The sequence below is a fragment of the Solenopsis invicta genome, chromosome 13 (assembly GCF_016802725.1).
Source record: "Solenopsis invicta isolate M01_SB chromosome 13, UNIL_Sinv_3.0, whole genome shotgun sequence".
NCBI classification, from domain to species: domain Eukaryota; kingdom Metazoa; phylum Arthropoda; class Insecta; order Hymenoptera; family Formicidae; genus Solenopsis; species Solenopsis invicta.
The window spans coordinates 15543258-15615346 of record NC_052676.1 but is presented as its reverse complement, the minus strand read 5'-3'; the positions used below and the strand labels follow the sequence as shown (position 1 = coordinate 15615346).

Here is a 72089-nt window from a genome sequence, read left to right as displayed (position 1 = left end):
GCATTATAAATGCAATTGTATAAATGTAATCGTATTCATCTATGCTCAAAACTAGTTACAACTTTCATATTTCGAAGAAAATTGTAAAAGTTTTTTTTAATCTTTAATGTTATTCATAATAATAATAATATGAATAAGTTATATATATTTCTTTATATATAATAAGGTATTAGTAATAAATATATTAATTATTTTATAGTATAACATTTTATTTAAAACTCAAAAAGATTTTTAATTTTTATCGTAAAACAGAAAAAAATTAAAATTCCTCAGAAAATATAGTATAAGTATTTTTAACTCGATTCTGTATAACTATTCTTCCCGCTTTATCATCTCAGACACGTGTCATAAGCGTTGGAGAGGGCCGGTGAGGTGAGCGGGAAATAGCGCTACGCTGAATTGAACCAAAAATCAGCCAAAAAGGTGTAACGAATCATAATGATTTTTCTATTCAGAGTGACTTGCTCTATCAACCCACAAGACGAGCGAACTTTATCTGACACCCTGTATAACTGTACAGATTTATTGAAAATTTAGAAAAATAGTCAATAGCGGATCGCATTGCTAATTCAGCAATTTTGAGAGAGATTTGAAATCATAAAACTGTTCTTCTATGAAAGGAAAAGGAGACAGTTCAACATAGAAGAAGTTCGAGTGAGAAAGAAACAGTTTGAGAGAAAGGGAAATAGCAAAGTCACATCGTCGATTTCGACCGTTTGGTGAAACGATCGACAAAGCATCTCACATATTTTCGTAGATCGCGTCGTTCACAATAGTGAATGTGTGTGTGTGTGTGTGCGCGCGTGTGCGTGTGCGTGTGCGTGTGCGTGTGCGTGCGCGTGAGCGAGCGTGTGTGTGTGTGTGTGTGTGTGTGTGTGTGTGTGTGTGTGTGTATGTGTGTGTGCGTGTGTGCGTGTATGTGTGTGCTCTTCATTGTTTATAAAACCGAGTTTGCTGGTCTCGGCGCAACGGCGGCGCCGCGACGACGCAGCGAGTTTCGAATCTCGCAGCCAGCACGCAGCCAATGGGGGAAATGGCTGGCAGCATTTCCTCCACTTTGATTAGAGAGAACGCAGCCAGCTATCCCCTCCGCTGGCTGCCAACTCGCATCGCAGGCTTTGCTGTAGGCAGACTAGGCAGGATCATTCTTGTTCTTCTGGCCACGCAAGTGAAGTGTAAGGAGGCGGCCCTGAGCGAACGAGAGGGCACCACTTAGCAGTGGCAGAAGTCGTTCAGAAAATCGGAGCGCCGACCACGTGCGATTTGGAGGAAAGCGATCGCTCCCTCTGGAGCACCACGCAGGTGCGAGTCTCCGTTTCCGGAAAAGAAGGAATGTAACCGGAGCGGAGCAAGACACTCTCTATCAAGCCGGCGCCCGACTAACACCGGAGCGCGAGAGCCCGTCGAACTAATCCGTAATCGTAGTCTTAACCCGATCCGATCTCTTGTACTCGTACGTAACAGTTAATAAAGTCGTACCGTTATTTATCAAACACAGTGTCGAGTCAGTGCAAACCAGCCCGCCTCCCTAAACCAAATCCTAGCAGTCACTAGGCGCTCCGAGCGGCGCCAAAGAGCACGTGACGCGCACGAGCTGAGAGATCAAGAAGGACGGAGCTATGTTAAAAGTCGGAGTCACGCCATTCCAGGAAAAGAGTAACTTTCTCGAACGAGTTATCTTTTAGAAGTGATTTTGAGATTCTCAGCTACGGACGCACGGGAGGATAACAGGATGGAAAGGACTGTACGAAAACGTATTACTTCTGTATATTTTGCATTCTTTTTAATTTCTCTCCCCTCTCTCTCCCGCGTTCTTTTCCGCGTGGTCGCTATCATTTCCGTGCTCGCGCCCTGCTTCTCTCCTTGGCTACGTGCGTCTCTTTCGTTCTTTCTCCTCGCGCTCTCTCGTGCATTCTCCTTTTCAGTTTTTCTCTTGCGTACTATTTTCCACTTTTCACGTTATCATTGTCGCATCTTGTCTCATTCACTTTTGTTGTTTTTTTTTTCTTTTTCCTGCAATCTATTCTTCTATTGCTGTCACTTTTATCTTTTCATCTTATCTGTCTTATTTGTTTTCGTTTCTTATTTTTTTTTCTCTTTTCTTTGGTTCATCCTCTTTTGTTTTAGTTTCCATCTCATTTTCTCAGTTTTTTTCTTTTCTTTAATTCGTTGATACTGTTTTTTAATTATAACTATTTTTAAATGAAACAAATTTTTATTTAAGGCAGAACAATAGATTATGCGTCTCTAATGAGACCTAATTCAAGATTTACTGCTGTGACATGGGCAGCAGCGGCAGCATCGGCAACATCGGCAACATCAGCACCACCAGCACCACCGGCACCACCAATACTACCGAAACCACCTGCACCATTGACGCAATTGGTGCTACATGTAGAACCGGCACCGCCGACACAACCGAGAGAGAGAGAGAGACTGTCGACACAACCAATACCGTCGACACAACCGATACCACCGACGCAGCTGGCACCGCTGACACATCCGATATCACCGACGCAGCCGGCACCGCCGACACAACCAATAGCATCGACGCAGACGTCACATATTTTGGTTGACAGCACCAACTACGATAGAGTAATATTTTATTTTATCTTTATAAAACATGTATGTGTGTGTACGTTGTGGATATAATAATTTTAATTTTTTTACAGCGCTTCATGGAAGCTGTCAGAAGAGCCGTGAACAAGGAGAAAAAAAACTAAATGGCCGTGGAATGCCGGCATATATAAAGCCTTGCAATGCACCCATCTATCCAGTGATGCAAAGTTACGCGGCAGTACCGGGATACGTGGCAGCACCGGAATACGCGGCAGCACCAGGAATACGCGACAGCACCGGAGTACGTGGCAGCACCGGGATACGCGGCAGCACCGGGATACGCGGGAGCATCGGGATACGCGGCAGCACCTGGATACGCGGCAGCACCGGAGTATGCAACAGGACACGCACCGGGACACATGCCGGGATATGCGGCAACGCCAGAGTTTATCACAGCGTCGGAATGCGCCGCTGCGCCCAATGCAGGGTGTAACTGTTGTAAGTATTTCCTATTATTAGGCTTGATTAGAGTAACTAGATAAAAAGTTATAATTGTTTTAAATAATATTACTTTAAAAACTTACTAATTTCTAATTTAATAAGAATAAAATGCTTTTCAAAAATAACTTGTAATTTAACTTTGGCTTTTTTTACATTAATGTTTCTTTAAATTAATTAAATTTTGTTTATATAACTTTTAACGTAATTAAATCTATTTTAGGTCAATTTTAATTTAGTTAAAAGATATATTAACTTACATTGCCTATTATACATATATGGTATTATATTGTTTATATATTTTTATAAATTTTTTCTGTTTTTTGTTACAGCACCTCATGGACATTGGCGATAGACGCGACGAGTTAGACATTCTAACACACATACACACACACACACACACACACACACAATCACAAAAAATTACCAAAAATATACAAATTCTTAGATTGCTCTAAAGTTTATTATTATGTTCGAGTGTCTGAGTAAAATTAGAGCATAATTTTTTTATTGTTTCAAAAGTCATTTAATTTTAATTTTTAGTTGCTTTGTAACGCTGGTACTTTCCCGGTGTCGGTTACGGGATTTTGGGTTCAGGATCGGATGCTCGGATGTGCTCGCCGGATGTCCGGGTTCGTGTCGAAATGATAACGCCGTAGTTTGGTAGTAAAAATGAAAGAGGTCAAATATATTTAGCTATACTTTAGTACAAAATGAAATTATACAGTTCCGATATCGTTATCGGATAATACTGAGCTCCTTGTACAACATTACGGCCCTCAATTGCGCGGTCGTCGGCCCGCGGGAAATCAAGAGAACGATCACGTGGTATTCGAATAGTGTCGCGGCACTTAACTGCGCGGTCGTCGGCCCGCGTGAATTTAAGAGAACAGTCGCAACGTATTTGCGCGGTACTTAATATCTAAACGGAAAGGACTTTAACAATTCGGAAACGGACGGACAGTGACTAGGCGCTTTGCGCGCGGAAGTAGCAAGCGGGGTTGCTCGGTTTAACAACATAAATCTATATACATAGTTCGCGGCGGAACGTGCGATGTCGGAACGGACTCGCGGTTATCGCAATGTAACGACTCGGATGAGTCGTGTGCTCTACGGACGGCTTCGGTTTACGCTCTATGCGTACGGTATCCGTTTGTTAGAGTGGCCGTGCGGCGGTCCACTCTAATGCCGTGCTCGGGGCCCGATTGGCCCGTGCGGGTGACCGGTTACGGTCTCGGTACTCGACGCCCTCGCGCTGTGCGCGGGCTGTCGACGGGGTCGGCCGGTTCGGCCTCATCTCGCGGGGTTAGCCCGGGAGGTACGGTGGCGGACACTGGAACGGTGTCGGCGCGGACGGTCCCCGAGAATTCCCGGGGACACTCGGAACGGTCTGGTCGGAGTGGCCGGACGACGAGAATGCCCGTCGTCCGGCTGTACGGAAACGGAATTGCCGTGCGGGAAGAATACCCGCCGTACGGCGCAACGGATTCGGATCGGATTTAGCCGGACGTACGGGAATGCCCGTCGTCCGGCCGGACAGTCCGGATTGGCCGCGTGACAAGAATGCCCGTCACACGGCTGAGCGGATCGGATTGGCCGAGCATACCCGGCCTCGGGGACGACGGTTTTACCCGTCGCGGGAAGGTTGGAACGAGAATGCCCGTTCCCGAGGAGGTGCTCGAGAATCCCCGAGCTAGGAGGCGCCGAGTATGCCCAGCGCTGGAAAGGATCCGATGAGATCGGATGTTCGGACGGATCTCTCGTACGTTGCCCACTGCCGGCTTATATATCGTTCCGCGCGGCTGGACGCACCAATCAGCGCGCGCGGACGGGCCGGCTAGAGTGGGAGCGCTTTCGGAACGCGGCGCGTAGCGCGTCGGTCGTGCGCGGTAGCACGCGGTGGTCCTACGTAAGCCGATCGTACGTGCGTGGGTCTTACGTAAGATACACGTGCTCGGCTGCGGTGCGTTCGACGGTTGGTCGGTCTGGAGTGGCGGCACAGTGGAGGGGCGTAATGTTACAGCTTTAATTCTTATATAAAAGAGCATTTTGTAATGTTATATTTGAAAATTGATTCTTTTTTTAATTGTGGATTATGAATAAAAGTTGATTAAGAATAGATCTAAAATGCCTACACTTTTTAAATTTTGATAATTTTTTGATATTATATAAAGTAAACACTTTATTATCTAATGTAAACATTTTGGTAATTTTTTAGTATTATATAATGTAAACGCATACACATACGTTCTGTATAAATATGTACTAAAATAATATGTTTAAAATAAATATGTTTATATAAATGTATAATAAATGATATTCATTAACTTCTCATTAAACTGTATATCTTGTTTTTGATCGAGAACCTTATACTAATAAATTTATCATTTATTACCTTTTTCTAATAAAATCGAAAACAATTTTTATAACATATACAGGGTGTCAGGTAACTACCGCCCGTGGTTTCGTGGATTGATAGATCAAGTAAAACTGAACAGAAATGTCCTTTACCATTTTTTAATATTTGTCATAGTTAACAAAAAAAAATCAATAAAGTCTGCGAATAAGCGCGTATTATAGCGCGCAAGGACCGCCCGCCGGTCGCCGAGACGTAGGCAGCCGCGGCTGCAAGCGCGGAGCTGTGCGGTAGCTGCTTTTCCCTTCTCACCGCGTCATAGCTACTGCTGCTTTTCTCTCCTCACCGCGCCACGCCTACAGCCGCGGCTGCCTACGTCTCGGCAACCGGCGGGCGGTCCTTGCGCGCGGTGATACGCGCTTATTGGCAGACTTTATTAATTTTTTTGTTCGTTAACTATAGCAAATATTAAAAAATGGTAAAGGACTTTTCTGCTCAGTTTTACTTGATCTATCAATCTACGAAACCACGGGCGGTAGTTACCTGACACCCTGTATACATACTTTAAAATATTGCACAAACGTCAATAATTATTACTTTAAAACATTGTTTATACATCTATGTAAACGTAAATTATTTGAAAGAATTATAAATTTTCCCCAGTACGCTGTTTTCTATCTGTAACACACGTGTAATGATAGAAAGAAAGAGAAAGAGAGATATGACTTGAAAATAAATTATATTTATAGTTTATTAAAATTTTGTTTTTTTAAAACAACACTAAAAACAATACATAAAATTGTTTATTCTGTACATAAAAATAAAAAATGGTAATATATTTAGTATTGTGTCGCAATTACTATTTTTTACACGTAATCTTTAGGTCAATAACTTTACAATGAAATATCACCCAAGGACAGTGTGAAATGAAAAATATTTCCAACATGATTAAAATTCTTCCATATATAGTTATATAAACGTTCAATGATTTTCATCAAATATTTATAATACTATAATTTAATACAAAACCGGAAACTATAATTTAATACAAAAAACAAAAGTAAATTAAAAAAATTATTGTTTAATTATCAGCTTCTGCAACCGACTTGTGACAAAACGATTTTCCGACACGTACAAACTGCAAATTTGATTGCAGCGCAGCTCTCGGAATATCGAGCAACTAAACTATAACTCTCTGCACTAATTCCACGTGCAAATTACATAAACAATCTTCAGACATTCATTTCTCTCATACTAGAGCCTCTAGGACCATTCTGCAAGCGTCGTATTGTTCTTTTATTTAATTCATACGCAGTAAACTACTTATTTCATACATACAAAGTCTAAAACTTTTATATAGGGCACATGTTGTCACGAGTCGGCTGCAGAAGCCGATAATTAAACTATAATTTTTTAATTTACTTTCGTTTTTCCTACTAAATTATAGTTTCCCGTGTATGTTTTTGTTACTACTTTAATTGTGGAGAAGGATTTTGCGATCTATAAAGCCAGTTAAGCGAAATGCCTGTCCAAAAATATGCGCGTATAGAGACCCGTCCAGCATCGCCTTAATGGTTTTGCCTTTATAACTTCACAATAAATTACTTTTTTGGCAATGCCGATTGTGCAGTCACACTCCTGAGATTCTGAACTTTTATTAAAAAAGAAGTTGTAGAAAAATATTGATTGTAATCAAAATTATAGCTTCTCAAAGTTGAAAAAGTCTCTTAGACCCGAAAATGTGTTTCCGTATTTTACAGGATCGGTGTGTTTAAGAGTTAAAGGGAAAATAGAAAAGAAATGCTTTACACAAGGCAACCACTTAAGCATTTCTTACCTGAACCTGTCTTTTGAGACCGTGTTCTGTTCAGGCTTTATTTACTTGTCAACCCGCGTGGGTCCATTCGTCGGCTTGCTGCAGGTGTCGGAAAGATGCGCATTTTCTTTTCATGCTACCGTTTTTTTTTCTTTTACGGTGGGTCTTTAAATTCATTTGAGAGTTTGATTACTGCCCAGGAAATAAAGGGAAAGAAATGTAAATTCTTGTTTGGTACAGAAATATCTTATACTTATAGTTATCCTAATTTTAAGTTGTCTAGGATTTATCATATCGATATTTTGGGACGCTTTCTTATAATCTAAGTTTAATATTGTCTGGTGTGGCCGTGTGTTATCCTTCTTTTTTCTTGTTAGTTTGTTCAAAAGTATAAATTTTATTTTGCTAATAAATGTTCTTATATATGTGTGTATATATATATATATATATATATATATATATATATATATATATACATACAGGGTGTCCTATTTTCATCTATCACCACAAATATTTCCGTTTCCTTGCATTTTACAAGAAAATGTTTCAGACAAAAGTTGTATGGTTTCAAGGAGGTCATAAGGTGGTGTCATTAATTTGACCTTGAATAGTTGCTTGAAGGTCACGTGAAGGATACCTCCAATTTTTTTAACGGGACCACCTACATTTTATTACATATTCTTATAGTTTATCTCGAGACCTTTCCAAAACACTACAAGAAAGTTTATTTTCGTTGAGTACTTTTTGAATTGTGAGTCTTGAAAGCTACTGTGTACTGTAACCTTTAAGCGTCACAACTCGGAAAGTATTTAACAAAAATAAACTTTTTTGTAGTGCTTTGGAAAAAACTCGAAATAAACTACAAAAATATGCAATAAGAGATACAATGTTGGAGTATCGGTAGTTCTCTAATTATAGGGTATCGGTACTTCCCTAACATTCTATATTTTTTTTTTGCATTTTCTTGCAGTCAATTTCGAGAGCTTTCCAAAACACTATAAATAAGTTTATTTTTGTTAAGGATTTTCCCAGTTATGACGCTTGAAAGTTACAGTACAACGTAACTTTGAAGCCTCACAACTCAGAAAGTACTTAACGAAAATAACCTTTCTTGTAGTGATTTCAAAAGGTCTCGAGATAAACTATAAGAATATGTAATAAAAAGTAGGCAGTCCCATTTAAAAAATTGAAGGTGTCCTTCACGTGACTTTCAAACAACTATTCAAAGTCAAATTAATGACACCATCTTATGACCCCCTTAAAACCATACAACTTTATTCTGAAATATTTTCTTGTAAAATGCAAGGAAACAGAAATATTTGGGGTGATAGTTTAAAATAAGACACCATGTGTATATACAGGGTGTCAGGTAACTACCGCCCGTGATTTCGTGGATTGATAGATCAAGTAAAACTGAGCAGAAAAGTCCTTTACCATTTTTTAATATTTGCCATAGTTAACGAAAAAAAAATTAATAAAGTCAGCGAATAAGCGCGTATCACTGCGCGCAAGGACCGCCCGCCGGTCGCCGAGACGTAGGCAGGCGCGGCGCTGTGCGGTGAGGAGGGAAAAACAGCAGTAGCTGCGGCCTCGCTGCTCACATTAGCGCGTTTGGAGTCGTTTATCGGCGCGTAGCGCCTTGTTCGACGCTTGGCGGATGTTCGGCCGGCGTTTGGCGGACGATGACCGGTCCGTTGGGGGGAGGTCGCGCGGAGGCGGTTTGTTACAATATATATATATATATATATATATATATATAAAATAATAGAGAATATTGAGAGAGAACGCTCGTATTATGAATAAACATAAATATAATATAAGATTGGTCACATTGACGAGCACAATAAATAAGCAATTTTTAATTTAAAGTTTTAATTATATTATACAGTTAGCTGATATAATTATAATTAGGGACGTTTCGGCTTACTTAGCCTTCTTCAGCCTAACAAGTAACAGACATATAATGAAGTTTAACATTCATTGCGCAATCTAAAGGCGGAAGTTTTCCCTGAATTCTTTTTCTTAAATTACTGTCGCATACCGTCTGTAATTGTTTAGATGGCGAACCGGGCAATCACGTATATCCAATGTTGTGTGCGTGTGTGTATGCGTGTGTGTACGTGTGCATCTGTGTGTCCATGTGCGTCCACCAAGCAGCAACAAACTTTTCTTCTCACATGATGGGAACTCACGATATGATGAAAATTCACTCGCGCCTCTGTTACGTCCTGCGGAGTAACAATTCTTTTCTTTCGAAATCGATGCAGCCAAGCAACCGAAAAATTGCGAAAAGATGGCCTATCTTAATCGCGCGGATACGCTAAAATTGTCCGGTCGAGTCAATACGGTTGGTCTACCCTTGACACGTGCCGATTTTGGGCGGAAGCAAGCGTTGAAACGCGGATGACCCCACCGACTCGAAACACTTGTCGCGCAATTAATAGGTAGGGCGTGGGCAATAATAAGAGACGGTACACCTGCGGATTAAAATCCCATAGGAACCATAAGCAGAATCAGGTATAAAAGGAAGGAGCTTCGGAGCTCGCGAGCACTTACTCAGCACTTACTTTCTTACAATCATTTACAGTCACTTACAAGCACATTTCGCACCTTTTTCATTCTGATCAATCGCTCATTTTTCGTTCGCGATTCACTCTAGTTCGATCCGGCGCACATTCCGTGACATTATATGTCCGAGTTTGTGACGTTCGGATTCGTATTTATCGTACTTAAATTTGACGCGGCATTGTGAGATCCGAACACTCTGAGTGCCAACCGTCGACCAACCGTCCGCCGTTGTAAGCTGAATCCGCTCCGCCAACCACTAAATCGTTCGCACCTTCAAAACTTCACCCAACAGTAAGTCTCAGCCGTCCATTATTATTATTATTTTATTTTTACTCTTCATAAGACTACCTTCTCTCTCTAATAAGATATTTATTATATTTTTCAAAACACTCATATACTCAGTATTATTCCACCACCCTTCCTTTCCTCCCTCTATTACTCTCACTCTCTTTATTTCCCGCAGGATACAATCGAACTCTCTCTCTCTTTCGATTGGGTCCGCGACTCTCTTTATTTCCCGCAGGATACAATCGAGCTCTTTCGATTGGGTCCGCGACTCTCTTTATTTCCCGCAGGATACAATCGAGCTCTTTCGATTGGGTCCACGACTCTCTTTATTTCCCGCAGGATACAGTCGTGCTCTTTCGATTGGGTCCGCGACTCTTTTTATTTCCCGTAGGATACAATCGAGCTCTTTCGATTGAGTCCGCGACTCTCTTTATTTCCCGCAGGATACAATCGAACTGTCTCCCTCTTTCGATTGGGTCCGTGACTCTCTTTATTTCCCGCAGGATACAATCGAGCTCTTTCGATTGGGTCCGCGATTCTCTTTATTTCCCGCAGGATACAATTGAGCTCTTTCGATTGGGTCCGCGACTCTTTTTATTTCCCGTAGGATACAATCGAGCTCTTTCGATTGGGTCCACGACTCTCTTTATTTCCCGCAGGATACAATCGAGCTCTTTCGATTGGGTCCGCGACTCTTTTTATTTCCCGCAGGATACAATCGAGCTCTTTCGATTGGGTCCGCGACTCTCTTTATTTCCCGCAGGATACAATCGAGCTCTTTCGATTGGGTCCGCGACTCTTTTTATTTCCCGTAGGATACAATCGAGCTCTTTCGATTGGGTCCACGACTCTCTTTTTTTTCCGCAGGATACAGTCGAGCTCTTTCGATTGGGTCCGCGACTCTTTATTTCCCGTAGGATACAATCGAGCTCTTTCGATTGGGTCCACGACTCTTTTTATTTCCCGCAGGATACAGTCGAGCTCTATCGATTGGGTCCGCGACTCTCTTTATTTCCCGTAGGATACAATCGAGCTCTTTCGATTGGGTCCGCGACTCTCTTTATTTCCCGCAGGATACAATCGAGCTCTCGCGATTGGGTCCGCGACTCTCCTTATTCCCTGCTGGATACAATCGAACTCTCGTTCGATTGAATTCGCAGTTTTCTTTGCTTCCAGCGGAAACGAAGAATTCCGTTCCTTTTATTAATTCAAACTTTTTCCTTTTGCTTCTCTTTTTTCTTCTTTCAAGAAGTTATAATATAAATTTTATTTCCCTTTATAAGAAAGAGAGAACGTAGCCTTAATTCTCAAATTCATTTTAGTGCGTAAGCAAGTCCCTGACCATAAAACTCGAAGAGCCATGGAGGCTTGGCTCCGGAGGCTTGGCGCATCGTTATCGCTCTGCGGAAAATTACGCAATCAGCGAGCAAAAATTTCTGTTTTGCCTAACGCTCTAATTAATTTGAGTACTTCCGACGAACCGACCGACTCATCTCCGCCAGTCTCAAATCCGTCCCCCGAATCACACTCCCTTTCCCCCTGTCGTTATCCTTCCCCCTCTTACTCTCCTGGATCTCATGTAGAACCAGATTTTAAACAACCACCAGGGTCACCGTCTTCTACCTTTTGCAGAGCCCTTAGCATCTCCTCGGGATTCAACCTTTTCTCCTACAGATTTTCCTCCTACACCTTCCCCCGATTTTTTTTCATCGTAATTCCGATTCACCTGTTCGGAGACCTCCGGAAGATCCATATTCCCCCGCGCTAGAGTTTCCCCAAGAAAACCCGCATTCCGATTCATTATTTACTCCCGAACAGGTAGAGAATATAGTAAATGAAAATATTGAAGCGAATCGAAGAGTACTCAATGAATTTGAAGAAATCTTCGACTCACTCCAAAGCCTACCTGGATAACTAAAAATCCCTTGATCATAAAATACACCTACACACGCACATTTATATCTCGTTAAGTACCAATGTAACCAATTAGAATTTAAGTTATAATTACATTTTTTTTATTAAGATCATAAGATTTTTCTTCTTTTTATTATACATGTTTCCTACTAATAAACATGTTATTTGCAAATTAATAATTATCATTATAGTCATCACCTATCATTGTAATTGGTTATTTCTTTTATTATGTTAAAATAAAATTGTAATTCTTAATTTCAATCATTTTTCTTTACTTCAATCACCTCTAATTCCCGCTCCGATAAAATTGCACTTAGTCCGATCCCGCGTAAAAGCGATTCAATTCGTTTACGCAAAATAAGGACTACACGAATGCAAAAGTCTGAATGAGAGTCATAGGTCGTCATTCTCGACACCTGACCTACATTCTGACTCACCTGACGCATTCGACTCGTCGCACTCGCCCGGAGACATGTGTGCGAGAGATTAGGCCTGTTCCGTCCTTCCTACCTCGCTCGAATTATTTCTCTAAGTCTCTACCTGCCCACCGACCCGAGAGACTTATTTCGAGAATTCTGGACGTAACACCTCCATATGTAAGTTAAGCGTGGTATTCGCTACGTTTGTTCACTGTGTGACAATGGAGTTATTGTTTTATATGAATTGAAACCTTTTTTTGTAGATAAATTCAAACGCTTACTTGATAGATTATTCCGACGGTAATTGTGAACGTTCGCCATCGTCGACGGTCTTGTTATCAAGACAGACGGAGCACAAGTGAGGCAGGACCGTTTAAAGCAAGAGTCAGTAACGTATATTCGTATTGTCTTTAAGTGAGTCAAGTAAACAGAAGTAGGAATCGTGAAGGAGATCTGTGTCATTCTGTGAGTTTAGTCCATTTGTTTGTTGTTTTATATGTATCATTTCGGAAATTAATCTCTTTTGGTAATTTTCTTCAGTGTCAAGGATTTTTATTTCCTTCCAATTGAAGGAATGGTCAAAAAATATTCTATGGTTTGTTATGACTGAGTGTTTTGAAGGATCAAGTTTTATATTATTTATATGCTCTTCTTTTCTAGTCCTCAGTTGTCTCTTCGTCTGCCCCACATATGTGGCATCGCAATCATTACAAAAAATCTTGTAAACGACATTGTTAGTGCAGTCCCTTTCCATTTTGTCTTTATGTACTTTGATGAAGTTATTAATTTTGTTTATGCATCTGTAGCCAATTGTAAATCTATTTTTGTCTAGCAAAGACGTAATTTTTTCAGAAATATTTTTGATATAGGGAACAACCATCAATTTTTTTGTGTTTTCAACCTTCTTTGTCTGGTCTTGATCATTTGTGTCTTTGATGATGGTGAGTGCCAATTTTGTATTGATTAAATTTTTTATTCTTATTTCAAGATGTTTAAAAATGAATTCTAGAGGGTATCCATTTTTTTAAAATAATCCAATAATTAATTCTAAGTTTTTTTGTTGGAAAGTGGGGTGAGAAAGCAATAGCGCTCTGTCTACCATACTAAATATAATTCCAACTTTGTGGCATATAGGGTGGTGAGAAAAAAACGATAAGTAGCGACCAGAGAAAGTTTTTTTATGGAACCAATCGATAATGATTGTATTGTCAAGTACTTTTAATGAAAGGTCCAAGAAGTTTAGGCTACGATCCTGTTCTAATTCAATAGTAAATTGTAATCTGTTATGAAAACTGTTAAACGTCTTAAGAATAAAATTGAGTGAGTTCGTGGGTGCTGCCATAACAATGTCGTCGACGTAACGATAGTAAAATGGTATTTCTAAATTTATTGCATTTAGCGCTCTTTTCTCCAGATCCTGCAACACGATATTCGCTATAATAGGTGATAAAGGCGATCCCATTGGTGTGCCAAAAGTCTGTTTATAAAAAATTTTATTAAAAGTAAAAAATGTAGACGACAAGATAAATTTTAAAATCAATGTAAATTCATCACATGGGATCTTCGTGTTATTCTCTATTAGCGACCATCTCCTGCGAATACCGTCTATTGCCAAATCCAAAGGAATATTTGTAAACAATGATTTTGCGTCTAAAGATACTAAACAATGTTCCTCACTGATTTTTATTCCCGATAGAATCCTGTTTTTAAAAGAATGCAAACGTCATAGATTGCTTCCGTCTCATTTAAAAAATATATGTAAATTATTTCAATTCAGACATTACAAATCGAATAAGAAATTCGAGAATTCACTTAGAATATTTCGATGGAGACTTCAAAACATTGAGATTTTTGATCTTTACAGACATATCGATAGTATAAAAAAAGAGTTGTTTGCTTGCTCCTTTAATCTATTTAACTCTCTTCCCGAATACATCCTGAAGGACATAATTAAGCACCATTCTACATCCTTCTTTAAATTCTATAAAAAACAACACGCAGAACACAAAAACAAGTTTAATTGGCTGTTACACTTATGTAAGTTGGAGAGGATTAACAGCATCAAGCCAATAACTTATTATGTCGGATTTCAAAGTAATAACAAACCGAATACATTCAGATTTGCCCGTAATGGACTCAATTCGAATGCTGTTGATAATACAATGAAGATCACATTGGAACCTTCCAAATTTATCGACTTGGAAACTAATCCATTGACCTCCACTAACGAAAAATGGTTTGTCAATATTTCGAGGACAAAAATTCCCCCGAGTGTTTCGAACCTGTTATAACTTGGCGGTTATAAATTTTTGCCTTCCCCCCAACAAAAAAACAGGCATAGTGGAGTTCATAAAAGACATTGAGAGCAATAAATGTATTCAGAAGGAAAGAAGAGAAATCCGCAACTCAGTAACTCCGTTGCTTCATAATTTCTTACACAACAACTCTAGTTTAGAAGAGATAGAAAAGGAACTGCTACGCATGAATAGAGCTACATCAGAATTTTGTAAATCGAATCCAAATGTTATATTTACACGTGCAGATAAAGGCAATATTACGGTAGCAATGGACAGACAAGATTATATCGACAATATGGAACAACTTCTCCATGACAAAGAAACATACTCAATAATTAGAAATAACCCCATTAAAAAAGTAGAAAAAGATCTAAACACTACATTAAAAAGGTGGTATGACAAAGAATTTATTTCAAAGCAATCCTATTTTTCTCTCCATTCAGGTGACTCCTCAATTCCAAAAGCTTATGGCCTTCCTAAGATACACAAAGAAAATTTTCCCTTCAGAATTATCGTCTCCTCGGTAAACACGGCTCTTTATCTGATTGCGAAATTTATACATAAGATCATCAACAGTAGTCTACCCATTGATTCGAGACAAGTCTGTAATAGCTTCGATGTCGCGAGGCCTCTATCGGGAATAAAAATCAGTGAGAAACATTGTTTAGTATCTTTAGACGCAAAATCATTGTTTACAAATATTCCTTTGGATTTGGCAATAGACGGTATTCGCAGGAGATGGTCGCTAATAGAGAATAACACGAAGATCCCATGTGATGAGTTTACATTGATTTTCAAATTTATCTTGTCGTCTACATTTTTTACTTTTAATAAAATTTTTTATAAACAGACTTTTGGCACACCAATGGGATCGCCTTTATCACCTATTATAGCGAATATCGTGTTGCAGGATCTGGAGAAAAGAGCGCTAAATGCAATAAATTTAGAAATACCATTTTACTATCGTTACGTCGACGACATTGTTATGGCAGCACCCACGAACTCACTCAATTTTATTCTTAAGACGTTTAACAGTTTTCATAACAGATTACAATTTACTATTGAATTAGAACAGGATCGTAGCCTAAACTTCTTGGACCTTTCATTAAAAGTACTTGACAATACAATCATTATCGATTGGTTCCATAAAAAAACTTTCTCTGGTCGCTACTTATCGTTTTTTTCTCACCACCCTATATGCCACAAAGTTGGAATTATATTTAGTATGGTAGACAGAGCGCTATTGCTTTCTCACCCCACTTTCCAACAAAAAAACTTAGAATTAATTATTGGATTATTTTTAAAAAATGGATACCCTCTAGAATTCATTTTCAAACATCTTGAAATAAGAATAAAAAATTTAATCAATACAAAATTGGCACCCACCATCATCAAAGACACAAATGATCAAGACCAGACAAAGAAGGTTGAAAACACAAAAAAATTGATGGTTGTTCCCTATATCAAAAATATTTCTGAAAAAATTACGTCTTTGCTAGACAAAAATAGATTTACAATTGGCTACAGATGCATAAACAAAATTAATAACTTCATCAAAGTACATAAAGACAAAATGGAAAGGGACTGCACTAACAATGTCGTTTACAAGATTTTTTGTAATGATTGCGATGCCACATATGTGGGGCAGACGAAGAGACAACTGAGGACTAGAAAAGAAGAGCATATAAATAATATAAAACTTGATCCTTCAAAACACTCAGTCATAACAAACCATAGAATATTTTTTGACCATTCCTTCAATTGGAAGGAAATAAAAATCCTTGACACTGAAGAAAATTACCAAAAGAGATTAATTTCCGAAATGATACATATAAAACAACAAACAAATGGACTAAACTCACAGAATGACACAGATCTCCTTCACGATTCCTACTTCTGTTTACTTGACTCACTTAAAGACAATACGAATATACGTTACTGACTCTTGCTTTAAACGGTCCTGCCTCACTTGTGCTCCGTCTGTCTTGATAACAAGACCGTCGACGATGGCGAACGTTCACAATTACCGTCGGAATAATCTATCAAGTAAGCGTTTGAATTTATCTACAAAAAAAGGTTTCAATTCATATAAAACAATAACTCCATCGTCACACAGTGAACAAACGTAGCGAATACCACGCTTAACTTACATATGGAGGCGCGAGTGAATTTTCATCATATCGTGAGCTCCCATCATGTGAGAAGAAAAGTTTGTTGCTGCTTGGTGGACGCACATGGACACACAGATGCACACGTACACACACGCATACACACACGCACACAACATTGGATATACGTGATTGCCCGGTTCGCCATCTAAACAATTACAGACGGTATGCGACAGTAATTTAAGAAAAAGAATTCAGGGAAAACTTCCGCCTTTAGATTGCGCAATGAATGTTAAGCTTCACTATATGACTGTTACTTGTTAGGCTGAAGAAGGCTAAGTAAGCCGAAACGTCCCTAATTATAATTATATCAGCTAACTGTATAATGTAATTAAAACTTTAAATTAAAAATCGCTTATTTATTGTGTTCGTCAATGTGACCAATCTTATATTATATATTATATATATATATATATATATATATATATATATATATATATATATATATATATATATATATATAAGGTACCCGAGCCGAATAAAGCCCACCTAACTTATTTTATTTTTTATAAATTCTATTTACAAAGATATTAAAGTAAACTAAATGAGAATAAAATGTTTATTTCAACCACTCGCCAAAATAAAATTGTCTTTTATATAAAACATTTTTAAGTAAACAAAAAGAAATTTTTTTAAACTCTGACATTGGGCCTTATTAAATTCTTGTGTTTTTAATAAGGCTCGAATTAAAAACAAATTGAAAATAACAACGAATTAAACATATTTTCCAACTCACTGTTAAAATGATTATTAATCACAAATACGAAATCCTTTAAGATCTATTTTACTGTAAAACATCACAATTATTTTAATTTTGTCTATAATTAATGTTTCAACTTTAAAAAATTCTGGCTTTTAGTGTAATTTTAGCTTATGGAAAGTTAGTATCATTGAAAATCGTTATTCTCTGTTGCAAGCCACATACATAATAAACAAATAACTATGGCTATAACAATTAATGTACAAGTGGGCCTTATTTATTAATTGTTTATACAAATTATTTATAAACAAGTGTATTTTTTTCAAAAACTTGATATACATATTTGTTTTTACCTATAGTTAGAAAGTTATATAATATTATAATATGTTGTAATAAACCATAAAATAATGTATACTTATTAAATTTACAATACATTTTTATAAAAACGACTGATTTACCCACTTTGTTACAAGCTTTCGTTGCATTGAATAAACAATTGCCAGTGGTATTAATTTCCTATTCAGTCTTTATCTACTTCTTATGACATATCTTTTAAGCATATATTTTAAACATAAAGCGGGTTTTTAAATGGTAAATTTAAAAGTGGGCCTTATTTAGTATTGGGCCTTATTCGGCTCAAGAACCTTATGTAACTTCTATATATATATATATATATAAAATTTCTATATATATTTTTTTATAAATTTAATATACTTCTATGCTGTTAAAAATTTCCAAATATTCAAGAAAATTCGAAAGATTTTATTTTTCTAATTTTATAAATTGTTAAGTGTAATGCATAATATAAAAATTTTTTAAAATTTTAATTTATTTGCATTAAGACTCCTAAATATTCTTAGCGACTACATTAAGGAATCCTGACATTTGTAGCGAGAAATGATATGCTGAGACACTGCGAATTCTTGCATGCTATTTTTAAATGAAAAGTTATTTTGATAAAATAACATTGTAAATCATTTTAAATAATTTGTAAAATTGTTCAAAAACTGTTTCTTTTTTTTGGCGGTTATTTATTAACTGCCGAAGAAAAGCATAGCTTGTGGACAATTTTACAAACTTGTTAACGTGATTTGTAGTGTTGTCATCAAAATATCTTTTTATTTAAAAGTAGCACACAAGAATTGTCAGCGTCTCAGCGTGTCATATTGCATTAAAATTTGATTTAATTATAATTTATAAAATCCTGTAATTTTGGATTGAAATGGATTTAACAAGTGAGTGCTGGCGCCACCGCTAGGCGGTCACGTCGCGCAGGTTCTCGTGAGTCAATTGCAGCCACAGGTGCTAGGCGCCACCGCGGCTAACTCCTCGGTTCATACTTCAGTGAGCTGCTTGTTGTAACCTCGAAACGAATACTCGCTCTCATTCTTTTCAAATGTGACATGTGTGGAATGCTATTTTACATAAGATTTTATATTTTTACATGTAAATAACAATTTGTATTGTTATTTAATCTCGTATATAAATTAAATGTTTAATTCAAATTTAATTTTTTTAAAATCTTTTTTAATAAAAAAGATACAAGAATAGTACATTATGTAAAGGAAGTACGTTTTTTGCGGCATTTGAGGAAGAACTAGCGTGTGGCATTTTTCTGTCACTACCTGTCCCGGTTATAGATTATGAAAAATCAGTGTACTACCTTCGCTCATGCATTTCAACCCTACGCTCAGCGCATGCGTCACGAAACGTGCGGAGTCACGTGACAAAAGTGCGCATGCGGAACCGTACGAGAATCTTGATTTTGCCCAATTTGCCGTTCACGGATGGCAATATCCCCCACCCCAAAGATTACCCATTTACGGTTATGTTACCAACTGTTCCAAATTGTCGCGAAAACCGTATTTCCATAAATACATATTTTTTTTAACTAAACGTTTATTATATTTTCATTAATGTATTTTGTTTTAATAAATTTATCTGGGTTTCAATCTTACTTTTAATTAATTATTTTATTTAATGTCCACACGTGCAATCGCCAAAATTCGGATTCATATAGATTCTTATAACCCGATACTAATCCATCTAAGATGATTTATATAAGATTTGAATAAATTTAATCTTTTTTGATACCAAAATTCCGGAACAACAAATAGGATCAAAATAGATTACTTTTACTTAAATCGGTTGTAATCGCTTTTTTTCAGCAGGATTGTCAAGCATAATCTGATATGAAGTAATATTTCTCCATACTCGTATATGTAAATGTATAACTCTATATTCAATCTTATATGATCACGTATAATAGTAGGTTTAAACATGAAGCTTTATATAATCATATATGATTTTTATATAAATATGTAAGATCATATATGAGTTCATAGTTAGGTAGGTCAATCATATCTGATTTTACCATATATAATCATATCCCAGATAGCACAGAACATCTTATGGACATCCGTTTTAAGTTTATTTTGTCTGCACGTCCATGGACATGAAATGGACGTCCATCGTATGTCCGATTTTGGACGTCTATTAATGGCCAATTTTTGGACGTCCATAGGATATACAGATTTGAATATTAATCGAGAAGCGCGCTATTACCGCGCAAGCATAATGCGTTTTTTGTCGCAAATACAAAGTACGTTTACATTTAGACATTTTAAAAGTGTACATCTTATTTACAAAATTTTCTAAACCTGCTCACGACGTGTTGTTTTTGCTGACTTAACAACTTTTTTACAAAAAAAAATATGTATTTATAAATATTTATTTTAATATTGTAAAAAACCGTTTTCTTAACATTAAATAAAATAAAAATATTTTTTAAAGTAAAAGAAATCGAGAATCTTTCTCAAGAATTTGTTCCGGAAATTTTCAAGTGGTTAACTATTTAAATTGTAATCGTAAAAAAGTTTAATTTTATGTTTTATAAATAATATGCTTTAATTATATGTTTTATCTTTTCAATAACATATATTAACTCGATATACAGGGTGTCCTATTTTAAATGATCTAGCCAAATATCTCGAAAACTAAACCCAGTAGACAAAAATGTTCCAGATAAAAGTTATGGTTTCGAGGGGGTCATAAGATGGTGTCATTAATTTGACCTGGAATAGTTGCTTGAAAGTCATGTGAAGGACAACTTCAATTTTTTAAATGGGATTGCCAACCTTTTATTACATATTCTTGTAGCTTATCTTGAGACCTTTTCAAAACATTACAAGAAAGTTTATTTTTGTTGAGTATTTTCCGAATTGTGAGGCTTGAAAGCTACGGTGTACTTTAACCTTCAAACGTCATAACTCTAAAAGCACTTAACAAAAATAAACTTTCTTGTAGTGTTTTGGAAAAATATCGAAATAAGCTACAAGAATATGTAATAAAAAGTAGGCATTTCTATTTAAAAAATTGAAGGTGTCCTTCACGTGACCTTTAACCCTTAAACACGTAAGTGGGTCTGAGAGACCTCATATGAAGTTTTGAACGCTTGCTATGTGAAAACGGAATGAGATAGGAGGTTTGGACCAAGACGTAAAAAAAGTTTGAAATTTCCTCTTTCAATTGATATAGTTGATTTTTTGGTCAACTAGAATACGAACGGCACGGCAGCAAAGTTTTGTTAGAGTCAATGCGACTCATATAGTGTGTAAGTGAAACTGTTTTGTGAGTATTTTACATAAAAAAATTGGACAAAATACGTTCGAATTGTAGATGTTACTCGCATATACTCTGTCTAAAGTTAAAATACTATAAAATGTTGTAGAAAAGAGTTTTTCCGAAATATATTATGAAACACATCAATTTTCAATTTTAGACACGATTTAATCAAAAATTCCTCATATTTGCCTTGTTACATAAGTACATTTTTTAATAGAAATGACAATAATATAATTTTTTTTTAAAGTATGAATCTTTAGCTTTAAAACGCCGTATTGTAAAGTTCTTTAAAATTTTTTGTTGCAAAAATATGATTTTTTTTTAAAAAGTAGATTTTTAGATGCCCAAAAATACTTCATATTCTCCATGTTACATAATTATACTTTTTAAAAGAAATGACTTTGCCAAATTTTATTTTGAAAGTGTGACTCTTTAGCTTTAAAACGCCGTATTTGAAAGTCCTTAAACGTTTGTTATTGCGAAGATATGATTTTTTGAAGGAAAAGTGGATTTTTGACCAATTTCTCATTTTTGCTTAATGGTTTTGCTTTTATAACTTCACAATAAATTATTTGTCGGCAATGCCGATTATGCAGTCACACTCCCGAGATTTTGAACTTTTGTTTAAAAAAAAAATCGTAGAAAAATATTGATTGTAATTAAAATTATAGCTTCTCAAAATTGAAAAAGTCTCCCAGACCCAAAAATGTGTTTCCGTATTTTACAGGATCGGTGTGTTTAAGGGTTAAGCAACTATTCAAGGTAGAATTAATGACACCATCTTATGTCCTCCACCAGATCATATAACTTTTGTCTGAAACATTTTTGTCAACTGGGTTTAGTTTTCGAGATATTTGGTTGAATCATTTTAAATGGGATACCCTGTACATTTGTTAACATAAAATATTAACAGATCATCACCAAGCATCAGTTCGCTGCGCTCTTACAGGTCAAGCAACATTGGGCGAGGTTACGATTTGGATGGGTGGCCGCTTGATAATTTCCGAAAAAAAATTCTTGAGAAAAATTCCTAATTTTTTTTTTTTACTTTAAATAACATTTCTATTTTATTTAAGATTTAACATTAAGAACATTATTTTTGACAATATTAAAGTGAATATTTATAAATAAATTTTTTATATCATACATTATATATTCATGTATGTTCATAGATGGTCATATAGAGACAAATTTCGTACATGATCATATGGTATATGATGATTTAGATATGGTCATATATAATTATATATAAAATTTTTACGGGAGGTTTCCAAATGCGCACAGACCCGATCGGACACTACCAATTATAGCGGCCGATGCCTAGAGTATTTCCGTTAGTTGAGTGAGATTAGATTGGTGGTGTCCGATTGGTCTCTCACTCTCTCTCTCTCTCTCTCTCTCTCTCTCTCTCTCTCTCTCTCTCTCTCTTTCTCTCTTCCATTCTCTCGATCTGTACCGTTCTTCTTTGCTCTCTACCGTTCTTCTACGCTCTTTCTCTCGCTCTCTCATGCTTTCTCTCGTTGTCTATCGTTTTTTCTTACTCTCTCTCGCTGTTCTTTGTTCGTTTCTACCATTTTTTCTCTCATTCTCTACCGCTCTTCCTTGTTCTCTACCGCTCTCCTTTGCTTTCTACCGCTTTCTCTCGTCCACTACTGCTCTCCCTCGCTTTCTACTGTTTGCCCTTGCTTTCTTTCGCTTTCTCTTGCTCTCTCTCGTTTTTTACCACTCTACTTCGTCCTCCTTCGCTCTCCTTCACTCTCCCTCCCTCTCTATCGCTTTCCTACGCTCTCCTACGCTTTTTACCGCTTTTTCTCGCTCTCTACCGCTCTCCTTTGCTCTCTACCGCTTTCTCTCGCCCACTACTGCTCTCCCTCGCTTTCTACTGTTTGCCCTTGCTTTCTTTTGCTTTCCCTTGCTCTTTCTCGTTTTCTACCACTCTCCTTCGTCCTCCTTCGCTCTCCTTCACTCTCCCTCCCTCTCTATCGCTTTCCTACGCTCTCCTACGCTTTTTACCGCTTTTTCTCGCTCTCTACCGCTTTCCTTCGCTCTCTTCTGCTCTTTCTCGCCCTCTACTGCTCTGCCTCGCTTTCTACCGTTCGCCCTTGCTTTCTTTCGCTCTCCCCCGCTCTCTCTTCTTCTCTACCGCTCTCTTTCGCCCTTTCCCGCTCTCCTTCACTCTTCCTCCCTCTCTATCGCTTTCCTACGCTCTTCTACGCTTTTTACCGCTCTTCCTCGCTCTCTACCGCTCTCCTTTGTCCTCTACCGCTCTCTCTCGCCTTCTACTGCTCTTCCTCGCTTTCTACCGTTCGCCTTTGCCCTTCCTCGTTTTCCTTCACTCTCCCTCCCTCTTTATTGCTTTCCTGCGCTTTCCTACGCTTTCTATTGCTTTTCCTCGCTCTCTACCACTCTCCTTCGCCCTCTACCGCTCTCCTTCATCTTCTACCGCTGTCCTTCGCCCTCTACCGCTCTCTCTCTCCCCCTCTACTGCTCTCCCTCACTTTCTACTGTTCGCCCTTGCTTTCTTTCGCTTTCCTCCACTCTCTCTCGTTTTCTACCACTCTTCTTCGCCCTCCCTCGCTCTCCTTCACTCTCCCTCCCTCTCTATCGCTTTCCTACGCTCTCCAACGCTTTTTATCGCTTTTTCTCGCTCTCTACCGCACTCTTTCGTCCTCTACCGCTCTCTCTCGCGCTCTACTGCTCTCTCTCGCTTTCTACCGTTTGCCCTTGCTTTTTTTTGCTCTCCCCCGCTCTCTCTCGTTCTCTACCACTTTCCTTCCCCGTCCCTCACTCTTCCTCCCTCTCTATCGTTTTCCTACGCTCTCTACCGCTCTTCGCCCTCTATCGCTCTCTTTTTTGCCTTCTACTGTTCTCCTTCGCTTTCTACCGTTCGTCTTTGCTTTTTTTCGCTTTCCCCCGCTCTCTTTCGTTCTCTACCGCTCTCCTTTGCCCTCCCTCACTCTCCCTCTCTCTCTATCGTTTTCCTACACTCTCTACCGCTCTTCCTCGCTCTCTATCACTCTTCTTCGTCCTGTACCGCTCTTTCTCGCCCTCTACTGCTCTCCTTCGCTATCTACCGTTTACTTTCTTTCACCTTCCTCCGTTCTCTCTCGTTTTTTACCACTTTTCTTCGCCCTTTCTCGCTCTCCTTCACTCTCTCTTTCTCTCTATCGTTTTCTTACGCTCTCCTACACTTTCTACCGCTTTTCCTCGCTCTCTATCGCTTTCCTTCGCTCTCTCTCTCTCTCGCCCTCTACTGCTTTCCCTCGCTTTCTACCGTTCGCCCTTGCTTTCTTTTGCTCTCCCTCGCTCTTTCTTGTTCTTTGCCGTTTTTTTCCCCCACTTTTGCTCTCCTTCACTCTCTCTCCCTCCCTACCGCTTTCCTACGTTCTCTACCGCTCTTCTTCGCTCTTTTTCGTTCTTCATCGCTCTCCGCTCTTCCACGCCCTCATTCCTTGTTCTTTATCACTCTCCCTTGCTTTCTTTTTTGCCGTCTGCTCTCCTTCGCTCTCTATTGCTCTCCCTCGCTTTTTACCGCACTCTTTTGTCCTTTCTTTTTCCTTGTGTCCAAATAATTACTTTTGAGACCGTTTACAAAACATATACATTTTCTTTTGTGTCTATATAACCTTACTATGTCTATGATATATTATTACTGTAACAAAATATTTAGAAAAAATTTTTGAAATATTACATACGGTTTTGTGATTAGTTTATGATTTTTTAAAATAGACCAGTGGAGGTATCTCTACTACATAATTTTAGCATAGACTTCCAAGCATGTAAGATTATTAGATTTTAATAACAACTAAACCGATCAAGTTTAAGTAATCTGAAACAATAGCTTGAATAAAATGGCATTATAAAAGTGTTCTTATTTTTTCTTTTTGTACCGTATGTGTAGTTTTTATTTATACAGATAGAAAAACTCACTTAAAAAAATATTAAAAATGTAAAAAACCCCTAAGTATATTTTTTGTAATATTATTAATGTAACAAAATTCTTAGCAAAAATTCGTGAAATCCATCTAAAAAAACCTAAAAAAACATTAAAAATGTAAAAAAAAGCGTTAAGTATATTTTTTTGCAATATATTATTGGGGTAACAAAATTCTTTGCAAAAATTCGTGAAATCTGTCTAAAAAAAACATTAAAAATGTAAAAAAAGCGCTAAGTATATTTAAAAAAAAACCAAACTAAACCAAACCAAAATTGCAATGAATGAAATCAAATATAATACCATGAAAAAAAGTGAAATCAAAAATATTGAAAGTATATTTATTACTGATGGGGTGGGAATCATTTGACCACGTTGCGATTGATCACCAGCCACATATAGTGTTAAACAGTGGAAAAACTCTAAGCACCGGTCGCTCTAAATGACTGTGATCAATTGCAACGTGGTCTAATGGGACACTCCCGTACCAATGAGCAGCAAATTATGTGACAGATAAAATCAAAGATGGGCAAAATCTCTAGCAGAAGCATACTTAACGCGCCTGTTTTTTTTATATAACTAATACCGTTAAAGTTATCTTTTATAACGATTTAGTAATAACGTTTTACAACAAGCAATAATTTTTCACTACAATAATAATAATTATAAAATAACGATAATCTTTACTAAGAATATTAGTGCAGAAAATGTCATATAAAGTTCATTTAAATGCACTAACAAACTTATTAAATATTTATTCAAATTAAGTTTCATTGTAAGCCTAAAATTTATTTAACAAAATCTTTTTGAAATATTATGTTTATACTTGTAATAAAATTTTTGTAAAAGAAGAAATTTTATAGTAAGCAAATTGTTCACACATTGCTTCTTCATGCTTTATTCAGTAAAATCTATATTATTTAAACTTTGTATTCAATACAAAATTTTGTATTTTGTATAAAGCAATATAATCCATTTAAAAAATAGAAATGTTATGTCAAATAATAACTTCTATTGTTACCATAATAAAGTTTAGGAATAAATATTTTCAATTTAGACATAAAATGATAGTCATTCTATTTTCCTTGTTATTTAAGGAGTAACAATAGTAAAATAAGCTGTGTGTGTATGTGTGCGTGTATGTTGACTTACATCACACGCATGTGCACATACATATACTCGTATACAGGGTGATTCAAAATAACCTATTGGCCCCGAAGCTGGAATATTCGTAATCGAATTCTGAGACGATTTTTCCTTTTGCAAAAATTTGTCCGAAGCTTAGTTTTCAAGTTACAATAAGAATTAGTTAGCGTATTACGGGTCAGGTACAAGTGGAAGACAGGGGCGGCGCGACTCACTGTTACACGCGGGTGTTTCCGTAGAGCACCTCCTGTGCTCAAATGACTGACAAAAGGACATCACATTCCTATTTAAACTTTCTCTCTCTCTCTCTCTCTCTCTCTCTCTCTCTGTCACTTTAATTATGCTACATTTAACTTGCCAAATTTCGATCTGTCATCCGGCCGTCAAATATTGGGATGACCGTGAAATCTTCAAGTAAGTTTACATTATTATAATAAATGTACGCCCGCGAATAATAAAATTTAATGCAAATTAGATTACTTAAATGTGCACTTGCAAGTTAAAAGTAGAACTTTTAAAACGCACAAAAGGGATAGAAAGGAGAGAGAGAGAGAGAGAGAGAGACGGAAGCGGGCTTTGAACAAGTTTAAGCACGTTTACTTACGCACATGGCGATCAGCTTATTGTTTCCACGATGCGACAATTTAATTTAAATTTGTGCTTTATCCAGATCTATCCATCGAAGTTGTTTCATATTTCACCACATTTACACTATTTACTCTTCATTTGATTGATAAACGCGGAACTACGCGACGAACCGATCGATCGACTTTATTAATTACTATTAATCACTACTGTAATCACTACAATCATTCAATGCGTTAAAATTACTCGAAGAAACACGTATTTACGTTACGATCACACAACACGTGTTCACTCGACGATATAAAGCAGTCGACTGAATGTTATTGGTTATGTCGTTATAAGAGTGTCGAACGATTGGTTAAAGCCATAAGTCAAAACGCGGTAATTCAAAATGAAAATATTGATTAATACGATTTACATCGATACAATTTATTAGAAAAATGTGGCAAATGCATGTTTATTATTACTTGTTAAAAATTGTAAGTGACTTTATCAAGATAATTATTTAGAATATTTATTATAAAAGAATTTTAAGGATATAATTCTTGAAATCTTCTTGCAGCAACGGATAATTTGCCCTTTTCAGGGCAATCAAATATTTTATTTTGAGGAATATTTTCACAGTTTTCACAAATATTCAAAAATAAGAAATAAAAAAAGTATTTAGAAAAAATTGATTTTGATAAAATTATTTTTTGAATATTTAGAATGAATAATATTTAATTATCTTGATAAAGTCACTATCATACAATTTTTAACAAATAATGATAAATATGCATTTGCAACATTTTTCTAATAAATTGTATTGATATAAATTGTATTAACCAATATTTGCATTTTAAATTGCCGCGTTTTGACTTATGGCTTTAACCAATCGTTCGACACTCTTATAACAACATAACCAATAATATCCAGTCGACTGCTTGATATCGTCGAGTGAACACGTGTTGTGTGATCGTAACGTAAACACGTGTTTCTTCGAGTAATTTTAATCGAATAATTGTAGTAATTAGAATAGTAATTAATAAAGTTGATCGATTGGTTCGTCGCGTAGTTCCGCGTTCATCGATCAAGTGCAGAGTAAATAGTAATGTGAATATGAAACAACTTCGAGGGATAGATCTGGATAAAGGACAAATTTAAATTGAACTGTCGCATCGTGGAAACAATAAGCTGATTGCCGTGTGCGTGAGTGAACGTGCTTAAACTTGTTTAAAGCCTCCTTCTTCCCCGTCTCTATCTCTCTCACTCTCTCTCTCTCTCTCTCTCTCTCTCTCTTCTTTCTTTCCTTTTTGTGCGTTTTAAAAGTGCTACTTTTAACTTGCAAGTGCACATTTAAGTAATCTAATTTGCATTAAATTTTATTATTTGCGGGCGTACATTTATTATAATAATGTAAACTTACTTAAAGATTTCACGGTCATCCCGATATTTGACGGCCGGATGACAGATCGAAATTTGACAAGTTATGTAGCATAATTAAATGTAGCATAATTAAAGTGACGGAGAGAGAGAAAGAGAGAGAGAGAGAGAGAGAAAGTTTAAATAGGAATGTGATGTCCTTTTGTCAGTCATTTGACACCTCACAGGAGGTGCTCTACGGAAACACCCGCGTGTAACAGTGAGTCGCGCCCCCCCTGTCTACCACTTGTACCTGACCCGTCATACGCTAACTAATTTTTATTGTAACTTGAAAACTAAGCTCCGGACAAATTTTTGCAAAAGGAAAAATCGTCTCAGAATTCGATTACGAATATGCCAGCTTCGGGACCAATAGGTTATTTTGAATCACCCTGTATATATTAATTTAAAATATAACCTACACTTTAATTATTTACAAGACTTGTTAAATAATGATTAAATCAATTTTCAGTAGTGGCATTGATTGGAACATAGTTTTAATAACAACATTAATATTTAACAAAATTAATCCAAATTCTAGTAAAAATGACGTTATAAAATGCAGTATGCTAAAAAATTATCAGAAAAAATTATTAGGTAAGTTTAACATAATGATAAGCTGGTTGAATGTACAAAATAGTTTAGTTTAAATTTTTACAATATTTATCATTACATTTAATATTAATCGTCAAATAATCTAATTTAAAAATCTCGTGATTTACTAGAGCATTACAAAAAATAATAAAACAGTATTTGTTAAGTTCTAAATAATTATTTATTGTTATAAAAAATTATAACGTTGTAACAACCTGTGTTTTGTCCGAGCGCGGACGAGCTCAGGGAAGCCAGGGCTCGAAGGAAGGTTGCCGGGTTAATTAATTCCGAGATCGGACGTGCGTTTAATGAGAAACTACTTTATTTGAGATATAATACTGACAAATATGCGCACGTAGTTCGGGGATACACGCGGTGTATCCGCGACGGTACGGTGACGCGATTGCACAATAATAAGACGCGGTATTTACAGAACGGGGATCTATTTACATGCTCTCGGTCGCTCGCACTCGACCTGCGGCCGGTATGAGAGAGCGCACGATAGCGCGGTCTCGCTCGCTTGGTTCGGTGTCGTCGCGAGGGTTCCACGATGTTTACGTCGTCGCCGGCTTTGTTGATCCGCGACGCGCGCGGGTCGGGACGCCCTACGTTGGAAGCCGCGCCGTTGTTCCGCGAATTCAGACAGGTGCGCGGCGGGATTCCCTTAGTAGGGAATCCCCGACGTGAGTCGGTGCCGGCTGCCTCGAGATCTCTCGATGGAAGCAGAGATCTCTCTACCCCCTTGGTGGCAGTCGTTACCGCGGACTCTTGGACGGAGATGGGTTTGAGGGAATCGTTGAGATCTCTCAACGGTGGCAGAGCTCGCTCTACCACTCGGATTCCCTAGGTGCCGGGAAAGCGGGATCGGAAATCGCCGAGATCTCTCGGCGGTGACAGAGCTCACTCTACCACGCGGATTTCCTGGGTCTGGCTCGGAGGCTGGACCGGAGAAGAATCGATCTCTCTGCGAGATCGTCCGCTTTTTATACCCCGATCTCGGAGAGTCGGGGATGTTCGAGTGGAGTTCGGTTCTTCTCGGAATACAACATCCCCTCTGCTCCGAGATCGGTCCGGTATCGCGCTCTCGCTTGAGCGTACGCCTCTCTATCGCTCCAACGCCAGGAGCGTGCGAATCCGTGCGCGTGAGCGCGGACTTCGGGCGTTTAACGGCGCGCTTGTCGGACCGTTCGCGCGCGCGTGTGTGAGGCGATTATCGGCGCGTAGCGCCTGTTCGTCTGTCCGGCGGGTGTTCGGCCAGACAGGGGAGCGGTTCGTGGCCCCAGGGGGAACGATGCGGGGGTGCATCGTTACAACGTTATTACTAAATCGTTATAAAATATAACTTTAACGGTATTAGTTATATAAAAAAAACGGGCGCGTTAAGTATGCTGCTGCTAGAGATTTTGCCCATCTTTGATTTTATCTGTCACATAATTTGCTGCTCATTGGTACGGGAGTGTCCCGTTAGACCACGTTGCGATTGATCACAGTCATTTAGAGCGACCGGTGCCTAGAGTTTTTCCACTGTTTAACACTATAAGTGGCTGGTGGTCAATCGCAACGTGGTCAAAAGATTCCCACCCCATCAGTAATAAATATACTTTCAATATTTTTGATTTCACTTTTTTTTGATGGTATTATATTTGATTTTATTCATTGCAATTTTCGTTTGGTTTAGTTTGGTTTTTTATTAAAAAAAAATATACTTGGCGCTTTTTTTACATTTTTTAGAATTTTATAAGATTTTGATGGACAATTTGAAAAAAAAAAATAAAAATTTTATTTAAAAAAAATAGTTACATGTTATACAATTAGACATTTTCCGGTCACGTTATGATATTGTTATTATATAATTAGAAATGAAATCAATAAAATTCAATTATTCCGAGTTTAATACTTTACTAATTTCACATTTCTGGACCAGATATGGTTGGCTGATCATCAGTGCAATATAAACAGATTGCAGTTCCAATGTAAAAATTCGATTTGGACACGAGTTCTTTCAAAATTTAGATAAAATTTTACAATAAACCGCAAAAGTGATCATAAAATGATTGATGTTTTTCAATTCCACACTCTTTACTTATTTTAAATTAATTACCTCTCAAAATTTTAGTATCTTTTAAATAATAATTTACAAAGACTTTTTTTATAAAAAATTTTTGTCCGATGACTGAAAATATATATTAGCGTTTATTCTATGAATGTTATGACAGAAAACTGTCAAACTGCTGTCATATGTTCGGTGTCTTATAAGGACTTGTCATTATAAATGGCACGCAAAACTGCTTAATGGTATTCTTTTAAATTAAAAAGGTCTTATTTGGAACACAGCCTAATTTAGTCTATTTTCCACTATATATTCTGAAATATTATATACTTAATTAAAGATTACTGAATAAGTAATAAATGTAAATAAACTTAAAACATGTAATTAAGCATAATCATATTTTATTCAGTAGTATTAATACTTCTAGCACTTGCGTCTTTTCTTATTTACTTAGGAAATATGAAGTTATAGGATGCCAGAGTATACATGCTGAAGACACTTAGTTTTATTATATATCTTTTAGTGAATACATACGCTGAATATATAAAATAGTATCGATCCCATACCCTAAAATACTTTTCTAAAAATATGTATTAAGGACATTAAAGACCGAATTTTACAATATATCGTATGTCCTTATTGTTATAAGGACATACGATATATTATAAAATTCGGTCTTTAATGTTCTTAATACATTTTTAGAAAAGTATTAAATGCCTTTAAATGCCTACGTGCATTTCGTGATAATAGGGATAAATTTTAAATGATGCGGATCAAGAGGGCGAAGCACCAAGTCAACACCTATTCGTATATCCTTTAAGTAATCAACGGGCTCCAAGTAGAAATTATGAACCAGGGGGGCTATTATCGCTTTTAATTCCAGCAAAGCAAATCGTTGACCTAGAATTAGATATGTACTGCAATCTGTTCACATAAAAAGATACGAATAAACATCTTACCAATGCAATTACGTGGACCTGCACTGAATGGTATATACGAATAAGGATGACGGTTTCGGATATTCTCAGGTAAAAATCTATCTGGATCAAATATTTCTGGATTTGGCCAAAAATTGGGATCTCTATGAACTCCATAAATATGAAGATGCATGGCTGTACCGGCAGGTATTAAATATGATTCTGAAAAACGTTTTATAAAAATGTAACATAACACTTACATGGAAAGAAGAACTTTGCTGAAATTCAAATGTGAAAATAATTATATTGAAACATTTAAAAAGTTGTACTTAAATAAAAGATATTTAACTTGATCGCTAGAATGGCAAAATTGCAGCAATATCATCCTGCTTGGATATCCTGCATAATTATTTTGATGGCCCAACGTAAAATTATTTTCTCATTTGTATCTAGTTAAAATTTAGATGCAGTATAATTGTTCTTCCGTTTAGAAGTTTCATAAAAATTTAAAAAACAAATATGTGATGCAGAATAGCTACACACGGCATCATTAATGTGGCCATCTTAAATTAGTTGCGTCCTGGATTTTTTATAGTACACGTAACATATCCTAAATGAAAATGTGAACGTTGTTAACTTTAGATGGTTAGATATTAATGTTTAATATTTTAAATACATAGGCGCTTTGTGTATGTACATATAATTAGCATAATAGGAAATTTAATGTGGTAATCTCAATTCTTTGGAAAACATCAGATTTCTCAAAATTGTATTATAACGTTGTATTATAATGTTCAATTAACTTAAACAATTAACTTTAGAATTATTACTTCAACATCTTACCTTATTATTTATTTGTCTCATTGAGATAAAATTGTCTCAAATGAGATAAATGAATGTAATTTCAAAATAAAAGAAAAAATGTTACAAGTTTTATTAAGTAAATGCATACGAGTATGTATAATGTTTCATAGCATGTTTTATAATGTGTAATATTATATATATATATATATATATATATATATATATATATATATATATATATATATCAATAGATTAATAATCAGTTACATACTTAATTGTGTTTCTTCCGAAGTAATTCGTGATATGAAATAGACACTTGGATATAAACGCAACCCTTCTTTTATACATCTCTCTAAATATTGCATATCTTGCAACGATTTCATAGTAAGTTTTCCTTCACTCTCTTGCATAATAGCATTGACTTCTTTTCTGACACAATCCTGTATTATTAACATTAATATAAAAATTAATATAAAAAACACGTTTTATTATTCTAAAATACATGTTTTATGTATGCAGAAAGAGAATTGTAGAATTTCTATATTTATTTTGAAGATGTTCAGCGTGCGCGCGCGATTAATGTTTTCCCAGTATATAAATTATGAAAGTACAATATACGTTTATATATAAAGAATGTTCCAAAATTCGCAAATCAAAATATTACAGCAAGAAAATTTTTCAGAAATGCAGCAAAAAAAGATAGTTGTTTGTAAATTTTTATTTCAAGATGTTGTTTTTGATGTAAAAAGGTTTAAAACAGACCAATTACAAACTATGTTATGCACGTTTCTAATACTACCGCGCAAATAATAATATTCACTGCATGACAATCAACCGTAACATAATCTCTGATTGACCAGTTTTAAACTTTCATATTTTAAAAACTATTTCTTGAAATAAAAATCTACAAATGTTTTTTTAATTTTTCCAGAACTCCCTTGGTATAGTATTTTAATTTACAAATTTCGACATCCTCTGTATATATATAATAAGAGAATACAGACCAACATAAATACACAACTAATTTATTTTAATCAACAGTCTGTGTGCTGATATTTCCTGTGTGATTTTATGTACATCTGCAAGTTCATCAAATTACGCGCTGATAAATGTTTCGATTTTAAAACACAGTTTTGTAAGTTGATCAAGTGTAGTAATATCATAATGTTAAAGCAAGAATTAATTTACAAATAATATTATCCTTGTTCAACTTAAAATTATGTTTAAGAACAAAAAATTCATCGACATCGAATTTGATAATCTTAAATGTATATGAAATCATAAGAAATATCAGCACTAAGATCTACATTCGTTAAGGCTTTTTAAAATTAATTATATGTACAATGTATAATAAAGTATATAATTTATACATGTAATATTATACACATATAATATACATATATATAACAAATTTATATAAGTATTTTTATAATAATGAAAAAGAGAAGAAAAATGTAAGGAAAACATTTCTACGTTTTCAATAAAAAAATATGTTGCGTTGGAATCACGCATGCAATAAATTTTATATTTAATTTTTTAATAAACGATTTAATGAGTTAAAGGAATTATTTAATCTTATCGATAAACATGATTATTTAACAAAGAATACCTGGATATCTTTATGTTCAGCCAATAGTGATAAAATAAAAAATATACCCGTCGCTGTAGTATCATGACCCTGTAATCACATATTGCTTTTTCGATATACATTCAAATCTTACAGTAAAAGAAAGAAAAAAGCGTACTAATACCTCAAACATAAAAGTATCGACTTCCTCTCTAATATCTGAATCACTTAAAGTACCATTTTGAGATGCTTGTATTAAAATGTCCAACAAAGTTAGTCGTTTTTTTCTAACTAAATCAAATTATATAACTTTTATAATTTGTTTTACTACTTTTACGCAACATTAAATTAAATTTCAAATTATAATACAAATATCGAATTATTGACGTTACCCTACTAGATTTTAGAATTTAATAGTTTTGTATTACGTACTTCCAATGGTTTCTGCATCATCTTCGTAAACTTTTGTGTTAAGGTTTTTTAGGTATTGTCCATTGGTCTGCTTATGATAATCTTTTCTTTCTGCAATAATCTACACACATCCAACATAGTTTCATTTTTCATTGTTTGTATAAATGCTAAAGACGCGAAGGGATAACCACTAGCTAATGTTGTTCCACAGATCACATGATTTCATTTGATTTTATCTGAGTGCAAATGATTTCATCTACACAATGATTATTAGTGATTGTATATCTAATTATTAGATTTCTTCTGATTTTATTTGATTAAAAACACTATTATTGATTATTAATTTTTTTTAAACAAAATTAAATTGTGGGTTAACTATTCAGAAAATAGATGTAAACCTGACTGCTGACTTCAAGATTTTATTGGAATTAAGTATGATTAATAAAAGATTTTCCTAAAAAAAAAGTTTATGAAAATTTTTACAAAAATCAAAAACTTGTACTAATTTCATCAAATATCATTGTTATCATGCACAATTTTATTGCGTTATGATTGGGAATTAAACTTGATTTCCAATAATCACACTGTCTTAGCGGGAATGAAACTTAATTTTACCTCACTTAGTTTCGTTTTCACTGAATTTATTTTTGATAGTCACAAATATAATCGTTTAAGATAAACGCGTTTATTATTAATAACGGGTGAATTTGACTTTTCGTCTTGGCACACTCTGAAGCAGCCACTCGTGTCCCAACTCTTTACTTAATCCTCGTCTTTAGAGAAAAAGAAAGAGCGAACAATTTCGTATTAAATTATAATTCACGATTTTCGTACGTGTACTCTGGCCCGTGGTCGAGAGCATAATGAATGCGAGACGCGGCATCAGGACGAGCGATATCGTAATTGAATTGCAATTTTTTATCAAAAGAATGCCGCATAGTAACAGGAAAATTCGGAGGCTTGAGACCCCTGGTGATAACTGCGATTTCCCTTTGTTTTAATTTACACCGCAACGCCCATCCATCGCCTGCTCCCTGCACCATACGCACACTTCCACTCGCGTGTGCCTATATGAATGTGATCGCTTCGTTACACACACAAGATCCAAAATTACTTTTGCTGATTTATATGTATATAATTTTTGCTGATTTTTAGTAATTTTATATGATTTTACTATGATTTCTGATGATTTGATTTGACTTTATGATTGCATTTGATTGCAAAATAATTACATAAAGATTTCATAATGATTTTATAATGATTTTGGAGGCACTGTCCCACAATTACTTTTAGTGGTTACCCCCTCTTAAAGAAATGTTTATTAACATTTACGAATTGTTTTATTATTTTTTTATATAAAAATTACAAGATTTTTGCCTTCTTTATCTTTTTTATATACAATTTTATGCAATAGAATATTCACAGAATTTTTAAACAAGACGAAATTTTTACGTACTTTCTCAGTAAAAGAGTGCAATGTCTTCAGAATTTTTGCTTGTTCTCTACCTACTGGTAACAACGAGAACATCCAATCGACCCACAGCCACTGCCTTATAAATCTAAATTATTAGATGTTTACAAATGTTATCATTAGTGTTATTTTGTAAACAAATTTCTTTAATTATTATACAATTACCTATTATTTCTTAAATAATAGCAAAAACAAAAACATAATATTATAAGAAATTTAATTGAAAAAAATTAAAGAACACATGTAAGACTTATGAACATTCGACTAATTTTAAGCTAAAGATTTTTATCTGAAACGTAATGTCTCTTTAGATTCAATATATTTTTTGGTATTTTATTTGTTAATTCGTAATAACTTGTTGAAGTTAATAGTCTGTGTTTGAGCTAAATATTATTATAATTTATAATAGCAAATATTACATTAAAAATTATATTTTTATAAAGAAACTATTTTGATTTGTCTAAATAGAGTTTTATAATATTGTTTTTAATAATAAAATTATTATTTTCTTAAATTTTGTTATACTATTCCAGCGTTGAACATATTAAAATTTGCAAATTGTTACTTTCTTTATATTAAAGAAAGCAACAAACCAGAGTGCTAATTATCGACTTGATGTACCGTTTTACATTAAATATTAAATTATTTATTTTTATTAGCATAACATTTCATTTAGTAATTTAATAGTTAATTTATTTAATGTACCAATATATCAACAATATATTAGTGTAAAAGTTTTGACTTTGGACTTATCATTAATTTGATTTATGTACCAAATCTCCGAATGTCGTAAAATTGTATGTAGTGAGATGCTTGTATCTATATCTTAAGATGACATATAGATTATGTCATTACACATATTGTAAATTACCTATAAATAAACAATTCGCCCATCCGGAGAACCGCTTTTCGATACTTTTGCTGAAATAAATCTTTTCCTTGCATAGAAATGCCCATAGCAGTTTCTAAAAAGAAAATTATATTATGGCAATGTAATCATATATTTTAAAAATTAAGTAATTTTAGGTTATTGTGACATTATTATAATAAATTTATACCTTGTATTACTCTTTATTTTGTTTAAAATGGAAGGTGGATGTTGAACGGAGGCCATTTTTGGTCTAGAACCGACCCCCAAGTTATTTATTAAAAACTGTTTATTGAATCCCTTCAGAAGAAAATAATTATTCGTCCACCAGGCTTAGGCAATGTTATACAAAATCAAGATTCGGTACTGTTAATCTAGTCATGTAAAGGTTTTTTAAGCTACATTATATTGAAATAAAATTAATTGCGTTAAAATAAAATTCATGTGCTCAAAAAAGTGAATATCACATCATATCATAAAAACAATGATATAAGCAGAACAAGAACAATTATAATGTTGTGCTTAATACCATTGTTCTTGTAATATTGTTAATAATTTTATTAATGTTTTTGTATTTAGTATTCAAAAATAGGTCTAAAATAATTATTCACACTCATGAGCGGTACATTGTTACGAGCAATCATTTTGGTGATACGCGCGCAAAACTAATATTTCTTCTTCCAACTAAGTATATCTAGAAAACAAAAGATTTCAACAAAATGAAACAAACTGAATTTTAAAACTAAATGTTCATATCTTTACATGGCGTAAACGGAATTTAGAAAAGCATTTTGCTGTAGGTGATACAACACCATGAAAATCATCAAAATTGTAGTCTTCTACTTCTTTGACAACATTTCTCTTAAAATTATAATGATAGCCAAATTTTGACAATGGATTCATGTTTAGCACGCAAAAATCTATAAAAATTACGTAGTCTTATTACATCCTCAATAAAATTGTTTATTTTTGCATGCTAATATTATTTAAAAGAATTTTTGGATACCCTATATATTATGCGGAACAAACTCTCATACTCTACATTTACTACTCACCTTTTTAAGCACATAAATACGCACTTAATTTTTGTTTAATACTATAAAGCTTAAAAAACACTCATATAACTACTTCAGCAGTCAATAATAAATTCCAATTTTTTTATAATGTTTCAAGTCCTCGAGGACAAATAATTCTCTTTTTCTGTAGTAGAAAAAAATATTTTGACCGTTGCTGTATCAATACAAATTAAACAAGATTGCCTTCTACGGTCGCAGCTAGGTCTTCGTGCTTGTATTGTTTGTGTGATTTTATGTACTTTTCTCAAGTTCAATGAACTGCGCGCCAAATTAATTTTCAGTCATAACACAATTCTAAATTGAACAAGATTAGGTAATATCACGTATTATTAAATATTAACCCTTTTCCCCTCTGAAAAAGACTGTAAAAAAATTTTTGGCAATAATTTCTTTACAATTTTTCAGGGGGAAAAGGCTTAATACTTAATAATACGTGATATTACTTAATCTTGTTCAATTTAGAATTGTATTATGACTGAAAATTAATTTAGCGCGCAGTTTATTGAACTTGAGGAAAGTATAAAAAAAGTACGATGACCTAGCTGCGACCGTAGAAGGCATTCTTGTTCAATTTTGTATTTCTTTTTTTTTTTTTTTGGTTTTAGAGAATTCTATAAACAGTTTCTAATAAATAACTTAGCTGTCTATTTTAGGCCAAAAATGGCTTCCGTTTAACATCGTTCTTTTTGTACATAAACAAATATAAGTAGAATATAATACCGCATATTGCATTCAGCGTATGTTCGCTAATAAACGGTAGTAAATCTTTTGTAACAGTGCATTCTGCATTCTTCAGAGATCTTGTCATGTTCTCCCCCTCCTTAATTAAAATCTCAACAAATTGTTGTAATATATTGAAATGGAATGCGGGAGTTAATATTTTTCGCCGGGATTGCCATTTAGAACCTAAGATAACAGTAAAATAAACCATAATCGAATAATAATGATGCTAAGCATAATGCTTACTTATTTACAGCAACAAATGCAAAATATTATAAAAAATAGCTTATGTGGTACGTATTTGACATTGCAACTTTCCCTTAAATGCTTTTATTTTTATTAGTAATTAATTATACACCGAGATAACGCTTTAAATGTAAAAAAAATCTGTTAAATTAAAATCTATGTTTAAATATTTTACTTGATTATTAATGTAATAAAATTGCGATGGTTAAAACAGTATATACGTATATATATATATATATATATATATATATATATATATATTAATATTGACGTGATTACGTTACCTCCACTGGTAAGAAGACCCGTACCTAACCAAGGATGAAATAGCTTATATATTATACTCTTGTCGAGATGCTTTGTACTGTTTAATATTACCTAAAAAATTGCAACAAGTATATTAAGTTAAATGCTGTTTGTAACTTAATCTTAATGAAGATACATAGTTAAACTGTTTAAAGTAAACGGCTTAAACATTTTACTATCTTTACAATATCAAATTTTTACAAGTATATTTTTATAAAATGTAAATAAATAAGATATTCCTAAATTTTTATTTTAATAATGTATTATATATAGAGAATTAAATTTTCTTTAGATTTTATTACCTCCAAATCATCAGGATGACGGATTGATATGACAGTTAGAAAAAAGTAGTAGTGCACTTTATAAATAGGATAATAAGTGTCGCCTCTTGTAATTAAAAGCTTAAAAAGACCCTCTGAAAAATACACATATCTCAAATACATAAATATTATATTATAAATACAAAAAATTGTAATCCTAATAAAAGAGAACATAGACCGACGCAAAAACATAAAATTAAAGAGCTTCAACAGTCATTAGATAGATCTTAGTGTTGACATTTTTTGTGTGATTTTATATAGGTATTGTACATTTTCAAGTGCAATAAACGACGCTCTGTTAAAGTTTTCTGTCTTGAAACATAGTTTTAAGTTGAAGGAAAACAGTAATATCACAATATTAGATGGTAAATCAATTTTGATAATAGAGGAGAGTGGGGTAAATAGGACCTAGTTGCAGTTTTCTTTCTCAATAAGGCACAAATAAAGTCCAATCGTAAAACTAAAGATGCCATAGAAAAGATAATTTAATTTTTTTCATTTTTGCTTTAGTCTATTTTGACGTATCTCTCATCTGTGTTAAACTATAAGGAAAAATGTAAAAACGCTTTTTCCGGTCCGATTTAAAACTACTGATTCCAAATCGGACCATCCCTTGTTCCAAATTGGATACTCTCATTTTTAAATAAAATTTTAAAAGATTATAATGTATTTTTGTTTAGTATTAAATAAAAACAAGTAATTTTACAATAAAATATAAAAAATTGTTTAAAAAAAACAAATTAGTAACAGTCTATACATATAGTTAGACGTTTCCCGGTTATGTTATGACATCGTTATTATATAATTAGAATTGAAATCAATAAAATTCAGTTATTCCGAGTCTGATGAGTCATAATATTTTACTAATTTCACCAGTCTAGGTCCAGATTTAATCGGTCGATTACCAGTACTACGATCAAGTTGCAATTCCGAGGTAAAAGTCTTATTTGGGCATGAGTCCTTTCAAACTTTGGAACACTTTGTACTATAAACCGCAAAAGAGATCACAAAATGATTGATATTTTCGAATTCTACACTCTTTAATTATCTTAAATCAATTATCTTTCAAATTTTTAACACCTTTTAAATAATAATTTACAAAATTTTTTTTTTTAATTTTTGCACAATGATTAAAAATCCATGTTTGCGTTTATTCTATTAATGTTATGACAGAAAACTGTCAAACTGCTATCACATGTTTGATGTCTTATAAGGACTTTACATTATAAATGATCCGCAAATCTGCTTAATCGTATTCATTTAAATTAAAAAGGTCCGATTTACCCAACACTCCCCTAATAACAATAAGTATCTAATGCTACAATAATTACGATAAAGGAAACCTTTCCCTCTTAAAAAATTGTAAACTCTGTTTGTTAATAAATATAATACAGAACAAAAATGGCGGTTGAAAGTTTTTAGTAGAGTTATAAAGTATAAGAGTAGAGCAATCTTTTTATCTAAGCGATGGCGACTTCAATCGCCACGATGGATCTAATAGGTCTCTTGTCCAATGAGCGATTCCACACTTTAGTTTCCACAACCAATAGAAAAATTATCAGCATTGAGTCCAAAGGGCGACTGTTTGTACTACTTTTATAATACATAGCTCTAGTTTTTAGTGCTTAATAATTTTCTAAGAGAATTTATAAATATTTACAAGATTCTCCAAACAGCCATATATTAGGATTTTGTTTGCATTGCATATATACGTCGGCTGAAAATAACGCTCTTGTAACATCATCGGTTATTGTGATAAATATTACGAAGTACCTCGATGTTCAAAGTGAGTAAAACATTCGCAATTGAGAGATCCAGGTTCAAATTATGGTAATATTTTTCTCAATAAATTTCTTTACAGTTTTTGGAATAAGGGGGGTCGTAGAGATCGGTATAAGCATCAAAATTATTAAATTGATTAGCAATTTAATTTTGTGATATTCAGGGCTGTCAAGTCGTTACTTCTTTGTTACTTTATCCTTACTTTGTTGTTACTTTTATTTTTTTGAAAGACAATAACAATTTGGTATTGGTAATGACGTTAAAATTTTTTATTATAGTAATAATAATGCTAGAGTTAGAGAACATTCACTTTTAACAGACTTGTCATTACGCAATATTCATTGAAAAAAATAACTCGTTAATTGACTTGTTACGTAACAAGGAAAAGCAACGCAAAAAGTAATGCGTTACTTTGACTCGTTACGTAACGAGTCAACTAACAAGTTACATTTTTCAATATATATTACCTAATTGTAACGAATTAATTGTCAAAAATGATTATTCCAACCCTGGCTTTACTATTACTATTATAGAAATTTGTCACATATTACCAAGTTATACAAAAGTATTATAAAAATATTACGAGTAACGGCGTTACTTACTGTAACTCGTTACTTGCCATTTTATAACATCACTGATATTACATTTTAAGTTCTTCGTAAAAGCTGTAATGTTTTAAATCTGGCAAATGTGCGGCGCGCAGTTTAGAAGGAATCTTGTAAATGTTTATAAATTCACCTAGAAAATTATAATGAGCATTAAGAACTGCTTTTGACCGTTATAGCCGTTATTTAAATGTGTTGATACACTTCCCGGTTATATTAAGATTTAATTAGAAGTAACATTTTAGGAATCGAATCAAATCTCCCCAAGAAATCGTATTTAGTTATGCGTAGTCTTTAGTCTATATAATTTTTTAATTCGTAAATACACATTTTTAAATTATTATACATTAAATATATGTTCTAAACAAACAATAACATTTAAGAAATAAATGTTATAAAAGAATGTTGATAAATTTATGTAATTAATAAATGTATTTTACAGGCATATTATAGGCAAACAGGCATAATGCTCCAAATTACATAATATTCAGATCGCTGTAACTCTGATAAAAAATTATTGTAGAAAGAAAACTAAAAAAGCATATTGAAAATTGAAATCTCTGGTTTCAAGAATGATAATTTATCAAACAATTTACAGATTGTTTACGAAGTTAGGCGGATTCAAATGGAAATGTGTCAAACTCAAAATTTTTACGAATTTTACAAAGTTCCACAGCGTAAAATAGAATTTGCATGCAAATGCTGTTTACAGCATTCGAAAGCGCGACTCTTTATCTTTAATTTGCATACTTGTTGAGCAACTTTGTACGACTTTCTTTACTGAGCTTTTCAACGTTGAAGCAAAAACGGCTTTTTTTGTTCAATGTTGTATAACTCGGTGAATAAAAATTGTACAATGTTTAACAAATATGCTATTTAAAGATAAAGAGTCGCGCTTTTGAATGCTGTAAATATATTATACGATAATTTTTTACGGAGTTACAGCGTCTGAATGTTATGTAATTTGGGGCGTTTTAAAAGTGTTCTCTATTTTTTGTTGACGACTGTATAATATTGGATGTAATATAATATTAATAATTGTACGTTTTAGAATTAGTTAATTTAATAATAATATATTAAAAATTTTAACGTACCTGATGAATGTAGACAGTCCAATAAAGTACCAATTATTGGATAACCTGGGCCTAATAATTTATTGATTAATCGTCCCTTTGGTCCATAATGAAAGTAACAATGAAACACCAAATATGCAGCAAGAATAAATAATAATATGATAATAAACATTTTTATCATAATTGTTGTTCCAATCGGATTCAGTTTTGTGTTTCTTCAGCTTTAGATTGTATGTATCATTGAAAATTTAATATTTATTTATGACAAATTTTATTATTATCCTGAAAAGATGAATAAGATTGTACAAGTAATGCATAATAAACATTAAAATATGGTAATTAAATAAACTTGTAAACGCTCTCATTGAATATTTTAGTACTAAACATAGTTACGTTCTGACAATATGATGTTTTCTCATTGAGCACTCACTTACATATGAAGATAACTATTTATTTCTTCCACTTTTCTTATCGCGTATTGATACATAGATATATATGTATATAATTGTTCTTGATGAAGATTAATAACTATTGAGTTTGAAGTATCAGTCAACAGTCAAGGTTTGAGTATTTAAAAACAATTTAATATTTATGATATTTTATATTTATATTTGTAATTGCGACTTAAATTAGAAGTTCATTATAAATTTTATTTTTTTTGTTTAAAATTCAATACACAGAGCAGTGGTTCTTAACCGGGGATGCGCGCATCTCTGGGGGTGCGGGAAAGCATTTCTGAGGGTGCGAGAGACGTTTCTAGATTCTCAATAGTAACAACCATCTCAACTCTGTAAAAAACTATATTAAAACTATAATACAAGAAAAACAACAACAGTGTAGCCACTAATTTTGAATTTGCGTGTAAATAAAAGTAAATATGGAACATATAAAATATATACAAATATATATTATACACTATATAAAAGTTTAAAGCAATTTGAAAAACGTAAAAAATATTATTAAATTTGACATAACCTTGCCTTGTGTGAAATATGGTGTGAATAATAAAATTATTTCCACTGAACAAAATGACATGAGAACAGAGTTTTTGTATATTTTCCCCACTACTTATCTTGTTTTCTAAAAATTTTTATTTGTTTTTATAAGCATAATAAAGCTTATTTTATTACGAATTCAAGGATGTATGATAAGGTTATGTTTCGACATTTCCAAAAATAATTTAAGAAAATTATACATTCACGTAACACTTAAAGGTGTTAGTTATACTCTTTGATTATGTAACTAATAGTCAAAGGTTATATTCGCATTGCATTATTTATTTGAGCTTTGCCTTTGCAAGTCAAAATCTGATGATTGGAACTAAATCTTGAGTCACGACAACAATCAGAGTTGAAAATAAATACATGTTTGTCTTAGCCAACTGCCCCGAAACGACTCTCTCGAAGATCGCCTATTGTATCGCGAAGGAAACGTTCAATTATGATCCTGTGTGATGAGTCCGATCAGGTCATCTCTGTCTTACATGTTTACGATCACAATCTACGATCGTGATCTGCGTGAAACGATCGTAGTGAATGCGTAAATTGCCTACAATAAAGATATCAAGAGACGCGGTGGCGCCGCGCGCCAAAGTGCGAGCGAAGCGACCTGACCCTCTTTTACTCGAGTCAGCAAGTTCCAAGAATGTTATATCGACTAGAAAATTACTTAATAACCACTCTCGTTTTTAAATCTTCTTTCTAATAGCGTTTCTTATTTATCATGATTAACGATGCTAATGTTGAATAATTAATTAATCTAGTTTTCTTTTCAAGGTATATTCTTAAAACAGAATACATTAAGTACGCTCTTATGAACATCCTTGCATTTGAATATGTATAAGTGCAGGAGTACAGTATATAAAACGAAATAATTTTTAATCATTTTGTAACAAAAAATCAGTAGAAAATTATTCAAGTTGTCATGACCTTGGTCGCTAAATAAGCAAATATTGTTTTATTTTTTCCTAAGTTTTTATATTTCTATACACAATTCAAACAAGCAAATTTATGTTAAATTAAAACACCATAAACTACCATGATGTTTTCTGTCATATTAAATTTATATTTTAAATAATAAAATAATGATTAGAAATAAATATTTTTATAATGTATTATAATTGGTTTAAAATACATAATTACTGGGTATAAATAACTCCGAAAGCAATTCACTATTGCTAATATCACATTTTATATACAATTAACACATTGTAATATAATTTGCAATATTTTACAATAAATATAATATAATTTTAAATAATAATTGTTATTTACATTTATATTTGGAACATATCTATTTTACCCCGAAAATTTTTACGTGCGACACTTATATTATTTATGACGCCAGTTTTATTATTATTTTATTTTACGATAAGCGTAGATGTACAAAATATTATAGTTCAACAATATTGCATATCTTATACTTGAAAAGATGATATTGCACCAAATATATTGCACTTAAATACAGTACTATTACGTAAAAATATTTAATATAAATTTACTGCTACGTACGAATTTAAGAACATTTAAAAGGAAAAATATTTATGCTTGGTATGTTTCCATTTTGCATGAAACGCGACGTGGATAATATAAATAAAGTTATTTTCAACGAACGGATTGCCACAAAAATGGCGCACGTAGTATGGAAAGAATTTTATTACGAGAAGTACGTTCTTCATTTTCCAACAAAAACGTTCGGTGCACTTCACACATTAATTGATTTTGCAAATAAAACTTCTAGTGTGCTTCAATCTTGTTTTATTCCATTCTTCTGTCCTCCTTCCTCTAGAGCTTCAAATGTAAATCATAGTGTAAGACTGTGATGCAAATGACGCAAATGTCATTTTTAACTTTATATTTCACATTTGTTTATACAATATATAATAATAATTTCTGCTGCACATTCGAAAGAAAAAATATCCATGTTAAATTACTTTTATTTATTTTATATCATTAATACCAAAATTTGGTTACAGATAATGTAATATTTTCTATAACATCAGTGTATTATTTAATGAACAATACTTATTACAAATATTTATCATAAAAACAGAAATTGTATCTTAGTTATCTTGAAAACCTATTAATTAATCGAGTTATTTTCATTATTAATCTACAACCTTTCTATCTACTAAAAGACGACTTAAGTGAATTGGTTTATAGAGGTTAGTCTCTAAATTTATTCTAGTTTGACAGCAATAAAACAGACGAACAATAATAATAGATATAAGAATTAGAGAGAGAGAGAGAGAGAGAGAGAGAGAGAATTTAAATGCTAGTTTATTGGCAAGTCTCACTTTCGCCCTCACACCATCATGTTATCCTTGCTGGTTAAACTACTCAGAAATATGCGTTCGTTGGTGAAAGGTGCATCTAAAAAAATCAATACATGAATACTTACATTATATAATAATATGTTTTATAAGAAAACGTTTACATGAAATAAAGAATAAGACGAGAGACGGAACAGAAATCTAATTTTCCACCGGAGAATAATTTATCTTACTATGAAAAATGCACGAACTACTTAAACAGCATGAAGCATTGCAGCAATATTGCAGTAACGTTGTTGCAATATTACTGCTACCTGGGTAAATTCAGTTCTTTTGTGCAATCACTAGAACAGGCTCACTTTATGTGCATTACACTGAATTTTTCATTCAAGTTATTTGGTAATTTGAATAATAGTATACTACTGCAAAGTGAGTGGAACTGTCAGTCCTTACGTCATCTAGATCTAAAGAGTTACTTTCGCTAAAGATTACGAATTTAAAAATTTATATGTATAATATGAGGTGTGTGAGTTCGAACTCGCGACCTGTCTCTTACGAGTTTATCGCTGTCACACATCTGACACAAATATGCAAATCACAAAATAGAATAATTTCTTGTGTTTATTTCCAATATATTCAATATACTCTTAGCACCCATGCATTCTTAAAACTTACCTAATTGGTACCATTCGTCTTAATATGCTGCATCCGCTTTAGCAGAGTTCAACACGTAACGAATCGCGATTGCAATTACGTAATTCATGCAAAGCGGAGGTTCACCAGTCGCTGTAATAAAATTTTCACAATTAATGGATATCCAATTTTTTTAATTCTTTCAGATCTTTCATGACGAGACAGTTTTTTTAGTTTTTTTGTAGTGAAGAAAATGGTGAGGAAAAATTGTAAATTTTTAAGAACTTTGAATTTATTTAAATTTTCTTTGATCTCACTTAAACACTTGACTTCATTAAATTTAAATACATTAATAAAACTAAATGTTAAGAAACCCATTAAATTCTCAAAATAGTTTCAAATATTTGGCAAAGAGATTATAGACAAGTTAATGTATGTGCATATGTAGAAAATATTTAGTTCCTTTTTTTTATGACTAATAGAAGAATTCAAATATAAAAATATTAATAAAGTTTCCATAATATTACCTTTCGATCGAAGAACACCCGTTGGGTTCGGCGCGTTTTTACGGAGAGATACGCGGAAGTCCTCAGGAATATCCTTCACTCCTGGCGGTTTGTAGTTCTATACGAACAAAAATAGAATACTTCTAATAATACTCAATAACTCATGTCAGTACCTATAATATCACAGCGGTTGTATTATAGCATTATTAGCTTTATCAATATTCAATTAAAGCAACGTACCCAGGTTCTATCAGTGGTTAACATTCCTGTTTTAGGATCATACACCAGTTCTTCAGAAGTCCAGTATCCTATTCCCATCACAAAAGCCCCCTCCGCCTGGCCGACATCGATTTCTGGATTCAGGCTAGTTCCAGCGTCTTCCATCAAATCAACCCTTCTGATAATATGCTGGCCAGAGATCGATCTCAACTTCAGCAATAGTAACACCATAAATGGGATAAGGTTTGATTTCATCATTCTTCGTCGACGCGTACCTGAAGAGGTAAGTGCAATGTGTAACTATTAATGAAACGTGCAATAACAAAATTTTTCACATCTTGTAAATTCCGTAAATATATAAATTAAAGTTATTTCACTTAAAAAAGAAATATTTATTTTTTTATATTAAAATGTTTTTTTCTACCTCCATTTTTTAAATACTTAAAAATACTTCAATTTTAACGGTATTTACATTTAAAACATTTTAAACAAAGCGTTAAATTGAAGCGTTGAACTGACAAACGTTTAACACTAAAGTGTTTAACAATTTTAAAAGTTGTAATGTTTTAAATTTAAATACCGTTTAAAATTAAAACATTTTTAAGTATTTATTTAAAAAGTAGAGACAAAAATAAAATAGTTTTGATGTCTTAAAATTAAATCCGCCTAAAAAAGACATTAAAAATATAAAAAAAGCGTTAAGTATATTATTTTGCAATATTTTATTAAGGTAACAAAATTCTTTGCAAAAATTCGTGAAATCCGCCTAAAAAAACATTAAAAATGTAAAAAAAGCGCCTAGTATATTTTTTTAAATAAAAAACCAAACTAAACCAAATCAAAACTGCAATGAATGAAATCAAATATAATACCATCAAAAAGAAGTGAAATCAAAAATATTGAAAGTATATTTATTACCAATGGGGTGGAAATCTTTTGACCACGTTGCAATTGACCACCAGCCACTTACAGTGTTAAACAGTGGAAAAACTCTAGACACCGGTTGCTTTAAATGACTGTGATTAATCGCAACGTGGTCTAACGGGACACTCCCGTACCAATGAGCAGCAGATTATGTGACAGATAAAATCAAAGATGGGCAAAATCTCTAGCAGCAGCATACTTAACGCGCCCGTTTTTTTTATATAACTAATACCGTTTGTTCAGAACCAAATGTATTCAATCGTAGATTTCATTATATATATTGTATTTTAGCATGTATCGCATAAATTTTCAAAAGTGATAACTGTTTGATTGAAAATTATATTTCTGTTCCTCGCAATAATTATTAAGGCAATATTGACACCGATACTTGTAAATATCTTTGAAGTTGTCTTTCATCTCTATTTGTCTCCCGTCACGGTCAAATCCGAGGATTCTGTTATTCTTTTCACGAGCATCTCTGCCCGTTAATTTGCTCATCTCCGAAGCAAACAAGTTTCGCGCCAAGGTGCGCGCGAAGGAGAGTCAACGAACATCGATATTTTCCAAATACCAATTTGAACGGTACGCGCTCGTTCGTTCAAGTCGGTAACTCCCATCAGGAGGGCCGCTTGGCCAATAATCTTCATTTCGGGAACAATTCGCTCCTCCCGACTCTCCTTCGCGGAGCACCGTTTTTCCGGGGTTCGCGCTATCGTTCGAGAGCCCGACGCCTCAGAAGCGAGAGAAACGCGATCGATTCAAATTCTCTGTTGCAAAAGTGACCGCGCGAACGGAATCAGACTTCTCTATATCGATACCGAACATTTATAGGGCACTCGATCCGACCTATCAGTAACTGTAGAAAATTTGTGACAAGTTACAATAAACACTTTGTGAGAACCGACAATACTGTACATTCAGTGCATCCTGAATTATATCCTGTCGTCCGTTCCTGCACTCGAGCGCCGAACCGATCAGTTATGTTATCTCTTGTTCGCGTGTGTCGCCGTCGCTCTTTCGCGCTCTCTCTCTCCTTGTCGTCCGCGGTATTGCTGTCCTTCGCGCTCTCAGCGCTCGCTAGCAGTATCGCACGAATTCAAAATTCACCGCTCCCGCGTTCTCTCTCTGAGAAAACCGGCTTCCAGTGCTCGTTCGTCAAATCCGAAATCAACGAAACCGAGCCCACTGAACACCGTTAAAGTTATCTTTTATAACGATTTAGTAATAACGTTTTACGACAAATAATAATTTTTTACTACAATAATAATTATTATAAAATAACGATAATCTTTACTAACAAGGAAACACAGGAAAGTGTCCGCCTCAGATTAAAACGAGTTTTTAATATGTTGTAGTACAGATAAAAATAAGGGACACTTTTTTATACGTGCCCATACGCACTTTAAAGGGGTGAAACACCCCTTTGAAGAAAATCGGTTTTTTTCTTTCGAAGCGTATGCCGTCGAAACTATAAGAGATAGAAAAAAATGTTTTAAATAAAAGTTGAATGGCTTGAAGAGTAATTTATAACAGCGGAAAAAAAATTTTTTTTAAAAAACTTTTTTTAATACTTTTTCTCACCACTTACCTATTTTTTTTTTCAAAATTTTTATTTTTTTTATAAGCAAAATAAAGCTTATTTTATTACGAATTCAACGGTATATGATAAAGTTACGATACAACATTCCCATTTTCCAAAAATAATTAAAAACCTCTCTATACGCACGGTACGCGCAGCCGTCCGCACGTTCGTGCGCTACGGAAGTGACTCCCTCCGATTTCGACGTGCCTTTAATATGTTGTACAGATTAAAATAAGGGACACGTATTTTTTACACGTGTCCTAATACACTTTTAAGGGTGAAACACCCCTTTGAAGAAAATCGGGTTTTTTCTTTCGAAGCGTGTATCGTCGAAACTATAAGAGATAAAGAAAAATGTTTTCAATGAAAGTTGAATACATGTTTTTCTCGCATAAGATGACAAAAACATTTCGAGGACAGTCTGTGTCTAATATGAAAACGCAGACATTGAGAAAAACATTTACTACAAAATAAAACGACACTACACTAAAGAATAACAACAATTACGGTGTTGTAGGACATTAATTTCTTGTTTAGAAAATAATATGTAAATAATATATGTTAACCATTTATTTACTGGTCTACATGATTCGACTAGAATAGTTGTTTTCTTCAACATTTTACAGATAAGGAGACTTGGATTATAAAAAATTATTGCTCACACATTCCATATCTTTACTATCTAACGCCAGCTCATCAACTAACAAGAGAACTAACATAAAACTAATTAAAAAATTAGTTAGAAATTTCATCTTTTATACTGCATTTATACAATTCAATTAAAGTGTTTATTAAATTCCATTAGTGTAAAAATAGGGTGGGTGCCGATAGCGCACATCCCGATAGCCCACCAACCAATCATATTGACTTATCTAACCCAACCTACGGAAAATCTCTAGGCATCTACCATTGTGAGTGGTTTGTGTGCTATCGGGACGTGCGCTATCGGGACCCACCCTAAAAATATGCATAACCACGCTACTGGTGCGTGCACTTAGGGTCATTTCCTATCTTGAAATAGAATGTTTACGTCTCGGCAGTATTGACATGTATAGATTCAAGAGTTACGTATGTAAGGAAATGACCCAAAGTGCACGTACCAGTAGCGTGGTTATACATATTTTTACACTAGTGGAATTTAATAAACACTTTAATTGAATTGTATAAATGCAGTATAAAAGATGAAATTTCTAACTAATTTTTTAGTTAGTTTTATGTTAGTTCTCTTGTTGTTAGTTGATGAGCTGGCGTTAGATAGTAAAGATATGGAATGTGTGAGTAATAATCTTTTGTAATCCAAGTCTCCTTATCTGTAAAATGTTGAAGAAAACAACTATTCTAGTCGAATCATGTAGACCAGTAAATAAATGTTTAACTTATATTAATTACATATTATTTTCTAAACAAGAAATTAATGTCTTACAACACCGTAATTGTTGTTATTCTTTAGTGTAGTGTCGTTTTATTTTGTAGTAAATGTTTTTCTCAATGTCTGCGTTTTCATATTAGACACAGACTGTCCTCAAAATGTTTTTGTCATCTTATGCGAGAAAAACATGCATTCAACTTTCATTGAAAACATTTTTCTTTATCTCTTATAGTTTCGACGTAGGCAGCCGCGGCTGTAGGCGCGGCGCTGTGCGGTGAGGAGGGAAAAACAGCTACTGCTTTTCCTTCCTCACCGCACAGCGCCGCGCCTACAGCCGCGGCTGCCTACGTCTCGGCGACCGGCGGGCGGTCCTTGCGCGCGGTGATACGCGCTTATTCGCAGACTTTATTAATTTTTATTTCGTTAACTATGGCAAATATTAAAAAGTGGTAAAGGACTTTTCTACTCAGTTTTACTTGATTTATCAATCCACGAAACCACGGGTGATCGTTACCTGACACCCTGTATAAGCCGGCAGTGGGAACGCAGAGATCAGATCCGTCCGACTATCCGACCCGTCCACAAGACCGAGCATTCTCGATCACTCCTTAAAGACGAGCATTCTCGTTGCACTCCGACATCCTCGACGGGCATTCCCGTCGCTATCCTCGGCCGAGTATCCTCGACCAGTCGACTCAGCTATCCTCGACGAGCATTCTCGTCGTCATCACGGCCGAGCATTCTCGACCAATCACGTCCGAGAACCTCGACGAGCATTCTCGTCGTTATCACCGGCCGAGCATTCTCGACCAATCGCCGTCGTCCTCGAATACCGTCACTGCCGCACCGACGTATAACCCGAATTTCGTAACCTATTCATCGGCAGGGCATAAGCAACCTGCCGATCAAGCGCCCCACCTGCACGGGGCGCACTCGGGCGAATCGCGGCGGCGACCGCGCCGGCAACGACCCGCACTTGCGCACACGCTCACATCACCGCGTTAGCCAATCCCGCCGCGCCCCGCGACTCCCCGACCGTACGGGCAAGCAGCCCGCATAACTCACTAGTCTAGCCGAAACCTGTAAATAGATAGTCTTGCATTTAGATGTAAAACGCGTAAAAAGACCTTTACAGGCACCGCCGCGTAACTGGTAATCCGACTACCAGCTATATTGTTATCTGCGATCTCTGTATTATTATCTCTATATTATTATCTCTTTGCGACCTCCTTATTTTTGTTCTCTCATGCATCTTGTCAACGCTTTTTCTTTTTCTTTTATTCAGCAATAAATCATTCTATATCGTTTTCCACTTAAAACACTGGGTATAATCATTACGGACACCTGACCAACCGACGAGCCTTATCCGGTCCGCTCCCGAAGTTCCCGCACCGCACCGAACCAACCGAAACCGCGTACCGTTACAAGTGTATTAGGACACGTGTAAAAAATACGTGTCCCTTATTTTAATCTGTACAACATATTAAAGGCACGTCGAAATCGGAGGGAGTCACTTCCGTAGCGCACGAACGCGCGGACGGGTGCGCGTACCGTGCGTATAGAGAGGTTCTTAATTACCTATTTTTGGAAAATGGGAATGTTGTATCGTAACTTTATCATATACCGTTAAATTTGTAATAAAATAAGCTTTATTTTGCTTATAAAAAAATAAAAATTTTGAAAAAAAATAGGTAAGTGGTGGGGAAAAGTATTAAAAAAATTTTTTTTTAATTTTTTTTTTCGCTGTTATAAATTACTCTTCAAGCCATTCAACTTTTATTTAATACATTTTTTTCTATCTCTTATAGTTTCGACGGCATACGCTTCGAAAGAAAAAAACCAATTTTCTTTAAAGGGGTGTTTCACCCCTTTAAAGTGCGTATGGGCACGTATAAAAAAATACGTGTCCCTTATTTTTATCTGTATTACAACATATTAAAAACTCGTTTTAATCTGAGGCGGACACTTACCTGTGTTTCCTTGTAAGATTATTAGTGCAGAAAATGTCATATAAAGTTCATTTAAATGCACTAACAAACTTATTAAATATTTATTCAAATTAAGATTCATTGTAAACCTAAAATTTATTTAACAAAATCTTTTTGAAAGATTATGTTTATACTTGTAATAAAGTTTATTTTATAAAAAAAAGAAATTTTATAGTAAGCAAATTATTCACACATTGCTTCTTCATGTTTTATTCAGTAAAATCTATATTATTTAAACTTTGTATTCAATACAAAATTTTGTATTTTGTATAAAGCAATATAATCCACTTAAAAAATAGAAATGTTATGTCAAATAATAACTTCTATTATTACCATAATAAAGTTTAGGAATGAATATCTTTTCAATTTAGACATAAAATGATGGTCATTCAATTTTCTTTGTTATTTAAGGAGTAATAATAGTAAAATGAGCTGTGTGTGTATGTGTGCGTGTATGTTGACTTACATCACACGCATGTGCACATACATATACAGGGTGACCCATTTTAACTTAGGCAGCCAAATAACTCGAAAAATAAGCACACTACGAAAAAATGTTTAAAATCAAAATTTCGTCATTTCGAGGGGGACGTACAATGACGTTAAAATCAGCCCCCCCACCTCTCCCCTTGGGCGGTGCGGGGGGGCAAGTTTGAAATCTTAAATGGGAACCCCTATTTTTTATTGCATATTCGGAATCTTTGGCCAAAAACGCATACAATTTGTTTGAAACATTTTTCTCGATTCATGATAGATGGCGCTGTAATCGACGAAATTCAACTTCTTCGATTTCTCTTACTGAGAACCCATGCTTACGATTCTGCAATAAATTAACAATAAAAATACCACGTTTTCATTGTTAATACTCGAAATTAGTCTTAAAACAAACTTCTCATTATTTTTTATTACTCAATAATTACTTCTCAAGAAACTGCTTTTAGCGTAATCCAGGAACAACGACGTGGACGTAGCAGTTTTCTGTTCCCTTCGGGGTGCTTGATTAATGTGAGTCCCCTTGCCTCTCACAATTCTGTAAGTCTGTAATTTCTACCACATTCACCAAAGGTTATAAGAATATCGACTACTTCTGTAGGCGTATAATTTGCCATTTTACCAGAATTTTATCAGAGTACAAATGTTAAAAAAATACATAAACACTTGTGACTTTGGCACTAAATGGACAAAATTTTGGAGGGATACTTAGAGGAATTCAAACAGATGCAAAGTCCAAAATGTCTCGGTACTTTGGACCATTCAAGTTGCCTAAAGGGCAGGTTACGCTAAAAGCTGTTTCTTGAGAAGTAATTAATGAGTAATAAAAAATAATGAGAAGTTTGTTTTAAGACTAATTTCGAGTATTAACAATGAAAACGTGGTATTTTTATTGTTAATTTATTGCAGAATCGTAAGCATGGGTTCTCAGTAAGAGATATCGAAGAAATTAAGTTTCGTCGATTACAGCGCTATCTATCATAAATCGAGAAAAATGTTTCAGACAAATTGTATGTGTTTTTAGCCAAAGATTCCGAATATGCAATAAAAAATAGGGGTTCCCATTTAAGATTTCAAACTTGCCCCCCCTCACCGCCCAGGGGGAGGGGTGGGGGACTGATTTTAACGTCATTGTACGTCCCCCTCGAAATGACGAAATTTTGATTCTAAACATTTTTTCGTAGTGTGCTTATTTTTCGAATTATTTGGCTGCCTAAGTTAAAATGGGTCACCCTGTATATATATAACCTTTTTAATTAAAAGAATGTTTAATAAAATTAATGATAAATTTGAATATTTTAGATCGACAAAGAGAAGTTTTAAAAGCCATTAAGCAAAATTCTTTAACAAGAATTGATCACATTTCGAATAGAGAACATTGGGAAAACCAAAAAAAAAGGCTTATCATCCAATATATCATCTAATCAATCAGTATCTGATAATAGTAGGTTAAATAAATTTAAACTAATAAAGTTATTTTAGTAATTGTATTAATGAAATAATTATTGTTAATACATTTTTTTTTTTTCAGTAAGTGAGAATGCAAGTGACACTGTGATAATCGATTTTGAGATGGACGATGCTGTACCTATAGAAAAAACTTTTAGTAATGACTCTGGTGAGAAAATACCAAATATTATTTAAAATAAAGAGCTGTTTGTTGTTATTGGAACAGATGTACATATTATGAAAATCATGTTTTAGATACATATGTTAAAAATGAAAATAGAGATTTATTAGAAGATATTAAGAAAAACAAACGTACAAATGTTAATAAATCACGTCGCAATTCAAAGAAGCAAAAAACTGAAAGAATGACATTAGTCTGTGAAAAAGAAATGGAATTTGCAGATATAAAAATTAATCACAAAATGGAGATATGTAAACTCGAAAAAGAAAGAGAAGAGTTTATCAATAAAATTACGCTGGAAAAGTTGGTCTTAGAAAAAAAGGAAGTAGAAGAAAGAGTCAAATTAGCAAAATTCCGTGCTAAAAAGAAATGTAAGCAATTGCTTGTAATGATACGCCCCTCCACCGTCCGTGAGCCTCCGTTCCGTCCACCGAACGACAAACGCCGAGCGTAGCGAAGGACTACGTGCGCGCACGACCGAACTTCGCCGTGCGACCACCATTGACATACAGAATGGACTGCTGATGACCGTGGTGGGGGTAGAAAGACACATAGAGTGAGAGGCAGACAATACGAAGAACGTTCGTTCTCTGTCTACTAAGTCTGATTGGTTGCTGGGGCCACAACAACCAATCAAACTTATTAGACAGAGAACGAACGTTCTTCGTATTGTCTGCCTCTCACTCTCTGTGTCTTTCTAGCCCCACCACGCTCATCAGCAGTCCATTCTGTACATCGATGGCGACCACGCGGCGACACGCGCGCCGACCGTGGCGTTTCATAACGCTCCCACTCCGGCTTGGCCGACCGAGCGCGCGGATTGGCTTGCCCAGCCGCGCGTTCGGATATATAACCCGGCAGTGGGAACACACAAAGCAGATCCGTCCGACTATCCGACCTGTCCACAGACCGAGCATTCTCGATCGCTCCTTAATGGCTCCTGCACACCAGCGCGATGACGCGACACGCGACGGGCGATTATCCAATAGGCGTACAATTTTTTGAGAAAGACGTACGCCCATTGGATAAACGCGCGTCGCGTATCGCAAATCGCGCTGGTCTGCCAGAGCCGTAAGACGAGCATTCTCGTCGCACTCCGATATCCTCGATGGGCATTTCCGTCGCTATCCTCGGCCGAGTATCCTCGACCAGTCGACTCAAATATCCTCGACGAGCATTCTCGTCATCATCACCGGCCGAGCATTCTCGACCAATCACGTCCGAGATCCTCGACGAGCATTCTCGTCATCATCACCGGCCGAGCATTCTCGACCAATCACCGTCGTCCTCGAGTACCTTCACTGCCGCACCGACATACGGCCACGTTTCATAACCTATTCATCGGCAGGGCATAAGCAACCTGTCGATCGAGCGCCCCACTTGTACGGGGCGTGCTCGAGCGAATCGCGGCGGCGACCGAGCCGGCAACGACCCGCACTTGCGCACGCGCTTACACCACCGCGTTAGCCAATCCCGCCACGCCCCGCGACTCCCCGACCGTACGGGCAAGCAGCCCGCATAACTCACCGTGTAGTAGCCGACTACACTAGTCTAGCCTAAGCATGTAAATAAATAGTTAAGTTCTTTGGTTTAGATATAAATCGTGAATAAAGCTTTAGTCCGAAGTCACTCCGCCGCGCAACTAGCAATCCGGTTACCAGCGATTGGCTGGACGCCGACAAGCTCTCTTTATTTTCGGTATCTCTTTTATTTTTGTTTTCTCATTCATTTTGTTAACGCTTTTTCGCAATTGTTATGTTCAGCAATAAATCATTCTATATCTTTTTCTACTTAAAACACTGGGTATAATCATTACGGACACCTGACCAACCGACGAGCCTTATCCGGTCCGATCCCGAAGTTCCCGCACCGCACCGAACCGACTGAAAACGCGTATCGTTACATGCTTGTTTTTTATTATAATAATTAGAAAATATATTTTATTTCGCATTATATTTTCGAACATTTTTTTAATTTTAGGGGAGACCATTATTATATCTCTAGGCCACAATAAGTTTTATACAAGTTATATAAAGTAATAATAAGATATACGCAGTTAAATGTTTAAGATATATGTTAATAAGTTAAATATTTTTATATAACAAGTTGAAACGTGATTATTAACTTATGTGTTAGCTATACATATAAGATAAAAAAAGTATTATTTTTTGTTTCATATATTCGTTTATTTTATGTTATTATAAAAGTTTCTATTTGTATTTTGTGACAAAGTTTAAGACTGATAATACTAGTCAATGTACAGTCAAAGGAATAATTATTTTCTTTCATATGTTATGAGCATCGTATATTATATGTATATTGTTAACAAGTGCCTAATATAAAAATAAAAGTGTAATGAAGTAATGAAATTAATGATTTACTTTTATATTTCTAAATAAATTTTTTTTAATATGCGTTTGTTATTAGGATTTATTTAGAAATCATTGATAACAATTTTTAAATTTTGAATAATGCTCTAATAGTCATGATTAACGTTATCAGATCAATGCGTGTTTTAAAGTTTTGTAATAAAAACATTTAATATGAACTAATATAATTAGATTACAATATAAAAGTGTATGAATATGCAAAAGTAAAAACGATATGCGAGATGCGATTGATTTGCTTACAGTTTATTACAAACATGAATTTCACACAAGATATAGATTTTCAAAAAATTGTGTTATGTGTATGGATTACTACCTTTCATTATAGTCGGTTTAATAAAGCTTGATATGCAAAGTCTTTCTGATAAACCAGTTATATTCAATTTCTTGTTTACATATATTTATTATTTTAAAACTTTAAATCATTATAATAAAATCAGTGAAATAATTCTTGAACTACGTTTTGTCTAACAATATAACTATCTTCAGGCTGCCAATGAGGTTCATTGTAATAGAGTTCCTCATTATTTTCAATTATTGCATTAGGCTCTGGTTCCTATGGAAGAACATCTTTATAATATAATGATAAATTATGTAAAACTGCACAAGCTGATACGACTCCAGTACAGGTTACAAGTTTTAAAGATAATCCTCTTGATAAACAAGGAAACTGTCTTTTCCATACTCCAAATGTTCTTTCAACGACCATTTGTGTTCTTGATTGAATTTCATTATACGAGGTGTGATCAAAAAGTAAGGTGACTTTTCATTTTTATAAAAAAATATTCATTTATTCATCCAAAATTATGTTATCCCCTTCAAAATAATCCCCCTCTGATACAATGCATTTGTGCCAGCGCTTTTTCCAGTCGTCAAAACATTTCTGAAATGCACTTTTGGGTATTGCCTTGAGCTCCTCCAGCGATGCAGCCTTAATCTCCTCAATCGTCGCAAATCTTCGTCCTTTCATAGGCCTTTTCAATTTTGGGAAGAGGAAAAAGTCGCAGAGGGCCAAGTCTGATGAATACGGTGGCTGAGGCATGATGATAGTATTGTTTTTGGCCAAAAAAGTACTCACTAGTAACGACGTGTGCGCAGGTGCATTATCATGGTGCAGAATCCATGAATTTTCTTTCCACACTTCCAGACGTTTTTTTCTTATTGATTTACGGAAACGCCGCATAACCTCAAGGTAATACTCCTTGTTTACCGTACGACCTTGTGGTAAGAATTCTTGATGTACCTAACGCCATGGTAATCAAAGAAAACTGTGAGCAAAACCTTCACATTCGAACGAACTTGGCGTGCCTTTTTCGGTCTTGGCTCTCCTCTTCCACTGGGATGATTGGGCTTTGGTTTTGACGTCATAACCATATACCCATGTTTCGTCACCAGTTATAACACTTTTGAGCAGATCAGGATCATCATTGACGTTGTTCAACATGTTTTGGGCGATGTTCATGCGACGCTGCTTCTGATCAAAATTAAGCAGTTTTGGAACGAATTTCGCTGACACACGTGTCATATCCAAAACATCCATTAAAATTGATTGGCATGAGCCAAACGATATGTTAAGATCATCAGCTATTTCTCTAATCGTGATTCGACGATTTTTCAACACAATTTCTTTCACTTCCTGAACATTTTCGTCGGTTTTTAACGTGCTGAGGCGTCCAGAGCGAGGTTCATCATTAACATTTTCTCGACCCTCTTGGAATAACTTATACCATTTATAAACATTTTTTTTGCTCAAAGTTGACTCACCGTACGCCACTGTCAACATTTCAAGAGTTTTTGAACACTTAATATCATTTTTTACACAAAAATTAATACAAACCCTCTGCTCCATTATTTTCAACAGCAAAAAATTGCCGAGCACGCAAACACGAGTCTAACCTTTATGCCTCTCACATAAAAATAACACATACTATATAGTCAAAATTGTGAACATATGATCGTGACGAGTGTACTAACACAAAAAAAAATTTTGAAATTAGAGTGTACAGAGCGCGCGAAATTCAAAAAGTCACCTTACTTTTTGATCACACCTCGTATCTGTAATAAAAACTTTAATAAATAAAGATAACTTTTTAGATAAATTTTTATAAAATTATTTTATGATTCCTAATAGGTTCTCATTACTAATATCATTAAAAAGACTTAGAAAGACTAAAAACTTTAAAATATATTAAATTATATTTTTCTGACCTCTGTTCTTCTTCGTTTTGTGGATTTCTAAATGGCGTTAAAAGAAATGTGAGAGAAGGATACCCAGAATCTCCAACCATCATTCCTGTTCACGTTGTCGATATCGTATAAAAACTCGAGAATTTTGTAAAATCCTACTATCGTGTTGGCTTCCTGGCCATTCTGGAACAAGGTCCAAAAATTCCATTCGTGGTCCTACAATAGCCTTATACAAAAAAATATACAATAAAAAAACAAAAATTAATTTAAGTGACATGAACACAGTTTTCATTAATTTACCTGGACATTTAAGGAAAAATATCCCTTCTTATTTCTATAGATCTCGCCTACTTCTCCAAAGTTATTACTTAATAGTCTTATATGAGTGCAATCTATTGCTGCGTCAATACAAGGAAGTCCAATAGCATCATGTCTATATCCTAATTCTTTAAACAGTCTTTGATTTTCTTGTATAACTGGTGTGTTACAAATTTGACATAAGTATTTAGATAAGATGCTAATATAGCAGTTACTTGAAATATAATTCTGCTAATTGTTGGTTGCGGTAATTCCATGAGATCGCCATTCACTTTCTATAAGTCATAAAACAAAGTATAATATAATTATTTATATTTCTTTTTAAGATTAAAGACATGTAATATAGATAACTTACTTGAAAACTGCTGGTAGCATAAAATCTTAAACAAATAAGCAACTGAATAACTGGTGCAATAGGAAGATCTCGCACATCAGTTTGTTAAACCATCTCTGACCAGAAGTAATAATCCATACATAACACCCAACATAGCACGTAATATTGCAGTGATATCATAGCAATATCATTTTTACATTGCAACTGATTACAAATGAAATATTGCAGAAATATCACGAAATATTACTGTGATATCACAGTAATATTAAAATGTCCGCGAAAACGCATCACAGTAATATTACTGTGATATTTTATAGTAATATTACTGTGATATTTCACAATATTTCTGTGATGTTTATATGATATTTAAATAATATTGCAAGAAATTAAATAAATAAATTACTTCAATTTATTTTATTTTTATTGTTATTCTTAATATTATTTTCATATTGTTACATGTAATACATATTAAACATAAAAAAAAGAATTATATTAAAACAGAATACAATAATGTAAACGTAATAAATGTTTAATTTACAAAAAATAATCTCTTGTATCCTTTTTCATTTTTGTTGAAAAAGATTCAATTTGAATTATAATTTTAATTTATGTTCAAGATTAAATAACAATACAAAATATTATTTACATGTAAAAATATAAAATTTTATATGGAACAGCGTTCCACGCGTACCCCTTAAAAAAAAATTGATAAACTTGTTTCAATAAACTGATTACTGATCAGTAACTGACAAAATATAATCAGTTACTGATCAGTAATCAGTTTATTGAAACAAGTTTATCAACTTTTTTTTCAAGGGACGTTACATTGGAAAAAAATTAGAACAAGTATTCGTTTCCAAATTACAACAAGCAACGATTTTCTTTAAAATCTCACTGAAGTGTGAGCTAGTGAGTCATGGTGAGTCGGCCCGGTCGGCCGTAGTGGCGTCTAGATATAACACCTGTGGCTGCACTTGACTTACGAGAAGGTCTCCAGCGGCGCGACCACCTAGCGATGGTGTCAGCACTCACTTGTTTGCGTGGAGTCTTATACACACGGCGGGACCGCATAGCGGCTGTGCACGCGCTTGCTTGTTTCGTCGAATGTTGTGACGGTCGGTGACCGAGCCGCAACATTATATACATACATATAATTAATGAACATTGTAAAATACCTAATTAATGATAGAATATATATAATCATATTTTTTAATAGAGTTGAAAAAAAAGTGAAATATAAAGAAAAATTTGTTGGAAATTTAATATTTTAATTAACTTGAAAAACCTTTTACTGTGGTGTATAATAGTCTAATCAATATTAATGAATAAACTATTTCACAAAATAATGTACCAAACAGTAAATATTAAATGACGTGAAAATGTATATTTTTTTAAAAACTTCTAAATATACTTTAAAATATTTATTGCCAAGTGAATAATAAATGTGTATTAACAAAACTTTTTGTAAACATTTTTTTTTAAATTCCTCATGATAAAAAATTTTAAAAATTAAAATCAATTTTGTGCTCCTGTAAAAATTATAAATGGCAATAAGACAAATACAAAGGTTTTTCTGTAATTTTTTAATAAAATCATTATTGATCGAGTTGTAAAGCAATAATTAAATTGATAGATTACATAGAAGAGCGTACATTATAGTTTATACATATATACAGTTTAAGGAATAAACTAAGTAAATATCTAAACTAATAATAAAAATTAATTAATTTTTTTTCTTAACATTTACTTTTATTCCACGAAAGGGCAAAAACATAATTATTTTATTTGTAAGTTGATTTCTTCTATAGGATACCGAAATTACCAAGAATATTAAGGATACTAAAAATATCGAAATTAATCAAAGAGATAGTGACGTTGCATTAATAAGACATAATAAAAACGTCATTTGACATTACCTTGTTCTTTGAAATTAAATATTGCAACAATATATTGCAATAATATCATTGGAATATTTTAATGTTATTATCACTTTGTAATATCACAATAATATTTCTGTGATATTTCTGTGATATCAGTGGAATATTTCAATGTCATTATCACTGTGTAATATCATAGTAATATTTCTGTGATATTTCACAGTAATATATAATATTTCTGTGATATTGCAATGATTCTGTGATATCACAGAAATATTACGTGCTATGTGGGACACTCTTTTGAAAATCTATATCTTATGTGAAATTCATGTTCACGATAAGCAGCAAACGGATCAATTGCATCTCGCACGTATCGTTTTTCATGTACGAGGTGTGTTCAAAAAGTATCGCGAATTTTGTGTTTTTTCAAAAATTATTTATTTATTCATGAATATCTATTTTGTCCCCTTCAAAGTAATCCCCATGAGATATTATACACTTGTGCCAACGGTTTTTCCAATCTTCGAAGCACTTCAAAAAATCATTTCTTTTATCTTGTTCAGCTCCTCCTTCGATGCCGTCTTTATCTCGTCAAGCGTAGCGTAACGTCGTCCTTTCATGGGCCTCTTCAGTTTAGGGAACAAGAAAAAGTCACAGGGGGGCCAGATCTGGGGAATACGGTGGCTGCGGCATCATTAGTGTGTTGTTTTTGGCCAAAAAGTCGCGCACAAGCAACGATGTGTGAGCAGGGGCGTTATCGTGGTGCAAAAGCCAATTTTTGTTCTTCCACAAATCCGGGCGTTTCTGGCGGATTGCTTCGCGCAAATTGCGCATAACTTGCAGGTAATATTCCTTATTGATCGTTCTACCCTGTGGCAAGAACTCATGATGCACCACGCCCCTGCAATCGAAGAAAACTGTCAGCAAAACTTTCACATTCGACCGAACTTGGCGCGCTTTTTTCGGTCTTGGTTCGTGCGGCAGCTTCCATTGAGATGATTGAGCTTTGGTTTCCACGTCATAACCATAAACCCACGATTCGTCACCAGTTATGACTCTCTGGAGCAAATTTGGGTCGTCGCGGACAGAGTCCAACATCTCATTAGCAATGTTCATGCGATGCTGTTTTTGGTCGCAATTGAGCAATTTTGGTACGAATTTCGCGGCAACCCGTCTCATGCCCAAATCATTGATAAAAATCGAATGGCACGAGCCAATCGATATGTTTAGGTCCTCAGCAACTTCTCTAACGGTGATTCGACGATTGGCCAATACCATTTTCTCCACTTCATTAATTTTTTCGTCTGTTGTTAAAGTGCTCGGGCGTCCGGCACGCTCTTCGTCGTTCACATCTTCTCGGCCTTCTGAGAACATTTTGTACCACCGATAAACGTTGCTTCGGTCCAAGGTAGCTTCTCCGTATGCCACAGTCAACATTCGGAATGCATCCGCGCACTTAATTTCGTTTTTCACACAAAATTTGATACAGGTTCTTTGATCCATTTTTTTGAATAGGTAAAAATCGAAGACGATCCAAAACACGTGCAAGCAAAGCAGCTGTCAACAATTAAGTGAACATTCAAAATGGCCGAGCTTGTCGGCATAAGTGAGAGACATGAGTACCAACATAACGCCACAAAAAGATCGAAATTCGAATATACGTAACCCGCGAAAATTCAAAATTCGCGATACTTTTTGAACACACTCGTATTATACGAATATTATCTTCTTCATCAGAGGAGGAATCAGATGAAGCTTCAAACAAATTAATGTCAAATTGATCTAATATGTTAAATTCCATAGTTTATCTAAAATATTAAATAACCTAAAATTATTGTATGTATTTGCAACTAACCTATAAAACCTTAAATAATAATTATGTAAATAAATATTATAATAAATAATAGTATCGCTATAAAATATTTATCTCAAATATTTAGTTTTACACATGATATTATTAATTTATATAACATACAGCACGACTTTTTTATTTCAGACCTATCTTAAGTCCACAATTTACTGGATTCGGCTAAGACTTGCTCAAGATGTGGCACAAGCCATGATTGTGTATTTAATAATCTCAAGTCGTACTTGAGATTTGACTATGAAACTGGATTTGCTTCATTAAGCATGGTCTCAAGTTCTAGATTTGAATTCATTCTTCAGCAATGTTTATGAATCGATCACAAGCTTAAGCATTAGCTTAAGCTTATCTTGAAACTCAAGAAACATCTATGAATCCCGCTCTAGGTCTCTCCGACGCCTTAACACATGAACTTGTACGCGTGTCAAGGCATATCGATATGCTAGATTTGGTATGTTCCGACTCTAGATATTTTTACATTTCACGTCTGTCATCTTGCGATTATATTCAATTAAAAATTAAATTATTAACAATAATTTACCTCTTTTTTTGATTTTAGTTAAATTTTCTTTAGATTAAAATATATAATCAATTTTTAAGTCAAAATTAAATGTAATTGGTTTACTTTAAGAAAATTAATAAATATTGATAATAAATATAAATGTTATATTAAATTTTAAAATATATATGTATTTTATATGACTTTTAAATGCAATTTAAATGTTATTTAATAAACTAATACTCTGTAGATGATTAAATTTTTCAATCGATAGATTTTTTATACATGGTGTTCAAAAAGTCCCGGACCGGCGAAATATCTCGAAAACTAAGCATTTTAGAAAAAAGTGTTTCAGATAAAAGTTGTAGGGTTTCAAAAGATCTATTTACTGATCTTATCAGTTTGACTTTGGCTGGCGTCGCCAAGATCAGATCAAAATCACATTAACTTTTTTAAATAGAACTGCCTACTTTTTATTGCATATTCTTGTAGCTTATCTCAAGACCTTTCCAAAACACTATAGACACGTGTATTTTCGTTAAGTATTTTTCGAGTTGTGAAGCTTGAAAGTTACAGTACATTACAACTTTCAAGCCTCACAACTCGGAAAATACTCAACGAAAATAAACTTTCTTGTAGTGTTTTGGAAAGGTCTTGAAATCGATTACAAGAAAATGCAATAAAAAATATGCAGGATGTTCAAAAAGTCCGAGACATTCAACCGGTCCGGGACTTTTTGAACACCCTGCATATTTTTTATTGCACTTTCTTGTAATCGATTTTGAGACCTTTCCACAACACTACAAAAAAGTTTATTTTCGTTGAGTATTTTCTGAGTTGCGAGGCTTGAAAGCTGTAATGTACTGTAACTTTCAAGCTTCACAACTCAAAAAATACTTAACAAAAATACATTTGTTTATAGTGTTTTGGAAAGGTCTTGAGATAAGCTACAAGAATATGCAATAAAAAGTAGGCAGTTTCATTTAAAAAGGTTAATGTGATTTCGATCTGACCTTGGCAACGCTATCCAAGGTCAAACTGATAAGATTAGTAAATAGATCTTTTGAAACCTTTTGAATTACAACTTTTATCTGAAACATTTTTTTCTAAAATGCTTAGTTTTCGAGATATTTCGCCGGTCCGGGACTTTTTGAACATCCTGTATATTCATGATAAAAACATATAACCCAGAGAACACATATGTCTGAAAGACGTCTTGTAGACGTCTTAAAAAAAGACGTCGTTTAAACATGTCTAAAAACGTCATAAGACGTCTTTTAGATTCCTAACAGCACACTGATGTCCTGAGGACATCCTGAGTCTCTCGCAAAAGTACAATTGGGATAATCTCAGAACATTCTCAAACGTACTGCGATAGACGTAGTATGTTCTGCGAATGATCGAATGTCCGGGGTGACTCGTCCCATAGACATTTGCCGCGAATGTCTATGGTTTCAGGACAGTCTCCGAAAAGGATAGGAACGGGATGGCTACAGTCGGACCGATATACACGCACACATAGACAGCTAGGCGCGCGCGCGTGCTCGCGTAGGATACACCAGGTCAAGGTTAGGTTAGGTTATGTTAGATTCACGGGAGGAGGATCCCACGGGAGGAGGATCTCACGGGAGGAGGATCCCGATGCGCCGCCGGAGAGGAGGCGAAGAAGGGGGGGAGGCGCAGAAGGTACTTGCAGCAACACCAGCAGCAGGGGCCTCCTCCTCCCCCTTAGACTGTCGTGGGATGTAGATGTGTGTGTACGTGTGTGGAGGCACGGTGGAGAGGGGGGACCCTCACTGCGCCGGCTAGACCGGACGGAGGGCCCTGCCCTCACCACCGTTAAGGGAGGGACGGAGGTGGGAATAGGGCTGGCTCCGCCGCTCTCTTCCTGCCCCACCGGGGTTCGCTGGGAGGCCCTCCCGGTGACGGCGTCATGCGCGTCGTCGCCGGGATGGCCCGCTGGCGCGGCTTAGGGCTCCCCCTACGGGGGTTTGAGCCGAGCCGAGAAGGAACGGTGGGAAGGGGGGACCCTCACAGCGCCGGCTAGACCGGACAGAGGGTCCTACCCTCCCCACCGTTGAGGAGGTACGCCTCGGGCGGAATCAGCGGCGAGGTAGTTGCCCGGCTGACCCGTCTCGGGGCTTGGGACGCGGGAGTACGTACCTAGGGCCCTCTCCCAAGAGGGTCCAACGCACTCCCGGCGTCCCGGTTCGGGCGGCTGGGGCTCGACTTCGGTCAAGTTTCTGGCCGCTAACTCCGGAGGGGGGTTCCTGCCCTCGGGCGGGGACCCGTTTAGGCTAGGACGGATCGCGGTGCATGCTTAGTTCGATCCCGTGATCCGTCCCGAGCCCAGATGCCGGAAAAAGTTGGGTTTTAGTGAGTATGTCGGCTAGTCAAGTCGACGAGTCTCACATACCCCGCGTTCCTGTCCCCACAGGACCGGGGACCCATAAAGGCGGTTCCCAACTATTAAAAAAAAAAAAAAAAAAAAAAGGTTATGTTAGATTAGGGTTAAGTTATTAATATACCCGTAGGGGTCTGGAGTCGTTTCGGGGCCTCCCGAGGCCGTGCGACGACTCTAGATACACGAATTGGCGTTCCTGCGGTTTCCCGAGCTCGCTAGGGGTCTGCGGTCTTGCATAGACCGTAGATTCAGGGACTTCAGCCACCCTGGCGCCCGAGCTGACACACCGTAATCCATCACGCGCTGAAATTACGTGCGGGATGGACCGGGGACCTTGGCTTCACCGCCCGGGTCGCGAGGAGTCAACCTCTATAAAAAATCAAGGAGGCGGCGTCTGAAATGTCACGTTTCGTGCATCAGACGCCATGGTGGTGTGTGTTCTGTTCAATGTACGGTGTTCGTCGCGGCGGGGGGTCGGGTCGCCTTCTCCCTGCGGAATCCTGGAGCGATCTTCCGGTCGACGGTTAAATCCCGCGTGTTGACCCGCTGGTTGTCGATGTCCCCGGCTAGCCCGGGCGCATCGGCACCGGGCCCTCGGGCCTAGGATCAGCCCGTACACCGGTGAGACTGGCGCTTCCTCTCGGGGATGTACCTCGTTAGCGCGGGGGCATCGCCGTGGGGGGTGTTAGCTCTCGCCGAGGCCTCTGGTCGGGGGATCGCTGTGGGTGCCTGCCGGGATCGGGGGTCCCGTCTGCCCGCCGCAGTCCATTGTCTGATGCGCGTCGATCGTGGGTCATCCCGGGTGTGCGCTTAACCGCGTGCACTTGGGTTTTGTTTTCTGTTCTTCCCTGGTCGGCGTGTGTGATGTTTGTATTGTCCATTAGGTTCGCCTCGGGTCGGTGGTCCCCGAACGCCGACCCGTAGTACCCCTCGGGGCGAGGGTGGGGTTCCCCTCGCGAAACAATACCCCAACTATGATAGACATGGACAATGAGAAAGAAAACTTACCGCGCAGGGGGGGTCGGATACCCCAGGGCCGGCAAGGAGGGACTAGTGTCCCGGGTGCCCCCTTGTCGATATCAACCGACGGGCTGTCGCGCGGAGTGCCCACAGGCTCCGCCGACGAACGGGCTACTGTGGGGATAAGTGTTCGTGAATGTCTCAACGAACCGTGGAGATCACGCAGGGTGACGCTCCTGCGGATGCGGGAGCGCCTAGGGCCCGAGGCCCGTGGCGCAATGGATCGGTTCCTCGCCCTCGAGCAGCTCGAAGGAGAGCTGTCCGAGGGAGAGGACTCCGAATGGGAGGGGGGGGGAAGTTACGGGGGGGTCCTCTTCCTCCTCAGAAGACCAGGGGGAGGGATACGCCTCACCCGGCGAATTAACGCCGGAAGAGAGGGTTCGCTGGGCCGGAGTCCTGACCGAATCCGCGGGGGAGGACTCGATCCTGCTGGCCGACGGTCGTCGCAAGACGGGCGGCGGTAGGCAGGACTGTAGCGCCACAGGGTCCACGTGGACCCGATTTTTTGATTTGGTGGTCTTCACACCACCACCAAACGCAAGGGAGGGATCGACGCCGATCCGCGTCCGTGGGGGGGCTTCGGACGAGGAAGACCTCGCTGACCCGCCTCGAAGGAGGCGGCAGGGGCTTTCTCGGCTCGATGCCGAGCCCATGGACGTAGATCGGCGAGAGGAGGAGGAGGAGCCGATGGCCGGGAACCCCCTGGAGCCGGTCATCGATTTGGAGGAGTCGGAGGGCCGTGTCCGTGTTCCGGATGTCCCGGGAGACGGGACCGACCTTCCGACTCACGTTAGAAGTAGGCGCGCCCGCGGCCGACCCCGTTTGGACGGGAGTGGACCCTTCAGGTCCCCCTCCCCATTGTCCGACGGGGCGGACGCAGAGGACCGGCTCCATGGGGTTCCCTTGGAGCGATTTAGGGCCCGCCGACTCAGAGCTAACGTCATCCGGAGCTCTGAGTCGGAGGGAGAGGGAACGGGGGAGAACGATGCGCGGCCTCGGCAGCGCATCAGGATCCCCCCGACCCTGTTCACGCCGGATCAGCGCCGGTACGTCGACCGGCAACTGGGGGTGATCTCGCGGAGCACAACCACGGACCTGGCCGGTTTGGCCGATGGTTGGCTCCGCGAGGTCGAGGGGGCGCGCAACAAGGCCTCGACGGGCTGCCCACTGTCGGGCAACCTGTCGGGGCGTATAAAACTGAACACCCATCTCGCCCGGGAGGCGCTCATGACGCTGGCGTACCGCGCCATGGGCTCTCTCGGGCGGGATGATGGTCAGGAAGAGGCGACGACCGCGGCCCGGGAGGAGGAGGTTCGCTCCCTCCGGGCCGAGGTCGCCGAGCTGAGGGGCCAGCTGGGGGTCGCTAAGAGGGCCCTCATGCTCCAGAGTGGCCCCTCCTCGTCTGCGGCCGCCCCGCAGACGTTGAGGAGAAGATCTCCTTCCCCTTCGCCGCCTCCGGTGGTCGCTTCTGCCCCCTGCTCTTCTCCTTTCGAGGAGCGAGTGCTGGGGACGTTGGAGCGGCTGACGGCGACGGTGGAGGGCCTGGAGAGGCGCCTGGCGCGGGTGGAGACGGGGGCTGTCCCGGCCGCCGTCCCCACCGACGCCAGGAGCGGAAAAAAGAAGAAGAAGGGGAAGGGGGAAAGGGGGTACGGGAGCTCCGCCGGAGGAGCCTCCCGCGCCCCCCGCAGTGCCGGCGGCAGCGCCCGGCCCCGATACGCCTACGAGCGATCGGAGCTGGGTCGAGGTCGTCGGCACCCGGAAGAGAAGGAGGGTGGACAAAGGGGGCCGTAAAGCCCCCCCCACTCGGCCTGTGGAGAGTGGTTAGGGGGTGTTCCCCCGGGATTCGGCACGGCCTCGGGCCGGCTGTCGGGGGTAGTGGCATCTGCCGCCCCCCGGCGACCGGGCCGAGCAGGAAGAAAAAGGAGGGAGGAAAACAGGGAGGAGGTCCGCCGCGAAGCCAAGCGCTCGCGGCGAAGAGGATTGGGAGGCGCGTCCCCAAGTCGACGGCGATTCTGGTGACGGTGACGGGGGACGACGCCTCCTACGCCGGAGTGATGCGGCGGGCCCGCGAGGCGATTGTCCTCGGGGACGTGCTGCCGCAAGGAGGGAAAGGGCTACGGGTCCGTCGAGCCCAGACCGGGGGTCTCCTCCTGGAGATCCCCGGCGAAGACAGCAGGCCAAGCCGCGGAAAGGCTGGCCTCAGAGATGAGGCGCGTCGCGGGGGGCCCGGACGTGCGGATCTCGTGCCCTCTACGGAGAGTGGGGATCCGCATTTCCGGGTTCGACGACTCGGTGACCCCGGAGGAGGTGGCCACAGCGGTCGCGGACTCCGGGGAATGCTTCGTGGCGGACCTCAAGGTGGGTCGAGTGGTGCGCAGTCGGCGGGGGCTGGGCTCTGTCATAGTGCAGTGCCCGGTCGCCGCCGCTGCGAGGCTCGCTCGAGCGGGGAGTGTGACCCTGGGCTGGGTGGCGGCTCGCGTGGAGGTGCTAAAGGCACCGCCGCAGCGATGCTTCCGCTGCCTAGCCCAGGGGCACACGCAGCACCGGTGTCCTGGCGGTGTCGACAGGGCCCGGTGCTGCTTCAATTGTGGGGGGGAGGGGCACACCCAGGCAGAATGCGCGAGTAGGCCGTTCTGCCCGGAGTGTGCCTCCAAAGGCAAGGCGCCGAATCACCGCCCAGGCGGTGAAAAGTGCGCCAGGGTTCCCCCGGCTCCACGATCGGGGAAGAGGGCTCCCCCTCCTCCGCAGCGGGAGGAGGGTGGAGACGCCGTGGAGGATCGGCGACTGACCCCTCTGCCTCCCACCCCGCCCGGCGCTCAGGCCGTGGATGGTGGCGTGGCGGAGGGGCCGGTGGCCGATGTCGAAATGGAGGAGACCCCTCCCGTGGCGGAGGCCTCTGTCGATGAGGCCTTCATCACGGGGGTAATAGAGATTTCGTCGGAGTCGTCCGGAGCATCGGGGCTCCGGACGAGTCCGCCGACCAAAAAGAGGTGCGATGCGCTCGACAGTCCGAGCGCCGCGCACCTCCCCCAGGCGAAGGTGGTGCTCGAGCCCCTCCCTCTCCCGCAGCGGGAGAAGCGAGTGGGACGAGAATCGAGCACGCCTCTCAGAAAGGTGTTGAGACCTCGGGAGGAGAGGTCGTTGACGCCCTCTCCCCCGGGGTCGCCTATCCTCGGAGATAGGGCCGCGAGGTGACTCCCCAGGGGGGGGGTCATCACGCGATCCTGGGCCTCGTTTCCGGCTGCCCCTGCGCTCGGGGATGCTCAGGAGGCGAGGACCCTGGCTGTTGGGCCGCCCGACGAGTAGGGGTCTCCGCTCGTCCGGCGTGCCGGCCGCGCGAGGATAGGAGGTAGGCCCGGTCGGTCCCCTCGGGGCCACTGGACCTTGGGTAGGGGGTTGGCGCGGAACGGGTAAGTTCGGCGCTCGCCTCCTGCCCTAAAGGAGCGCTGGGGGGCGTGCGGTGTTTTTCACGGCGCCACCCCGGGGTGGACAAGGCGGCGGCTGA

At 36.8% G+C, this 72089-nt stretch overlaps 1 protein-coding gene, 1 non-coding gene and 1 pseudogene across 2 annotated transcripts; all 3 read right to left on the bottom strand.

The window, feature by feature from the left end:
- Nucleotides 1–31339: 31339 nt before the first annotated feature.
- On the bottom strand, nucleotides 31340–43537 carry LOC105206694 (cytochrome P450 4C1). Its single transcript, XM_039456711.1, has 13 exons — nucleotides 43474–43537; nucleotides 43102–43362; nucleotides 39603–39715; nucleotides 39282–39372; nucleotides 38752–38937; nucleotides 36959–37052; nucleotides 36073–36175; nucleotides 34638–34737; nucleotides 34390–34496; nucleotides 34248–34316; nucleotides 32910–33078; nucleotides 31877–32056; nucleotides 31340–31817 (listed from the first exon to the last, which is right to left on the bottom strand). Exons 2-13 carry the CDS (start codon nucleotides 43259–43261, stop codon nucleotides 31645–31647), a joined length of 1545 nt encoding a protein of 514 aa, XP_039312645.1. The 5' UTR covers nucleotides 43262–43362; nucleotides 43474–43537; the 3' UTR covers nucleotides 31340–31644.
- A 2723-nt stretch (nucleotides 43538–46260) lies between these two features.
- LOC105203765 lies at nucleotides 46261–54681 on the bottom strand. The gene is made up of 5 exons (XR_005576128.1): nucleotides 54599–54681; nucleotides 47731–47984; nucleotides 47512–47608; nucleotides 47027–47137; nucleotides 46261–46451 (listed from the first exon to the last, which is right to left on the bottom strand). It is a non-coding gene; the product is annotated as a xanthine dehydrogenase/oxidase (transcript).
- Nucleotides 54682–58517: 3836 nt separating this feature from the next.
- LOC113004400 lies at nucleotides 58518–68333 on the bottom strand (annotated as a pseudogene).
- Between the last annotated feature and the right edge of the window lie 3756 nt (nucleotides 68334–72089).

Bases quoted from the DNA above. Each gene is read 5' to 3' on its own strand.
- LOC105206694 (XM_039456711.1), bottom strand. From the start codon at position 43,261: ATGATAAAAATGTTTATTATCATATTATTATTTATTCTTGCTGCATAT. The intron at 39,373-39,602 runs GTAATAAAATCT...GCAATTTTTTAG, and splicing joins GTCATCCTGATGATTTGGAG to GTAATATTAAACAGTACAAA. The intron at 37,053-38,751 runs GTATTATATTCT...TTTTCTTTTTAG, and splicing joins TACGCTGAATGCAATATGCG to AAACTGCTATGGGCATTTCT.